We start from the raw sequence: 63,467 nt of genomic DNA, 5'->3' as shown, positions 1-63,467 counted from the left end.
GATTGCAAGCTAAAACATAAGAGCATTCCCTTACTATGTGCAGGGCAGGATGCAATCTGCCATGTTTTCTGCAATGGAGCACAAAAGGCCCATTTTCTTCAAACTGTGGCATATCCCATGTAGCGCAGCGCGAACCCCCCCTGTTACTAACTTATGCAATTTTAAGTTTACATTCAGACCTAAGAGATACGTTATGATAATACATGTGGCTGTTAGCACCACAACATGAACGGTAATACCTATGCCCAATTGGAACTCCATTGCAGAACTGCATAGGAGATAGTATAGGCAGCAATATTACCATGCATCCTTGTCCATCCCATAGTCGCGACGCCCCAGCAGATGCATTCTGTTTAGCTGTTTGGAAAAGGCTTTCATACAGTATCTATATTTGGGCCAGGGTGAGCCATGCCTCGCATGTACCAGGAGAGGAAGAGAAAAGTCACCAACATACCCGAGCTGTGTATGAATGTCTAGGCCTAGAAATGACTGCAAATAATGATGATTACTGCCAACATAAAGCTTAGGCCTTATTATACTGAGGGATCTCGGAAAGCCTATTGTTAGGGTTGTCCAACTGTCTCTTTAAAACTCCTCTCAGCTGTGTGGTAACAACAAACACGATGCACATTACTGCAGTGGGCTCTGATGCAACAGGCACAGTTGTTCTATACAGGTATGGGAGCGTCGCGCGGGGGGGTGCGTGAGTCCTCCTGAGCGCAGCACAGACATGCCCCCAAGGGGGGAGCGAGGGTTGTGCGAGTAAGCGAACGCTCGCGAGCATGAACGGACATCAAGGGGGGGGTGCGAGCGAGCGTACGCTCAAGAGTACGAACCGACATTAACGGGGGGCCGGGTGGGTGGGAGCGAGCGTACGCTCGCGAGCACGAATGGACGTCAAAGGGGGGGGTGCGAGCGAATGCATGTCCGGGAGCACAGACCGTACCGTATATACTCGAGTATAAGCCGATGGTGCCTTTTTCAGCACATTATTGGTGCTGAAAAACTCGACTTTCGAGTATATACGGTAACTAAAACGCTCAATTTTAGACGTGCAGACTTTGCCAGTATAAGGGCATCTCTGCAGTGTGTCAACTGGGAAAGGCTTTTCATAGGGTTAGACACAGAAGGAAAATGGAACATCTTTAAAACATTTGTTAGCAAGTATACAGATCAGTATATTCCCCTAGTAAGCAAGGAGAGGCATCGAAAAGCAAAACCTTTATGGCTGATGTCATGTTGGAGCAGTAAGGCTCCACATAGATTTGAAATTTTCAACTTAGAAAAGTCTGGTTGGAATCCACGTTTGAGGGAAACCCTTCCCAGTAGGGGGTAATTCACAAATACCCCCTAAAAACGCACCCACGGACTGTGGAAGGTGACAACTTAAACAACTTCATCAGACAATGCGGGGCCAGCCTGTGGAAGCAGGAAGCTGGTTTCTTTGATCTGTGATCAAAGAAGTCAGTTGTGGACCTAGAACAGCAGGGGGGGTGCAGCTATCAGAAAATATGGATTATAGAAATGGATACATATCTCTGCTGCTTTACGGTCCACACCCTCATAAATCACATAGGGTTTATGAGGAGGCCCCATGCTTTCCAATGATACCAAACAGGGACTTTCTATACCCATCAGTTAGGAGGGATAGTTTCGGGGGGACTGGTACAGGAGACACCCCTCATGTTTGGTATCATTTTGATCGCCCACATATAGGTTAAAACAATCCCATACTTTCATATTAATATTGGGTACTGGCAAGTACCAATATCATATGAAAAGAAACTGGCATGAGACGTGCAGCTCTCTACAGGGGGAGGTCATGTGACAAGCCCCTGGGCACTCCCTCCTCATGAATAAGGTAATGAGGGAGGGTCCCAGCGGGGGATAAAAACACGCATGCTCATGTATTCTTTAGTTCATTCTGGAGGCCTCAATTTATGCAACTTATGTTGGGGGATATTACCCTTGTAATATTAAATATAAAATTTAATAAGTTTAGTCCTTTGGCTCTATATCGATTCCCACGTACCTCGTATGACTGCTCAGGCCTAGGTGTATTAACTGTTTGGTGTGTGTATTGGGTAGAGGGCAGATTCTGTGTAGATGCTAATTAACTAGTGGGCTGCTAGCAGGGGGGTGGGTTTGACTGTAATTTTAACCCTGTGGCTGCTAGTGTGCTGTTAAATTAGTGAGAACTAACCCTAACTGCAGTAAGAAAGTTTGTGTGTGATACATTTGTGTAATTAGGTTTCTATCGCCTGTTAATGATAGATGGTGGCAGCGAATAGTGTATTTGGGGCGGTGGTGTGTTTGGGGGTGCTTGATGCTAGTCTAACCTGTGTGAAAGGTGACTGAGTGTAACCCCTTGTACCCCGTCCCGGTGTCAGGCGCGTCTGTGAGTGGCGTTGTCCCTGACAGCTGAATAAAAATGTTAGTGTCGAGGTTGGTAAGAAAAAACGTGCTTTTAAAGCATTCAAGTTAGCTGGGACAGCAGAAACTTTCATTAGGTACAAGGAAACAAATAAAGCATGCAAAAAAGCTATCAGGCAAGCTAAAATAGAGATGGAAAGGGATATTGCAGCTAGGAGTAAAAATAATCCAAAATTATTTTTTAATTATGTGAAAAAAAATGAAGCAAGGAGGGGTAGGAACCTTATCATCACTGGGGGGTCAGTTGGTTGATGAGAACAGGGAAAAAGCAGAAATTTTTAACTCTTTATTTTTCATCTGTCTATACATCTGAGGAGCCAGCTAATGAAGGCTTCCCTTTTAATATACCCAGTTCTAATATAGCTACTTACGCATGAGTCACTCGGGAGGAAATTCAAAAGAGACTTGAACATGTAAAGGTAAACAAAGGTCCAGGACCGGATGGGATTCATCCCAGGGTATTAAACGAGCTTAGCGCTGTGATTGCCAAGCCTCTTTCCTAATTTTTCAGGATTCATTGAGGTCTGGCATGGTGCAGAGAGACTGGCGAATTGCTAATGTGGTGCTGTTATTTAAAAAGGAATCCCGTTCTCAGCCTGAAAGCTATAAGCCTGTTATACTGATATCAGTAGTAGGAAAGCTTTTGGAACTAATTATAAGAGATAGGGTACTTGAATACATTGCAGTTTACAATACTATAAGTTTGTGCCAGCATGGTTTTATGCGTAACAGATCTTGCCAGACTAATTTAGTGGCCTTTTATGAGGAGGTGAGCAGGAACCTCGATGGTGGAATGGCAGTTGATATCATCTACTTGCTAAAGCGTTTGATACAGTACCTCACAGAAGGCTAATGATAAAATTGAGGAATATTGGCCTAGAACATAATATTTGTAATTGGATAGAGAACTGGCTGAAGGATAGATTACAAAGGGTTGTGGTAAATGGAACATTTTCTAATTGGACCAGTTTTGGTGGCGGAGTACCGCAGGGGTCCTTCCTTGGTCCTTTGCTTTTTAACTTGTTTATTAATGACCTGGAGGTGAGCATAGAAAGTACTGTTTCTATTTTAGTTGATGACACTAAATTGTGCTTTGCAGAGCGATTTGACAAAGTTGGAAAACTGGGCAGCAAAGTGGAAAATTAGGTTCAATGTGGACAAGTGCAAAGTTATGCACTTTGGTAGAAATAATATAAACGCAAGCTATATGCTAAATGGTAGTTTGTTGGGAGGATCCTTAACGGAGAAGGATGTAGGTTTTTTTGTAGATAAAAAGTTGTCTAATTTCAGGCAATGTCATTAGGTGGCTACTAAAGCAAATAAAGTGTTGGGGTTGTTTTCTCTGGAAGGTCTTATACTATTTGTAAGGCATTGATTTGTGTGGTTGTTATTTCTTCCAGAGTAATATCACTGTTAAGTGTTTGAAGGCCAGTATCTGAAAATCTAGGTACATTAGCTGCCTTGAAAAATTTGGTAAAAGGATCTGGACCCATCCCAGGTGCGATGGTGGTTGGTCACAGGAAAGATCGCTCATACCCTCCACTAAGGTTCAGAGATGAATCACCAGATATGAAAGTAGAAACAATAGGAATTCTACCCCTACCTTATGATTCAGCCCTAAACACTTGCCTTTGCTTGGGCACCTTCAACGGCGCCCGATAGGTGAGATGACCAATATCCAAAGCTTTTGCGATATTGGTTGCCTCATCAATCCACCGCACCGAATATCGCACAAAACCTAAAGATTGTATAAATTCAGATAAAAATCATGGAACAATTGTCTTGTTTTATCTAGAATGTAAGTTAGTTGTCCTGTAGGAGGCTATTTTTCCTAGATGCTTTCTGTTATCTCAATTTTCTTGCCAGTAATGTGTGTTATTATGCTGGGTTGAAAAACCCAACATACTGTTCTTTCACTTATTCTGCTTTTTCTTCTTAGTACCCCCCATTTTCTAAACGCTACTCCTCCTACAGTTTTAGGGGTACAACAACCAAACTCTCCACACTTCTTCACCCTATAGTGGAGCAGGTTGTTTGTGCTTTTCTAAGAGATCCTGTCTTAGAAGATCTTCTTGTGTCCCCACTCCGAACACCCCAATTTTCCCATTGACTTTGACAGGGAAGATTTTCAAACTGCTGTCACTCTTACAGTTTTGAAGCTACACCCCTCAAACTTGAATAACATATTCATGGGGTCCCCTCCAAATGAAACAGCGACATTTGTTGGATGACCCAAAGGGGGAGTGGGCCAACAACAGCCAATCAAATTTCACCCATTGACTTTAATGGGTGAAACCCAAACTCTCCACACTTCTTCGCCCTATAGTGGAGCAGGTTGCTTGTGCTTTTCTAAGTGATCCTGCCCCCTGTCTTCTTGTGGCGCCGCTCCGAACACCCCAATTTTCCCATTCCCAACTTTGCACAGTTTGTTAAATATTAATACTAAGGTCCCCAAACTTTGTAGAGCTAGTCACCAGGTAACTACAGTTCAGGGGTAGAAAAAGTGGGTGGAGCCACCAACAGTCAATCAGATTTTACTGATTGATTTTCAATGGGGAAATTCAACCTGCTGCCATTCTCATAGTATTAACACCAGGGTCACTAGGGGTTTTAAAAAAGTGGGTGGAGCCACCAATAGCCAATCAGACTTCACCTATTGATTTTTTTGGTTTAAATTTAAAATGCTGCCTTTCTCACACTATTTATGTCAGGGTTCCCAAACTTTGCACAGTCAGTCACTGGCTGACCACGTATTCAGGGTTAGAAAAAGTTAAAAAGTTAGTCACTGGGTATTTGCGGTTTAAAGTTAGAAAAAGTGGGTGGAGCCACCAACAGCCAATCACTATTTACTTTCAATGGTAAAGTGTAAAATGCTGTCAGTCCCACAACTTTTATGCCTGAGTCCCCAAACTTTAGTCACTGGGGGATTGCAGTTCAAAATAGGAAAAGTGGGTTGGGCCACTAACAGCCAGTCAGATTTCATCCATTTAATTTTATTAGTTTAAATTTAAAATGCTGCCATTCTCACACTATTTATGCCAGGGTGCCCACTGTTTGTCACTGGATGACTTTGACTCAAGGTTAGAAAAAGTGGGCTCACCCACCAATCACAATTTATCTATTGACTTTTATTGGTTTAAATTTAAACTGCTGCTGTTCTTTAACTATTAATCCTAGGGTCCATAAACTTTGTAGAGTTAGTCACTGGGTAACTGCAGTTCCAGGTTAGAAAAAGTGGATGGAGCCACCAACCGCCAACCACTGGTTGACTTTCAGTGGGAAAATTTAAATTGCTGCCATTCAGACACTATTAAAGGTGACATATTGGATAAATGAGAAAAACGCTTATTTTGTAGGCAATTATGAATAATATACCGTGCTGGTTTCACTTTGTGCTAAAAATTAATCCTCTCTGTAAAAATGGCCCCTTTACTGGAGCTCCCTATAGATCCTATCACTTCTCCGTCCAGTGTGAAATGAAGAGTGGGCGTGTCCTAACGGTCCCTGCCAGAAGCACAGTAGGAGGGGGATAGCCAATCACAGCCCTGCACTCACACAAGCAAAGACAGGCTTCAGTTCCCTATCAGGTCAGCCTAGCTGCTGATTGGTTCCTATCCTACAGTGCAGTGTACGGAGGGCCGCCGGTTCCCCTGCACTTCCAGAGAATTCAGCCAGCAGGAAGTGGAACAGATGGGCAGGGCTAGTGGAGTTTTCGTGGAATTTCTCAATAAATCGGTCAGAAACACAACTTTTTAAAGCACATTCCTTCTATATCTAGAGGAGTATAATTCACTGGTACATTCATAATTTTTATAGGATATGTCTCCTTTAACACCAGGGTCCCCAAAGTTTGTACAGTGGTTTTTACTATATAACTGTGGTCCAAGATTAGAAAAAGTGGGCAGAGCCAACAACAGATCAGATTTCTTTCACTGACTTCCCGTTTTTCAAACCAACATGAAGTTTGTTCTCAAACTTCCCTTTCTAGTTTATCTCCTTTCTGTTTTGTCCAGATCAGAGCCTTTGCAACATCTTTGTATCTCAGTGTTTTTAGCGCCTATTTGTAAGATCTGAGCTAATGTGGCATCGGTGTGTTGAACATTATAGCTTTGTCCCACTTTGTGTAATTGAGTTTGGATGTCGTTAAATGTTGCTTTCTTCTTAGCAATGTCAGTGCTGTCTTGTGTGCCTCCAAGAGAACTGATAGGGATTGGTCTGAGCCTGCATGAATTTTAAGTATCCTTTTAAAGCAAATTTTTTTAAAAATTTTTAAGATTTTTATTGGGTTTTATTACAATCCAACATATGCATAGTATTATAATAGTGCATTGCTTACAACATTTGGAGATTCGTAAGATATATTGTTACAAAATATTTCCATAATGTAGCATGCATATCTGGTATACGTTAAGCATATCATTGCATAAAAAGAAAGGAAAATAAAGACAAAACAAATGATGTATTGAATGTAAAGGCTGTCCGCTGTCAGAGAGCTTTTCGTTATTGGATTGAGTTTTTATAATTAGGGAGGGAAAGGGAGGGAAATTCCAGGCGAAGAGATCGTTTGAGCATAAAGATCTGTTAGTGGTCAGTGACCTATGGTTTATTATAATTTCAGTATGAGTGAAGCTCTGATATCTACATGTATATATCAGCACAGTTATTCTTGCATTCTGTTAAATTTGCAGAGAAATTATGGTTCGGCAGAGTCCACATCCCCCAGATTGTTACTCATCAGGATCTACTTGGTTAATTGGGTTGGATATCCTTGTTTCTAGGTATGTTCGCCAAAGCCGCCAGGTAGCCCAGTGATTTTGTTTGGATTTGTATGAGTCCGTGTGTAATTCCTCGAATTTGCGAATGTCCTCCATTTCTTGAATCCATTCTATTATAGTGGGTAATGTTGAAGATTTCCATTTTCGGGGAATTAATAGTTTAGCTGCGTTAAGTGCATATTGGGAAAGTGACTTCTTATATAACGAAACAGGTTGAGTATTGTGATGCAGTAGGACTGTTGCTGGGTCTGTGGTTATATCCAGCTGTAGTGTATCGTTGCAAATCTGTAGGATTTCAGTCCAGTATTTTTGTATCTCTGGACAGTCCCATAGGATGTGTAAGAGAGTACCTGGTGTCGCCCTGCATTGCCAGCAGCTGTCCGGTGTTCCCGGAAAGATTTTGCTAAGTTTAACTGGGTTAATTATTAATTTTAACATAGTAATATAGTAAGTTGGGTTGAAAAAAGACATACGTCCATCACGTTCAACCATAATGCCTATATATAACCTGCCTAACTTCTAGTTGATCCAGCGGAAGGCAAAAAACCCCATCTGAAGCCTCTCTAATTTGCCGCAGAGGGGAAAAAATTCCTTCCTGACTCCAAGATGGCAATTGGACCAGTCCCTGGATCAACTTGTACTAAGAGCTATCTCCCATAACCCTGTATTCCCTCACTTGCTAAGAATCCATCTAGCCCCTTCTTAGGGCTCTGGCACACGGAGAGTCTCCCGTGTCTCGGGCGACTAATCTCCCCGAAATGCCATCCCACCGGCGAAAATGTAAATCGCGATTTATATTTTCACCAGTGGGATGGCAATCCGGGGAGATTTGTCGCTCGCGAACAGGGAGTTTTGTCGCGGGCGACTAATCTCCCCGTTTGCCAGAGCCCTTAAAGTTATATAATGTATCAGCCAGCACGACTGGAATTCCACAACTTCACAGCTCTTTAAACAGAACCTCCCTTCTTCTAAACGGAGTGGGTGCCCTTGTGTCCGTTGGAAGGACCTACTGGTAAATAAAACATTAGAAAGGTTATTATATGATCCCCTTATATATTTATACATAGTTATCATGTCACCTCTTAAGCGCCTCTTCTCCAGTGTAAACAGACCCAACTTGGCCAGTCTTTCTTCATAACTGAGACTTTCCATACCCTTTACCAACTTAGTTGCCCTTCTCTGGACCCTCTCTAACTCAATCATGTCCCGTTTGAGCACTGGAAACCAGAACTGAACAGCATATTCTAGATGGGGCCTTACCAGCGCTCTGTAAAGGGGAAGAATAACCCCCTCCTCCTGTGAATCTATACCCCTTTTAATACAGCTCAAAACCTTGTTTGCCCTTGCAGCTGCTGCCTGGCATTGCTTGCTACAGCCAAGTTTATTATCTACAAGGACTCCAAGGTCCTTCTCCATTACAGATTTGCCTAGTGCAGTCCCATTAAGGGTATAAGTGGCTTGCATATTTTTACATCCCAGGTGCATGACCTTACTTTTATCTAAATTAAATCTCATCTGCCACTTAGCCGCCCAGATTGCCAGTTGGTCAAGATCCTGCTGCAAGGATGCCACATCCTGGATAGAATTGACTGGTCTGCAGAGTTTTGTGTCATCTGCAAACACTGATACATTACTTATAATACCCTCCCCATTTTAAACATTTATTAATTTTAAACATGGGTGAAATAAAAGTAGTAGTCTATTCATGTGTGGAGTTTATTAGGAGACAGAATAAAGGTATATTGTTTATATTGTCAGAGTGGTGATTTATCCATTAGGGATCAAATAGTGATAACTGTCTTGTAAGCAGGCCCAGATTTGTGGCGAGGCCACAAAGGCCTGGGCCTAGGGTGGCAGGAATTCAGGGGCAGCATGCTGCCCTGCTGTCTGCAAAATGGGTCTGAAGCAAGCAAACGACCTGTGCACCGATCCCCAGTGATCTGTACCCAACAATAGAAATTTGCACGTGCAAAAAAGGAGGGGTGGTGGTGCGATGTGTCGAGATGAGGCCCTAGGGACACCCATTATGCAAATCTTGGCCTGCTTGTAAACTGCATTATAGAACATTAGCACTTGCTAGGTGGCAATCATATTCCTAGAACAAATGTTGTTGCAGGTCATAGATTCCTGCAAACACTTATATCTGTCATTAAACTTGTCTATCATTGCACACAGGTGTCTAGAATAATCCCTAAGAACCGTGAAGATGTTAGGCTAATGTCAGACCAGGCGTAGGGCGTATATTTTCAGCAAGCTGGAAAATGGAAATACCGCCATATGCCTCCTACCTATGCCTGCACCCGAATGAATGGAATATGCTCAAGTGCAGGCAGATGTAGCCGATATCCGCCAAAAAAATGCGAGACTTCATATTTTCGGCTGATATTGGCTACATGTGCCTGCACACAAGTTAATTTCTAATACTGTATTTTTTTTTAGCATGTGTTGTAGATATTTTAGGTGTTGAAGCTTGTTAGGAAAATTTTCTGTCGAGATTTGCAATGAAATCAGAAAAAGCATTCATTTATACTAGAAATTAATATTCCAGACCTTTTTGATGCCATTTAAAAGAGAATGCAAGTCAAAATTTAAAAAGCATACTGCCCAATAGTCCTCCTATTGTTTAGTAAAAACACCACGCTTTTGGCTCACCTAATCAAATATTTACTCAGTCACACTTACTTCACATCTGTTTTCTTGAACAGGCAACCATCTTTAAAAGGGTATTCTCCCTTCCTTTCCCTCCTTGCTTCATACTGCACATGTTTCATTCCCCCCCCCCCCCCCCCCCCCTCCCCGGCAGATCTGCTTTTGATTGGCTGGTGGGCATGTGTAGCTCAGAACAGGAGACAGGATCAAGTTACACACATATGCATTGCTACTGAAGGCAGCCTACAGGAAGGGGAGAGAGATTTCAATGGTGTCACTGTAGTCTTCACACCGCTGTAGGCTGCCAGCATCATATCTCAGAGAAGCAAGCAGGGATCTGGGAATTTAGATATGCAGTAAGTACTAAAAAGAATGCCTTTAGACTTACTTTTAATTTATATTAACCTTTCATTGTCCTTTAAAATAAATTAGTGGTCATTGAATTGATGCTTATGAAGGACTGGGTTAAGTGGCAGATTAATGAGATGTGAGGCCCCTCGGTTACACTTTTCACAGGGACCTTTTCTAGGCTACTCTACATATGATCTCTATGTGGGGTCAGGTGCAGCGCGTGCCAGCGATGACACAAACCCGACCTGACAGAGAGCACAGGTACCTGGATCTGTATGAATCCAGGCACACACACGCACCTTGCCTGCCTTCTTCTCCCAGGTGCACCCAACTAAATAAAAACACATTAAAAGATTTGGAAAGAGAAATAATTATTGCAAAAGATAGATGGACCCCTGCTCACACAGGACCCCTAGGCTATAGGGTAAGCATATGCATTAATCTGCCCCTGGGCTTGATTGCTGATCATCTAATGCCAATAAAGACTTTTTGGCATCCTTTTACAGACAGACTACTCTGCAGGCCTGTACTGGTATATAAAATAGGCCATGGCATTTAAGGTAAACAGAGGCCCAAACAGCCCCAAAAGCTTACTAACTGGTGACTGTCTGTGGCATCTTATGGCATTTGCCAGAATACACGGATTGCCAGTCTGGGCCTGCTCCCTGATGCCAAAGTGGTTTGGTATATCACAAGCAGACCCCTTAGTTTTTTTTAAAGTAATTTGTCAGATTTTTAGTGAAATATTAAAAGGTAGAAAGGATAATATTGCACTTTTTTCCTTTAGATTTACCAGAGAAGGGCCACATGGTGAAAACAGTTGCAATAACAATGTGGATGTCGCTGCTACCACTTTAGCCAGGCATGTCAACTCGTCTGATTTCATCAGGCGTTACATGATTTTAACCCCTGGCCTCCGGTCATTTTAGGTAATTACCACAGGATTTCCAGCGTATTCACTACAAGCACAGTAAGCATTCAGTGACATCAGCAAGCTTGTGCTCATGCACAATGCGCATAGTGCCATCACTTCCTGTTGTGCACATTTGCAATAACATCCCTTCTGGGAAGAAGTGAAAAATGTTTGTTCCCTCTGCAGTTGTACCTCACCCAGGCTGACACATCTGCTCAAGAAACAAAGTTTAAGTAGATTCAGCACCAAGCTATAAAACCACTAGGCAAATGAGGAGCTGTTGAGTCATGTGCTGTATGAGACTTTCTATACAGTCCATTGCCCAGACATTTACTGCTGCTCAAGATGTCTTACTGCATCTTGGGATCCTCCAGCACGGCCGGTGGCCCTCCTGCTACAAAATCAGTTAAGATCACATATTTGAGGACACTTTTTTCCACTCCACACTCAAATACACACAATTAACACATTTGATTTTTCTTATTTTTACTATTTTGTTTGTTCTTCCTCTAAAAATGTTTATGCTGCACACTTATTTGAGGAGAAGGTATTTTATTATTTCATTGATTCGCATCATCTCTGTATTTTCACGTTACTTATTTTTAGAATTGCTTTGAAGTTTGAGTAAAATCCCCATTATGGATTTAGTAAAATCTGTACTTTTCAAATCATAAACATTACAATTACAATCTTTCCTGCGACCACTGATCGCAGAAAATATCGCTCGTACCCTCCACTGCCATTTAGAGCTGAATTGCCAGATATGGAGGTAGAAACAATCGGCATTCTACCCATATCTTTGGTGCATGTGGTGAATTGACAAGTTGACCGATATCTCAAAAGCCTTGGATATCTGTCATCTGATCAATTAGGCAAAGGCGAGCGTTTAGGGCTGTGGCACACGGGGAGACTAGTCGCCTGCGACAAATCTCCCTTTGCCGTGGGCGACTTCTCTCCAAAATGCCATCCCACTGGCAAAAATGTAAATCGCCGGTGGGATGGCATACGCGGCGCTGTGATTTCCCTGAAATCGCGGAAGTTTCCTCTCAAGGCAACTTCGGGGAAATCGCGGTGCTGCGTATGCCATCCCACCAGCGATTTACATTTTCGCCAGTGGGATGGCATTTTGGGGAGACTAGTCGCCCGCAACAAAGGGAGATTTGTCACTGGCGACTAGTCTTCCAGTGTGCCACAGCCCTAAATGCTTGCCCAATTGATCAGATGACCGATATCCAAGGCTTTTGAGATATCGGTCACTTTGTCACTCCACCACACACACCAAATATCATACAAAACCTCATTTTGTACAATAATATCAGAGCATGTATGGGCACCTTAAATGTTTTTTTTTTTTAGGGGTATGCACATTTTGAGAGGCTCTTAAGACTTTCATATATTATTTGTATGCATTATTTGGGCCTCTATGGGACATATTGGATAAACCTACAGTATGTGCATTGGGTATCTAATTGTTCAGTAGACTGCAGGTATTTTTAGGATGCTTAAACTTGGCACAAAAGGATTTGTGGGAGATGGTATAAAATAGAAGCTTTCAGGTAAACTAGGGGCACTGCTGTATGGCCACCTAAAGATGTCTCCCCATTAAAAACAGAATATTTATCAGATCTTGGATAAGACATGTACATGTTGTGACCATCATCGGCATATCAAGTCAATGTAAAGTAACGTCTCAGGCACTGATACAGACAGTTCCTACCACCACCTAATTTTCCAGTAGCCGGTTTCATTTTTACAGAAATTTTCTCTGGTGTGAAAAACAATGCAGAGTTTATTAGGATATATTTTACACAATTATATAATGTCAGTTTGTTAAGTTACAAATATTACTGTTGTAGGTAGACTTCCCAAGAAACATTAGTTGCAGCAGCTGCATTTTTCTATGCCTTTTTCGCATTCACAGCCTTGCTTGCATTTATTACATTCAGCAGGACAGCAGGAGCAGCAACCTGTGGGGCAAGGAAAACCATTGTTAACCGTAAGAAGTGATTATGGACTGTTTGACAAGGATATTTATGATTATATTAAAGGGAAATAGTAGCAACAGTACATTTTTGGTGTTGAACAGATCAGTCTGCTGAAAGGAGGTTAAGTTAAATAGTGGCTGGAATTGCATCCTAAAAATTTGTTATACATTCATAGAACAATTGTACGTTTCCCTTTTCTGAAGTTTCTAAAGTTTCTAAGTTTTCTTTTCTGCTGATTCACTGCACATGCGCTGAACTTATTTCATTAGCTAAGCTAAGGGACCAATTCACAATACACACATATATATATATATATATACATATACATATACATATACAATATACAAGTCACAATTTAAGACCGATTAGTAAATATAGATAATTAATACAGATTACTACATGACAGCTCTAAAACCACTGCAATTAACAGTTTAAAGGGTGGTTCACCTTTAACTTTTACTATGTTATAGAATACCCTATTGGTAACAATTTTGCAGTTGGTCTTCTATAATTTTTAATTTGCCATCCTCTTGCCTTTTTAAAATTTTATATTTATTGAAACTTTATTCCTTATCTTCCTCTTCTTTTCTTAGCCTATTCGTATTCCAGTCTTTCATTCAAAATAACTGATAATCCATAAAAAATTAAAACCAACTGCAAAATTGCAGAATATCAAAGCCTATAGGATACTAAATGTTTACTTAGGGACATGCCAACCCAAATAAATAATTTGCCTAATGAAACAACTAAAATTCTAAGTAACTTTGCAATATACTTTCATTACACATTTATAATGATTTTTGGTTTTTTTTTTGGTTCTTGTATTTATAATTGCCATTAAAAGCAGTGTTTGTCCTTTTCTGTTCTAATGGGTTAATGTCCATTAAAAGGTGTTCAACTTTAAAACCCCTTTAATTAGCCCTGCAGCATCAGCTTCTATGACAGGCAAATCTCATTTTCTGCTTGATTAGTTGTGAGAACCCCTACATTTAACTTCTCAATAGTAGCCCAGAAGCATAGGAATGTCATGGACACTAACAAAATCTAAGATGGTGACCCAGTATGTATAATATAGCATTTCTAACCATATTTGTTTCTAGGGTTTAGTTCTCGTCTAAGGCTAATGGCACATGGGTCAGTTCTGCTGTTGTACTGTAGATCCATTACATTCCCTCCATCTGTGCGCATTTACAGGCACAGGATCTGTGCCTGTGAAATGTAAAGTATACATTTTCACACTAAAATCTGTTTTCTGCATGTGCCAACAGGCAGGTCCTGTGACTGTTAATGTACACACATAGGGGGATGAAAGCAGAACAGCTTTGCTGGGGGGGGGGGGGGGGGGGGGGGGAATCCTCCCACCACAGCTTTGCCGGCCTTGGAATTTAGAAGACAGAAGAAATAAGGTAGAGGAAACACTCACTGGAGAAAATAGCACTAATGGTAAAGCGATAAAAGTCAGTGGGGGGTACATAACATTTGGCACCCCCAGTGATTTTTACTTTTCCTTCTCCTTTAAGGGTTCTCTCATTTACATAGCACATTCGGACGTTCATGTAACTGATTATTTGCAATGCACAGATATTCGATCCGTGTCCTTACTTCTTGATGTCATCAGTGTGTAATATTCCAACAAGTTTGTGAATACACCATATCCCACTATTATAAGGTTTACAAAAATTCTCAGGTGTTATATCGTCATGCCTTCTTTAAACCACAGGAAATAGTGGTATTACAGGTTGCTGATAGTTATTAGAATAACTTATGTCATTTTTTTTTTTTTAATTGGTCTTCCTCTGACTCTTTGCAACTTTCAAATGGGGGTCACTAACTCAATCATTCAAAAAACTATTGATCTGTAAGGCTACAATTTTATTGTTGTTACTTTTTATTGCTTATTTTTCTATTTAGATCCTCTCCTATAAATATATCACAGTTTCTTATTCAAACCCTGGTTGTTAAGGCAATTTGCACCCTACTAAACAGATAACTGCAGAGATTTCACCTCCTGGCCGAACTGAATCCTTAAAATCATAGGACTGTCACAAAAACAGAAGTTGAAAATCTCACTGCGCAGTTCTCTTTCACCCTTCACTGTCCTAATTTCCCTATGCAAATTAGGATTCAGTCAAATTTTTCACAAAGGATTTGGGATTCAGCCAAATCCAAAAATAGTGGATTTGGTGAATCCCTAGTAATCGCATAAAAATGCAGTAACAAATGAAGTAACAAAGTACATATTCTGAATCTACTGGATTCTTACTTTTTTTGCAGGATTTACACTTGCAGTTTGTGCATTTACAAGCTTCTCCACAGGAGCAAGGAGCACCTAGATACAAGTAGTAACAAGTTTCAGGTGAAATGTTTTCCCACTGACATTTAGGGAAAATTAAGATTACAGGACATTGGCATGTACATTGTAGCTATTATGCAAAGAACAATGGTAAATCACATGATCCATATAGCTTATACACATTAAATGGATATTCAATGCTAATATAAATTAAGCCTAGGGACTAATTTGTAAGAAGTAAATGGAAGAAAATGCAACACATGCACACTTCACTTTAAAGGCTAGAGCTTTTTAAAATAGTTCACCAATAAAATTAGTATGTTAAAGAATGGCCAGTTCTTAGCAACTTTAGATGGTATACGTTTTTTTTTTGCTGCCATTAAAAAAAAAAAAAAACAAACAAAAAAAAAAACAAACTACCTTACACACAGAACAATTTCTTGTTCTGTGTGGCTTCACTTTGTTACTTTTTAACTTTTTTACTTATTCTATTCTGGCCTTTTATTCATATTCCAGGCTCTCATTTAAACCTCTGCCAGGTTGCTAAGGTGCTAGCTGCTGAAATGGCAAACCAGAATTTTACTAAACAAAAGCCAATAAAATTTAAAAATCATAATGATAAAGACTATACAAATGAAGTATTTGTGTATCAGTAGTTCCTTCAATTATTAAATACACAACCATAACTTTCATAGTTTCAATTCAATTATTTGCTGCACTGTTGTCATACTGTAAGCCAATAGATTCATAAACTAGATATATATATATATATAAAAAATGTTTTGCATGCACCTGGGTCAGTTACAGGCTGAAGAATGGGCTGCATTTCATCCTGCAGTCCACTGCAGGAGAATGCAGAACAAAAGTCCCATATGAGTAGCCCTAAGGCAAATTTTCTAAACTCATCTGCAGCACCCCATTGATAGTTAAAAGACTACATAACCAACACAAACACACAACAAGCATGTTTATCGATTAAAACAATGCATAACTTTATACATGAATCACATTATACATTTTAATTGCAGTTACCTGATGCACAGCTACAGTCCTGAGGGTCCATGGCAACACTAATTTCTTTCTCTCACTAAACAAGTCTAGTAAAAACCTGATGCCTGACTGCTCCTTTATAAAGGTGTGTATAGGTGTGTGCACAAGTACAACCCAGCATCAGGTGTGCATCATTAAAGATTAAACTGACTGGGAGAAATTCACAAAAGTGGACTAAAATGTTCATCTATGCCACAAAATCTTCTGAACACCCACAGTGCAGTCTAAAATGTTGTTAATAATGCAAACCAACTTTACATTGCTGTAAGTTTTAACCAAATTTGTATGGAGAAATTTAGTACAGGTATCGGACCCCTTATCTGGACACCCATTATCCAGAAAGTTCTGAATTAAAGAAAAGGCCATCTGCCATAGGCTCCATTTTAATCAAATAATTCACATTTTTAAAAATGATTTCCTTTTTCTATGTAATAATAATAAAACAGTACCTTGTACTTGATCCCAACTAAGATATATTTAATCCTTATTGGTGCCAAAACAATCCTATTGGGTTTAATTACAGTTTAAATAATTTTATTAGCAGACTTAAGGTAAGGGATCTGAATTACGGAAAGACCCCTTATCTGGAAAACCCCAGGTCCCGAACATTCTGGATAATGGGTCCCATACCTGTACTTTAGATTTAATAAAGTATTGTTTAAATGGCAATTTAACTCCAAAGTGTACAAAACCACTATATTCACAAAACAATATTTATTATTCCAATTTACTCCACTTTTATGAAACCCCCCTTGGACCGAAATTTTTTTTATTCTAAAAAATCATTAAACAACAAATTCATAATATGTTTTGTGAGGGCTAAATTACACGAGAGATTTTGATCAAATTTTATGGGTCACATTTTATCTGACCAACAAACTCCTGTCATGCAACAAAATCAGATCCTCCCTGCTGTAATATAAGGCTAATGCCTTATAATAACACTTGCCAAGAATAAACTTCTGCTTGTGCCTGCACAGGAAAGCATTGAATACGGTCAGGTGCAGGCACATGTAACCAATATCAATGCCAAAAAATGCAAGACTGCATTTTCAGTGGATATCAGCTACATGGCCCTGCACCCGGGTGTATTCAATGCTTCCCGGTGCAGGCACAAAAAGTTTCTGGGGCATATTCTCGGCAAGCATTTTTCGGCTTGCTGAGAATACACTATGGGCCCATTCATTAAAGTACGACAGGTCCGATTACTAAAAATTTGTATTTTTTCTAAAGATTAGAACTTTTGAGTATTTTCTATGATATTTTCATTAACTTACACAACTTTTTCGTGCTTTGTGATAATTTGTGCAATAAAATCGTATTTGAGTAATGAGTACGAAAGTTTCGGAATCAATTCAAGCTTCGGTATCGTGACGTTCCTTTGGTCAGGTTGGAGCTGCAGAGTGCCATTGAGTCCTATGGGAGGCTTCAAAAATCAAGTCAGAAAGTTCTTTGCGCCGTTTACGATCGCATGGATACGATAGATGCAAAAAGGTTTAATTTCTGGTGTCAGTATCTCTTTAAAGAGCCAAAATGCCATTTTTTTAAAAAATAAGAATTTGAGCTCTTCTAGTGTAGAGAGCGCTAGTGCACTCTCTCAACTTGTCACTTAAAAATAGGCAGGGTTGCTATAGAGGATTTCATTCCCTAATAGCATTCCTCTGTCAACAGCTTCTAAAAATAAAAAAAGCATGACACTCCATCTTTAGAACAGCAACAGTGACAAAGGCTGGTAGGAAACTCTCCTGGTAAAAGATGAAAACTCTGCGCTTTATCGGGGCTGAAGCATTTATATCAGATGAAGAATATGCCAAGAAAAATGTCAAGAATGTTGCCCACGATCTTTATCCACTGTTATTCAAGGCTTGCTACTTACATGAAAAGGTAGAAATAATCCATCTCTTGGTAGAAAATTGGCCACTGCAAGATTTTAACCTTGGACAACTGCTTGGCAATACAGTGGACTGCCCTGAAGATATATGCCACTGGGCATGCCAGCTTAGTCTATCAGCTTGCTTTAAAGGCTTGAAAAGCTATGTCTTAAATTGCTCATCCAACTACATGAAGAGACTTAAAGTTGTGGATTTAACAGCAATAAAAGATATTGAAATTCAACCATGCAAATGTAAGAAGACTTTGGGAAGGTGGACAAGAACAGAGTTCCTTACAAAGCTATGTTATGATCTATTAGTGGAAATGCAAAGAATGGAAAGCAACCCACTTGTCTTCAATGTGAACATCAATGTTTTTATGCACCTGTTTGTTACAGAAAGAAACTATGAGCTTGTTGTTCAAGCATTATTAATGAAATGCCACTGCCCGCTAAAAATAAGATGCGTTGACTTTAGAGCTGATAGTCTCTCGCTGAGGAAACTTTTTTATGTGCTAAAGCTTGCTGACCCGGCTTCCATAAACAAATTAGAAATTGTCCATAATGTGCCACTGGAACTTGATCATCTTGAAGTGCTTCTAAATAATGTAACTTTTCCCAAACTCTCTTCGCTTACATTGCCTGCTAGGACCTTCAATGTTACAAGATACACAGCAGAAGATGAAATTGTTTTATGTAAAGTTGGGGAAAAACTGAGCGACATAACCCAGCTGACTGAACTATGCCTGTCATTTTCTATTCTAACTGGCAAAATAAGAAAACTGCTAAGGTAAGTTATATGCATTAGAAATTACTTTTGTCCTCTCACAACAGGATACTATTTTTTCCAGTAAATGTAATTATTTATACTATTGTCAATGATAAACACTCACGTATTGTATGGGGCCCCAGAGAGCAGCACTTGAAAGGTCTAGGAAAGTAAAGAACCTTAACTCCATCAGCCCTAGATTAGTGTGTGTATAGTTAGAAAATATGCCAAGAATAAACTACACCTCACTGACAGCTGCTCTCTGTACTCAAAAGTACAGCCAATGCTCTTGTCCACACAAACTGATTTTTTTTTTTTTCCCCAAGACACACGGACACTACTTTAATCAACAAATATGGGTAGCTATAGGATTAGCCTTAGCATGTAGTCCACTGCATGACCAGTAAATACTTTTATAGGCATATTGGTGTGTGGATGAAATTAATAAAATCCCACCTTAAAAAAACTATAATTAGAAATGTAAAAGCAAGAGTTTGGCGCAGAAAAGGTTAAAACTCCCCTTTCAAGCCCTAATGCTCCTAGTTATGTACATGTTGGTTATTGTTGGTTCAGGCTTTTATAGATTTTGCTTCCATTTTCCTTTGATTTCCAAAGCATGCTTTCATTTTAAATTTGAAAAACATCTAATTCAATTTTAGAGTTTCCAAAAGACAAAGAGCTTTGTATGAATCAGTGTAAATATCTCTATAGAAAGAACTGGAAGATTACAACCTGCTTAGAAATACTGTTGTGCACATATAGAATGAGTGTTATTGCAACGTTTTAAAAACCCTGAGCCAATATACAAAAAAAAATAAGTATTTAGATAAGAAATGTTCTATGAACAAAAAAAAAGTTAACTAATCAATTGTAGATTGCAAAAAAAAATACAGTATTGTATGTATTTAACTATTTGTGTTATTTAATTGCAGCCCATTAAAAACTCCTTTGAAAATCCTCGAAATTGCAAATTGTTCTTTAAACCACGCAGATATGGCCTATCTGTCAAACAGTCTACATGCTGAGCATTTACAATTACTGGATCTTAGTGGCCACAGTGTGACAGAGCTCTTTCCATCAACATTCTTTAAGCTCCTTTCGAAAGCTTCGAGGACACTTCGAACTCTTATTCTTGAAGAATGTAATATCGGAGATAATCATGCCCATATGATTGCAATAGGCTTAGCACCTTGTCGCAAACTACAAGAGTTTAAATTCCTCGGTAACCCAATATCCTCCAGAGCCCTTCGATTTCTATTTAATATTTTTGTTGATCTTCCCCTACTTAAGTACATTGAATTTCCAATACCAAGAGACTGCTACCCTCATGATGTCAGTTACCCACTAGATGAATGTACGCTTATAAAATTTGATCAGCAAAAGTATGAAAATATAAAAGATGATCTTCTCTCAATTTTGCTTCAAGCTAATCGTGAAGATATAACAGCTGCTACTCCGCTGTTTGGAAGTTATGATCCTGCAATTGGAGAGACAAGCACTGAACTTGGGACTTGTCTATTAACGTCATTCAAACAAGCTTTAGAACATTTCACAACATCTTTGCAGAAGATGAATTAAACTGAATAAACCTCACGTTACAAACTAAATGTATTTTGAGAAATACATAAAAGGGGATCAAAATCTAAAAGAAAATGATATCTGAACTTCTGCATTTCATATTCATTTTTTACTTTCATCATGAGATATTTGCCGTTTTAGACAGCTAATTTTAACTGAATACATGAAGATAATAGACGTATGGTTCTTGGCACTAAGCCTTAAAAGAGCTGTTTAGCTGAATGCTTGCTATTAGCAGTCTAACACTGTCAAACCTGACAGAACTACTAAAAATAGAAATTGCTAAATTGCACAGTGGACTGATTAAGTTGACATTTCTTTTTTGGGGTTTACAATCCTTTTAAAGACCTATAGAATCTGAATAAAACCTATCCAGATATTTTAGATCCCAATAATTCACCTATTAAAGGAAAACTTTACCTTCAGAATGCTTAATTTATATCATAATGATCTATTAATTGATCAATGGGCTGTCAAAACTGCTTGCTGATGGCCGCATACATGCAAGATTGGTTAACAGAGACCAAAATCAAACTAACCATATGGCTGTATGTATGGAACCCAATTGGTCTATAGTTAGGTCTCTTTTTAATGCTGTACTTTTCTCCAATGCATTTCCCAGTGAATGGTGAAATGTTTTAAATAAATGCTTGGTTCAAGAGTGTTCTGCATCATTTTTCAATTGGATCACGCATAGGGTACAAAGATTTATATATTTTTCATGTGTCTTAATTATCGTCACATTTACTGGCCAGATATTCTTGACAAACTGAGAAGTTTATTTTTATGCAAACTGATACAATTTAATCCTTCTTGGCAGCAGCCTTTCTCATAGCTGCCAAAACATTGCTCAGTTCTTCTCTCTTTCTCTTGGCACGAATGTGAGTACCAATCTGGAATAGGGAGACAAAAAAATGTGGATTAGGCTGTGAATTAATAAAGAAGGCATATATGATAACCTAAAAAACTTCTAATCGTGCAGGCAATGATTAATATATGATGCTGGTGTGTCAAAACATTAATACTATCTGTAAAAATGACCCTTTTATTGGAGCTCCCTATAGATCCTCACAGATCCCTGTCATGTTTCAAAAAAGGGGTAGGCATGCCCTAACAGTACCTGCCAAAAGCATAGTAGGAGGGACAGCCAATCACAGCCCTGCAGTCACACAAGCAAAGATAGGCTTCAGTCATTTTCAAGTCAGCCTAGCTGCTGCCAAATACTACAATCTTGCATTATGAATTCCAGCATTAAACTGGGTAAAAACTGACATTAAAAGTTATGTTCTACTTTGTATCTCAATATGCAAGGTCAAAACACTATGCAGTGTAGTCAAATATATAAAGACTTGGAGAGCAACACAAGCATCATAAAAGTTCATGGAGGTGCCAAATAAGGGCTAAGATTGGCTGTTAGGTAGCCTCTATGCACACGGTCAGCTTACAGGGGTCTTTATTTGGTAGTAAATCTTGTTTTTATTCAACTAAATCTTGCCCCCAAGTCAGGAATTCAAAAATAACTACCTGGTTTGGGGGCACTGAGAGCAACATCCAAGGGGTTGGTGAGCAACATGTTGCTCACGAGTCACTGGTTGGGGATCACTGCCTTATACCATTGGCCGACTCTCCAAACTATTTTTCCTCCTTTCCTTGCCCAACCTCTTTATTCTCCTAGTTTATTTAATTTACATGTTAGCATCTATTCTTCCATCTATTTCTCCTCTTTGTTCCCAATCAGAAATAGGGAATGACCATAAAGCAGACCAAAAGCAGCAGGAGGGCCCACCGGGAGTTTTCCTGGTATCCTGGTGGGCCAGTCCAACACTGGCTATAGCTGTAGGAAATGAGTGGTTTATTTATACAAAGTGCTTCTCAGCAGACTGAGTTTTGGCCTTGGTCATAAGGATAGAAAGAAAAAATGTGACAAACCATACTTAGTTCAAACCATACTTATTGGACTGTTTAAAATAGGGTAATAGGGTATACTGCCCCTTTAAAGGAAATGTAACACTAATACTAAACACTTAGTATTTTAAATGCTTTAATAGAAAATACCTGCTAAACTTGGCTTCCTGTCAATTGAATTACAGCAATACGGGGAAGGAAGGTGCAGCATCTATGTGCCGATCGATTGATTGAGCCTAACCTGACTCCTTCCTATACAGAAAGAAGGCTAGGCTCAATCAATCGATCGATCGTCACATAATGGTTGCTGCTGCTTCCTTTGCCGTATCGCTGTAGTTCAATTGACAGGAAGCCAAATTTTAGCAGGTATTTTCTATTAAAGCATTTAAAATACTAAGTGGTTTGCAGGATAGGGCAGTTATTGGTGCAGGGTAGAATAGCTTTTTTTCAAGCTGGAAAAAAGGAGAAAAGGCACAGGTTACATAGCAAATAGCAGATAAGTTCTGTAGAATACAATAGTGTTTTATCTGTTATGTGCCTGTGCCTTTTCTCCTTTGAATGGCTGCCTCCATGGCTACATAGCAGCTTATTTATATAAATTATAGTAGTCTTTCTGAAGTAAACACACAGCTTTTACCAGTGCAGGGCAGCAGCACATGATATTTTAGTTACTTTTATACACTATTCATTTTTTGGTGTTACTGTTCTTTTAAAGGAAAAGTAACACAAATTTTTTAACATAGCATAGGCAAGATTAAACAAAACTACAAACTGAGCCAGTAACTTTCATAGTAGCACTTACCCTCTTCTTTATAAATTTTAGTGCTCTCTTGTCCTTTGACACTTTCAACAATTCCATTGCACGTCTCTCATAAGGAGCGAACCCACAGACCTCACGGATCATGTCACGGACAAACTTGGTGTGTTTTGTCAGACGCTGAGGTGGACAGAATGGTGGACAAAGATGGTTTATTACCAGTCAATAAGATCTTTAACTGCAAAAATTCTTAATTCATTTATCTGTGGACTAAAGTTTTAAAGGGTCTTATCCTAAAGACAGACCCCATGTAGCTGCAGCAAGAACACCAATGTATGTTACCGCACAGGTATGACAGCACCTGTAACTCTTTGCAGCATATCAAATTTGACCATATATGCTCCAAGTTGCAATATAACTGTTTATTAATGTATAATAGTGGCTGAACTAGAAATTTCCTACAGCAGTTTGAGTGCACCACCACTTACAGAAAGAAACAGACAAATAGCATTGTAAGCTTACATCTACCTACCGCTAGGCTGTGCAACTGAACAGATAATTGAATAATGTAAGATTGGGCCAATTAGCACAATGCATACAGCTGGGCCAATCACAATGAGCATAAGGTTGTGCCCCTTGCCGTTGCCCAAAAACCTTTAACATGGCAAAAAGGGTCAATGATAATAGATCTGTCCATTAAGTTTAACCTTTTTAAAAAAGTGAAGCTTGGCTGTTGATCCAAAGGAGAAAAAATACAGCTGAAGCCATGGCAAATTTCCCTCAGAGGGGGAAACTTGGAAACTGTAAAAGGGCTTTGCGATTACAAAAAATGCTACCTTTCATAGTAATGTTACACTATAAGTATTGTCCATAGCCCATTACATGCATATACTATCCAGATCTAACAGGCAAAGCAATTTGCTTACTGCTGTACCTACTTTTCATTGAATCATTATCTTAAAGGACAAAGTGCTTACATGTGCAGTACAGGGATCAGTTATCCGTTTATCCAGAAAGCTCAGAATTACAGAAAGGCCATTTCCCATATACTCCATTTTAACCAAATAATTCAGATTTGTAAAAATGATTTACCTTTTTATCTGTAAAACAGTACCTTGTACTTGATCCCAACTAAGATGTAATTAATCCTTATTGGAGGTAGAACTCTATTGGGTTTAATTAACCTTTAAATTATTTTTAGCAGACCTAAGGTATAGAGATCCAAATTACGGAAAGACCCCTTATCCAGAATACCCCAGGTCCCGAGCATTCTGGATAATGGTTCCCATACCTGTACCATAAAGTTTTTCTGCATAATTTTCAAGATTTTTTTTTTTTTTTTTAAACCAGTAAAAGTCATATTAGCATTCAGTTTTGTGTTTTACTACTTACCCCTCTCCTGCGGCAGTGTCTAGGCTTGGTGACATTCTTGGTCACACGGTGGCCTTTATTAAGGCCCACAGCCATAGGGTACCTGATAGCCATTCTGTAAAGAAAAAAAAAATCTAGTATTAAAAACAGGATGTTTACTTAGAAAAATACTACAGAGATAAATCATTATTCCAATACACAGAACTGTCACAGTAGCTGCATTTGATCCTATAGACAGAATCACATCAGTGGACAGCATCTTGAGAGATGGTATACATTTACCCATCAAAATTAACAGCTCAAACATGCAGGGTCAAGAGACCTAGGAGCAGATTTATCAATATGCGAGTTTAGAGCTTAGTACATAAAAACTCACCCACGTTCTATTCATTTCTATGGGATTTTTAGAAGTGTATTTATCAGTGGGTGAAAGTTAGAACTCCCCATTTGATAAATACACTTCTAAAAATCACAAATGAATGAATAAAGCATGGACGAGTTATGTACTAAGTTCTAAACTCACATATTGATAAATCTGCCCCCTAATGTTGGCCTCAACTGATCCTTATGACACCAACATGAAATCACATGTACATATGCTTTAAAGTGATTCTAATAGGCTCTGATGAAGTATTATTTTGTGGGCACTTTAATAACACCAATTTATAAAGTACCAACATATCAGAAGCACTGTAATACATAAGGGCTTAAAGTAATACTGACAAAAAATACTCTCAAAAAATTAATCTACATTAAAGTTGATAAGTTTTTTTTTTGCCAATAGGGCTGCTTGTGCATACAATTGTTACTTGAAGTTCCTACACCAGACTGTTTTGCCAACCTGACTGTCCCTTCTCAGCCTGTCAGTTATAGCTTCTAATGCTAATAACAACAATGGCAGCCCCCTCAGAGAAACATGGGGGGGGATCAGACAGGTAATGTAAAAGCATCCTACAAATACCTGTACAGCATTATAATAAACAGCATGCAAAGACATATGTAAAAAAAACTTTCCTTTCTGGTGTCAGTATCTCTTCAAGAGATTCTTATATGAACCAAGAACAATTTTGGGCGATTTCCAGGTTACTCGCGTCAACCCAAAACCTCAACCTTACTTATTCTTTCATTAGCGTATAAAAAAGTGGGCACGCCAAATCGGGCAAAGTCTAAAGGAAAGTTTAAGATCGAACGCGTTATTAGTACCCCAACAAATAAACATTGCAATGCTGTCAAGGTTTTTCAGGCACAGCGTGACAACACTGGGGCAAAATATAACGCTTTTACCTAAACTATTTATCTATAATCTAGAGTACAGACATTACGCATTCAACAGCAAGAGAACCGGCTACCACACACGTGTAAAAATAATCACGGAGAACAGCGCATTTGGATCTCGCTCCTCCAGGGTACAATTAGCTTGACTACAGAACCACTCGTACGCGGACCTCAACAATATCATCTAGGATGGATCCTTAAGGACACGTACAACAACCCTGGCGATCCCCATATTCTTTTTAACAAAAGATGCTGAAGATTTAACACAGATTGTAATATCCAAATATCTCTCTATTCACCTGATCTCTCTGATGGCGGACACACCGGAAGGAAGGAGCTAAGCCGGAAGAGCAGTATTTCATAGCTCCGATGAGTCCTCCAGAGCTGCATAAGTGGCAAGAGCGCCCTTGTTAGGAAGAAGGTTTTTTTTTTTTTTCTCCATATAGTAATATACGATTGCCTTGTTTTAGTTAGATGCTAGGCTTGGTACAAAATAAAAAAATAAAATAATGCTTTTATTATTTTTGCTCGCTCGTGGGAATGGGTTGAATCATTTGCTGTAACTTTTTCGTATATTATTTTTGGCGTCTTTCAGTTTCAAAAAGCTTAATTCTTGGTTACAAACGTCTCAAAATACAGCGATCGTAACAGAGCTGGCAATTATTTCCAGCTTTCTAGTCACTTTATTGTACACATGAAGGAACGTTATAAACTAAAAATATTCGCAGCGATTTGCACCTATAAGAATACCGTAATAGGCATAGTTTTATTGATTCTTGCTATTTCTAATTTACCGGATGTGTTGTTGCTCTTTTGAATGTTTTAATCCTGTGGCTCTCCTCCAGTTTGTAATTTAAACTGTTATTTGGATGATAAGGTCTCCACAGAGTAGTGGTATGAATGAAAGACTGGGAAATTTATAAAGGGATGACAAAAACAAGTAATTTAATAAGAATTTAAAATTTGGCTTTATATAAAACAGTATTCCTTTTTACTCAGATGGGTAATTCCCTGTTAGGTTGGGTTGGATACTCACAAACCATACACTGCAGTTTCCACTGGGTAGATTTATAAACGGACATACAAAAGAAAAAAAATATATAGGGGCACATTCATCAAAGTACGATTGAATCAGAATACAACAAATTCATGTGCGTATTTTTTGCGACTTTTTCGTACTTCATTCAAGCTTCGGTATGGTGACTTTCCTTGGGCCAGGTTGGAGCTGCAGAGTGCCATTGAGTCCTATGGGAGGCTTCCAAAATCATGCACTGAAGGTTCAAAGTCAGAAAGGTTTTCCCACTGTTTACGATTGTTCGGATACGAAAACTTGGTGACTATCGCAAACAATCGTTTCAATATGAAAATTTCGGATCGTAAGTACGAAATTTTCGCATTCAAACGGAAAGAATTTTTGTGACATTTGCGAACATCAGAAATGATCAGATTAAAAACTACACAGCTACATATATCAAAGGAAAATATACGGGGGGAAAAGGAATGTTGTTTTATTATATTTCACTGGTGTTATAAGGGTGTAGAGAGCCAATGAAAACTGATTACACAAATGATGTGTTCCGTCATGTTTTATTTCTAATGTCCTACCAAAGTGAACTCTGTGATGAAATATGATCTCAGTGCATTAAAGGGCATGTCAACCCCAAAAATGATTTTTTGCATAATGAAAGAAAACATAACTCTAACCAACTTTCCAATGTGAAATAATAAAAAATTTGTAGCGCTTTAAAAGTTATTTGTAAATGTAATTGCTATTGAAAGCAACATTTGCTGAACTCCTGGTTGTTACATTTTAAACAATGTTGCAAAAGTCTTCCTTCTCTAGCAAGTCAGGTCTGTCAGTCTGCTGTGTTACGTTGTTTCAACAGTCAGAGCCACCAGGGCAGAGAATAGAAAAGGACAGGCAAACACTGCTTCTAATAGCAATTATAAGTACAAATAGCTCAAAAACCATTACAAACTTGTAATAAATGTATATTGCAAAGCTGCTTCGAATTTTGGTTTCTTTAGGCAAAAAATTATATTTTGCGTTGCCTTGTCCTTTAAAGTTTTCTATTGATTTCTTCCAGCCCTAATGTAGTTTCTTTTTTATTTCATTGATTTGTGTAATTGTATTTCATTGTTGTGATTTTAATTGCAGTTTTTGTTGTTCGTTGCATTTCTTTTTGCGTAGCTTTGCCGTTTGGTGTAGAAAGACGTTTTCACCTGTTTCGGATTTGTCAGAATGTGTACTTTTCAAAAATATATGGTTTTCTTGGGGTCTCTGTACAGTTAGGGGGTCTTACGGCACATAATATGCAGTCAGGGACTCTGTTTTCAGAAGCTGGCAGGTAAAAAAAATACACTACTTTATTGGGGTCCAAACATAACCATATACTGTAGTAAATCTATGCATATTGGCATTGTTCAGCAGACCTCTGGTGTTTATATTTCAGGGCACATTTATCAATGTACGAATTAGTACAAAAAAAAACATATTTTTTCTTATTTATAGAACTGTTTGATTTTCTACAATTTTTTCATTAATTTCCGCTACATTTTTGTGTTTAGTGGCAATTTGTGCGACAAAATCATTTTGTTATTTATTCAAGCTTCAGTATCAAAATTACATACATAGGGTAGAAAAGACCATCAAGTTCAACCCTTCCAAGTAACCCCGCACACACAACCTATACTTACCAATCTATACCAACACATATATACTGTAACTATATATACAAACATTATATCCAGGCCCCTCTTAAAAGCATTAACAGAATCTGCCATTACCAAATCACCAGGAAGGGCATTCCCCATCCTCATTGCCCTCACAGTGAAAAAGCACCTACGCTGCTTCAAATGGAAGCTCCGTTCCTCTAAATGGGTGGCCTCTGGCGCTTTGATTGTTTTTATGGGAAAAAAGAACACCCCCTATCTGCCTATAATTATTATTAACATTTATTTATAAAGCGCCAACATATTCCGCAGTGCTGTACAATAAGTGGGTTTCATACATTGGACATACAGAGTAATATATAAAGCAATCGATAACCGATACAAGAGGTGAAGAGGGCCCTGCCCAAAAGACCTTACAATCTACCTATAATCCCCTCTAATGTATTTGTACAGAGTAATCATGTCCCCTCGCAAGCGCCTCTTTTCCAGAGAAAACAACCCCAACCTCGACAGTCTCACCTCATAGTTTAAATCTTCCATCCCCTTAACCAGTTTAGTTTCACGTCTCTGCACTCTCTCCAGCTCATTAATATCCTTCTTAAGGACTGGAGCCCAAAACTGCACTGCATACTCAAGGTGAGGCCTTACCAAGGACCTATAAATGGGCAAAGTTATGTTCTCATCCCTTGAGTCAATGCCCTTTTTTATACAAGACAGCACTTTATTTGCTTTAGTAGCCACAAATTAGTCAATTCGCTCTGTAAGGGCTCTGGCACAGGGGGAGATTAGTCGCCCGCGACAAATCCCTGTTTGCGGGCGACTAATCTCCCCGGATTGCCATCCCACTGGCGAAAATGTAAATCGCCGGTGGGATGGCATACGCGGCGGCGCGATTTCACTGAAATTACGCAAGTTGCCTCGAGAGGAAACTTGCGCGATTTCACTGAAATCGCGCCACCGCGTTTGGCATCCCGCCGGCGATTTACATTTTCGCCAGTGGGATGGCATTTTGGGGAGATTAGTCGCCCGAGACACAGGAGATTTGTCGCGGGCGACTAATCTCCCCGTGTGCCAGAGCCCTAAAGTGGCAGCATCCTGCATGGAACTTATAGTTTTGCACAATTTAGTGTCGTCAGCAGAAATAGAAATAGTACTTTCTATGCCTACCTCCAGGTCATTAATAAACAAGTTAAAAAGTAAAAGACCAAGGACTGACCCCTGCGGTACTCCACTAACAACACTGGTCCAATTAGAAAATGTTCCATTTACCACCACTCTTTGTAATCTGTATTTCAGCCAGTTCTCTATCCAATTACAAATATTATGTTCTAGGCCAATATTCCTCAATTTGACCATTAACCTTCTGTGAGGTACTGTATCAAACGCTTTTGCAAAGTCCAAGTAAATGGCATCAACTGCCATTCCAGCACTGAGGTTCCTGCTCACCTCCTCATAAAAGGCCACTAAATTAGTCTGGCAAGATCTGTTACGCATAAAACCATGCTGGCACAAACTTATAGTATTGTGAACTGTAATGTATTCAATTACCCTATCCCTTATTACCCCTTCCAAAAGCTTTCCGACTAAAAGGCCTATAGTTTTCAGGCTGAGAACAGGATCCATTTTTAAATAACGACACCACATTAGCAATTCGCCAGTCTGTTGGCACCATGCCAGACCTCAACGAATCCTGAAAAATTAAGTGAAGAGGCTTGCCAATCACAGCGCTAAGCTACTTAGGATGAATGCCATCCGGTCCTTTGTTAACCTTTACATGTTCAAGTCTCTTTTAAATTTCCTCCCGAGTGACCCATGCGTCAGTAGCTATATTACTAGAACTGAGAATATTAAAAGGGAAGCCTTCATTTGCTGGCTCCTCAGATGTATAGACAGATGAAAAATAAGTGTTCAAAATTTCTACTTTTTCCAACTTTCCAAAACTATATGGTTTTCTGGTGTAAACTTAGTTTTTTGTGGCGTTACCCCCCATAAATTGCAGTAAATGTGTTGCGTTTGCGCTAACTGAAATTACAGAAATGATATACCATATGGGGGTATTTCCATTTTGGGGCCCCCTACATGCCACATACTTAGTTAACCCTATGCACTTTGGAAACTGTTTAGTGAACCCCTGGAATTCATATTTAGGGTGTTTTATCTTGGTACCTAATGATATGTGGGAGATAAGATGCTAAAGATTGGAAGCTTTGAAATGGTTTTTCAAAAATTTCACAAATCTTTATAAAAATTGGTACATTTAGGAAAGCATTGCAGCTTGGTAATTTGTAATAGAAAGACAGTTGTGCCTATTCCAGATTCATTAGAATCTGTTCTTTCCAAAAAAATGTATATTTTAGGGTAAACCTACTGTAAGGAATATTTGGCCTTGAAACCTAAAGTATGCAGATTACTGGAGCATTGCTTTGGAAAGTGAGTAGTGTGCTGCTGGGACTTTTTGACCCATACAAGTGAGAAATCTCCATAAAACTATACATATTTGGTATTGGCAAGAGACAACTATCAGTTGTATTTTCGTGCATAAAATAATTAGTTTCTGATATATACGTTAATATTATGGAAAATATTTTTCTTCATTCTTTAGACTTTTAAAAGCCTATATCTTGTTATAGAAGTAGAATTACACAAAAATTCCAGCATATAGTGCAATATATTGTTTTCCCAAGTAAACTAAAAGTACCCTCTAGGAAAGGCCCCAAAAATTAAAGAGCTCAAAATGTTTTAAAACTGTCTGGCAATAAATGTTCCGCTTTGACCAAATCGGCTAGCAGTTAAAGGGTTGAATAAAGTATGCCTTTTCCAAAACAGCTGTGAGCAGTGACACTTACTAAACATGTTTATTAGTCCTAAATAACTAAAGTCTTCTTTTTTATTGACAGAAACTTAAAGAGGAAGGTTTGGATTATGTTATTATAAATAGCAAATTTTAATTTAGTTTTTATGAAGCTATAAAAAACGTTATTTCTGCCTTTCTGCTTGTTCTATGTGCCTGCCTCCTATGAGTGACTCCTAGATGGCAATCAGAGCAGTCTCTGGATCAACTTTGTGCTCAAAGCTAATTTTAGTAACCCTGCATTTCCTCTTGCTAAAATGTGATCCAGTCCTTTTTTTGAAGCAATCGAATATATCTGCTAGTGTAAACACTTCAGGGAGAGAATTCCTCAGCTCTCACTGTATAAACACCCTTTATGAATATTAAGATGGAACTTCTTTTCTTCTAATTTGAGTGGATACCCTTGTGTCTGTCGTAATGACCCACTGGTAAACAAAGCATCAGGCAGTTTAATGTATTGCCCCCTTAGGGTGATTGCAGGAAGATTAGTCACACATGGTTAAATCTGATTTACTGCTGGCAACAAAATTCACAAAAATGCTTTCCCAGCGGCAATAATGCACAGCACGGAGCTTGGTTTCCAAAGTCACCTGAAGTTGCCTCAGAAGGAACAGCGGCTCAGTGGAAGGTGTGTTCTTCCTGCGTTTTGCGTGAGTTTTCTAAAGGTACTCTGGTTTCCTCTTACTCTCCAAAACTTCCAGACTAGTAAATAATATAAATAAATAGTACTAAATATGTGTATCTCTGTGTCAGTGTATTTTGCTCTGCTGTACTTATGTGTGTGTTTCTGAGTGTGTGTACTTCTGTGGATGTATATCACAGTGTGTATATTTATGTAATTTTCAATGTACAGTGTGAGTATGTGCATCTGATGTGTGTGTAGTCCTGAGAGTGAATATTTGTCTAATCCATATTTGGGTAATCCAGTACCCACACAGGACAAACAATATCATATAGTACTGCCTTGCTCTATAAATGGTACTTTAGATGTCTGTGCCCCCTGCTTTCACTATATAATGTGCTTGAGGTGACAGGCCCACTGCTTCTTATTATATTGTCTGATTTGGGTACCAGTCCCCCCTGCCAATTACTGATGTAAATGTACTCATTGTACTTGGGCTGTCAATGCTGCCTAGATAATGACCTTGAGCTTCCAATGTACTTTACTGTTCTCCCTACATAGTCTCATAACCCATACATAGAAACCATCCAACTATGAGTCTTGCAGAATAATCATAATATACTGTTGCCCTGGATTAGTTGGGCAGTTAGGTAGTGTTTGGGGTGCCAGTACATATGGCCTATATAATGTACCATTGATGTCAGTGCCCACTCTAAGCATATGTGCTTGAAGTTCTAGAGCCCACAGCCATTAAAATGCATATAGTATCCACTGCGATTCACTGTATATAATGTGCTTGTTGTGTCAACCCTCACTGCTTCCTGCTGCTATGGTTCACCTTAAAATCTTGTAAAACTGAACTTTAAGGTGGATGGGGCTTAAAGGGCATGGCCTGCAACAGTGGGAGTGGCCAAGTTTTGTAGCAGCACACTTCACACGCCACCTCAACTCTTTCCCCTGGCAAAATCATCTTCTGCTGCCTATGGCTCACCTAGACGTGCTTCCTTCACATAAGTCTCAGCATCATATTTTCATAAAACTACGTGAGCTTGTCTGCACTGAACTAAATGCCTGCTTGGAAATATGGGAAATATGCTGTTTCCAGGCTGTAATAGTAGTAGAAGAGTGGGACACCAGCATTTACTATTTTGCTTTGATGACTGATTGATACCTAGGGTCTCCAGACAGCTGTGCATCCTGTCTGCTAATCTGATGTCACTGTGCTATATCATATGATTTGAATGAGTTTTTAGAACTGCACAATGCAGTGTGGCTCATAATAGGAACATGCTCATCCTACACTTCACAGACAGTATTAGACCTAAAGGTTTTGAATGGTGCCATGAAGTGGGAACGCCAATGAGTCTTTTTAATTCTGCTGGGGGTAAAGCTAATGTCACATATGGGGTGAATTTCTGACAAAAAGTGCTTAGATGTGCAGCTAATAATGTTTACACCATCTACAAACCGGATTCCAAAAAAGTTGGGACATTAAACAAATTGTAAATAAAAACTGAATGCAATGATGTGGAGGTGCCAACTTCTAATATTTTATTCAGAATAGAACCTAAATCACGGAACAAAAGTTTAAACTGAGAAAATGTACCATTTTAAGGGAAAAATATGTTGATTCAGAATTTCATGGTGTCAACAAATCCCAAAAAAGTTGGGACAAGGCCATTTTCACCACTGTGTGGCATCTCCCCTTCTTCTTACAACACTCAACAGACGTCTGGGGACCGAGGAGACCAGTTTCTCAAGTTTAGGAATAGGAATGCTCTCCCATTCTTGTCTAATACAGGCCTCTAACTGTTCAATCGTCTTGGGCCTTCTTTGTCGCACCTTCCTCTTTATGATGCGCCAAATGTTCTCTATAGGTGAAAGATCTGGACTGCAGACTGGCCATTTCAGTACCCGGATCCTTCTCCTACGCAGCCATGATGTTGTGATTGATGCAGAATGTGGTCTGGCATTATCTTGTTGAAAAATGCAGGGTCTTCCCTGAAAGAGATGATGTCTGGATGGGAGCATATGTTGTTCTAGAACCTGAATATATTTTTCTGCATTGATGCTGCCTTTCCAGACATGCAAGCTGCCCATGCCACACACACTCATGCAACCCCATACCATCAGAGATGCAGGCTTCTGAACTGAGCGTTGATAACAACTTGGGTTGTCCTTGTCCTCTTTGGTCCGGATGACATGGCGTCCCAGATTTCCAAAAAGAACTTCGAATCGTGACTCGTCTGACCACAGAACAGTCTTCCATTTTGCCACACTCCATTTTAAATGATCCCTGGCCCAGTGAAAACGCCTGAGCTTGTGGATCTTGCTTAGAAATGGCTTCTTCTGTTCATGTTTTTACTTCCTTAAGGTGTCCATACACTGAAAGATCTGTTTAGCAAGGTTGCCAAATGAGTGGATCTTTCCCCAAAATGCCCACCATGAAGTAGGCGATATCATATTGATGCAATTGTTTAGCCCCAGGGCCATATGATCATGGATTTATATGAAATCTATTTTAGGTTTATAGGAAATTAAGGGCTGAAACAGCAGATAAGGAGGTAGAAACAATAGGATTTCTACCTCCTTCTGCCGATTCAGCCCTGACGGCAGATTTTGTTCAGGCACCTTCTATGGCGCCCGATCAAAATTTTTTTATCCGGTCCGATCGGCGAGTCAACCAATATCAGCAGCTTCCTGCGATATCGGTCGACTCGCCGACATGCCATACACGCACAGAATATCGTACGAAACGAGGTTTCGTACAATAGTATCGGTGCGTGTATGGCCAGCTTAAGGATGCTGGGAGCTGTAACAGAACAAAGTCCAAAGTACTGCTTATAGCCACAGAAAAGTCAAGAATCTTAGTGCAGACAATTTGGAAGAACAAGTGCTCTGTTTAAGAAACACAGGCAGTCACCATCTGTTAAACAGAGGACAGATGTACAAGCATTCTGAGGCCCATACAGGGTGCTTAACCAGACTAAAAATATACTATAGTCATTTCCTGAATATAACAAACTATTATATCCTGGAATGGAACACTTCACTAAAAACACAACCATAGTTAAATAATATTTAGCATCTTAGGAAAACATGTATTCTTCAATTATTAATACACATTCCAGTGACTTTTTTGACTGGTTAGTTTTTAAATAATTAAGTATAAAGTATGCTATACTACCAGATACTTTTTACTCTGCTTGTGTGAATAGCAAGCCGTTTTATAAAATACTGGCAAACATAGTAATGTTGGACAATCATGACTGTTTCACAGTTTTACTTATAAATAAATGCCCTATGTGTATATATGATTGCCCATTGGAGTGCAATTGTTAGTAGTGTTTTAAAAATGTTACTAAAATTAATGATGAAAAGTAGAAGAAGGGACAATATTTTAGGTAATAAAAGATTGTGCAGTAAGGCAGAAACTGAGGTAAATAGTGCTTTAAATTAGCCACTTACACAGTGTCATATAGTGGCGCACTTCCCCTATGCAGCCCTTCATGACAGGCACAGTGTGCCCCCTAGAATTTCACAACAGGTTCACTGTGTTTAATGACAGGCACGGTGTGCTGTCCCTAAAGTTTCACAGTAGGCGCAGTGTAGTCCCCCAGCAATGCCCAGGCACAGTGCAGCCCCCAGAATTTCTCCATGACAGGCACAGTGTGCCCGCCACAGTTTTAAGGCAAGCACAGTGCTGCCCAATGCAAAAACGGCTTCATCAGCACTCGGAACAGCCATGGTATTTATAAGAACCTTTATTTATTCCATTTAAAAACATAAAGAGGCCTAACGCGTTTCGTGCACTAGGCACTTAATCATAGGCATATATTAAACAAACGGAACAAGATTTAAATAGTCTATGCATTAGTGACATCACACAATTAAAACCAATGAAAAACAAGGGGAGGAACAAAAAAGGCAAAAAATACAAAAGATGTAAAGAAACAATCAATTTACCATAGCAACTTATTTAGGAGGGACATAACAGTTAATGTCAAAAGCAGAGTTTAGACCATGCGGATGGCGAGTGCCTAAAAGAAAAATCCATTTAACTTCTGCTCTTAAAAGTCTAGTCCATGGATCACTATCTCTCTCATCTGGAAGGATTCTATCTATTACTTGGATTCGCAACAAAGAATCATCCCCATTGCAACAATTTATAAAGTGTCTTGAGACTGGACTATTTCCATTTCTTGCCACTATGTGTCCAATATGCTCCCGCATTCTACACTTCAGTGAACGAATTGTGCAACCCACGTACTGAATAGAACAACGAGCACAGGTTAATAAATACACTACATGATGGGTATTACAATTAGCGTAAAACCGCATTTTAAAAGATCTATGGGTAACCGAACTCACAAACTCTACAGAGCGATCAATGTGTGTGCATGTGATGCACCTCCGTGCGCCACATAAATATGTTCCACAAGCCGTAAGCCACGTAGGTTTAGCTGACTGTGATTTCAAAACTGCCGGGGATAAAGCATTTCCTAAGGTTGGAGCTCTGCGTGTGACAAACTTACAACCATTTTTTAAAATGGAAGTAAGTTGAGAATCATTATATAAAACCAGTAAAAATCTCTGTATAACATTTCTTATTTCGTAAAACTGTCTACTATATGTCGTTATAAAAATTGGAATGTTATAATTACTTGCAGATTGTTTTTTTATCCGATCCATTGGTTTATTTGATTTTCTCATTAGTAAATCTGAACGATCCTTACATAAGGATTTTGCAAATGCTGGAATAAGAAGATTCATGGTATAACCACGTTCTAAAAAACGGTCCCTTAAAAGGCACGCTTGCTTTACAAAAGCCTCATCCGTACTGCAATTCCTTCTCAGCCTATAAAATTGGCCTAAAGGAATGCCTTTAAAGAGGTGGCTAGGGTGGCATGAATCTGCCCTTAAAAGTGAGTTCCCTGAACATGGTTTCCTAAATGTATCAGTTTCAATATACGTGCCAATCCCTCTTAACTCAAGATCCAAAAAAGTAATATTAGTAAGGCTAAAATTACTAGTGAACTTTAAATTCAAATCATTATTGTTCAAAAAACCTACAAACTGTGAAAAAGTGCTCTCAGTGTCTTTCCAAATAAAAATAAGATCATCCACATATCTTTTATACACCACAATGTGAGATAAAAAAGGTGAATCACCTCCAAAGATGTGGGACTCCTCCCATCAACCCATATAGAGGTTGGCATACGATGGCGCAAATTTGGCACCCATGGACGTCCCACATCTTTGGAGGTAAAAATTACCATCAAACTTAAAAAAGTTATGTGTTAATAAATAAGAAATGGCATCCAAAATGAAATCTCTCAGAAGGCTATCATACGTGCTGTACCTATCCAAATGGTAAGAAACTGCACGTAGACCTCTATCGTGTGGGATGCAAGAATAAAGGGATGTGACATCCACCGTGCCCCAAGAATAAGAAGGGTGCCACTCACAGTCACCAAATATTTGTAAAATGTGCTTAGTGTCTTGTACATAAGATGCCAAACGTGTAACTAGAGGTTGTAATAAAAGCACAGTGCTGCCCCCAACATTGTATCACAGGCACCGTATGCCTCCCAATGGTTCACAGTGTGGCTAACAGGTTCAATGTGGCCCCCAGTGTTCCCCTACAGCATGTCATGAGAGGCACAGTGTTGGCCATCCAGCATTTCATGACAGACAGTGTGGCCCCCTTACAGTTTCATGGCAGACAGTGCATCTAACAATGCCGCCTTTTTCTTCAGGCGTTACCAGACAATGACATAGGGGGTTGGAACAGAAAGGGGCAGAGTTGTGATGTTTGGGTGCAGGGTTGTGACATTTTTTGGGGTGGAGTTGTAACTTTTTGGTGGCCAGCTGGGCTGGGAAGTGACTGGCAAGCATCAGATTTGGTGAGTGAGCAAGGTTTGGGGGCACAGTTGATGTTTGTCTGTATGTGCCTTGCCCTCTGCAGCGAATGGACAGAATGCTGTATGCCCTTGTGCTGTTAGCAGCTCGTTACTGCATCCTAAACAAGGATTAAAGTGCAGCACCCATTGGGAGCAAGGTGGCCATATAAAGTACATCTGCTTAAGGGACAAAACTGTGCTGAATCTTGATATACTGATATGCCAGTGAATAAAATATACACAGAAGAACAGGTGTTAGTAAGATGTGGTTACACAGATGAGAATCTACTTTTTTTTCATACAGATCACATTTATGCTTTTATACGTTAAATTATAGCATGAATATAATTTTAATAAAGGCAGCACTAGAAATGGTTAAATATAACTTCAGCTGGTGCTTTGCCAATAAACTACTACAGTGCCCCACCTTATTCTAGCAGCTGCCTGTTCATATCTCTGCTCTGAAGAGGCGCCAATTTTCAAATACAAATGTTTCAACTGATTCAATTATATGTACTGGGCAACATTCCCAGAATTTTAAAAAGTAACGCCTTTTTTTACCATATGGCATATGAAGCAGAGAAGTCTAAATAAAGAGCTAAACAAAAGGTGTGCAACAAAACTGTATTGGCTTGAAAATAATGTGGGGTGACATCATTGCACATTTGAACCACAGAGTAAACCAGCTAGTCATGTTACCAATGATTGATTTGTTAAAAGAAAAAAAAAATACAGTCGAAAGAGCTATGAATCTGGCAAGAAAAAAAGGTACTTTAAACTAACTGATGTAACCTTAATTATTGTGATTCTCTGAGAATTTTTTAGATGAAGAGAGTGCAGAGATGTACATCTAAACTGGCAAAAGGGATGGAAGATTAGATTGTCAAGATTGGGTTTGTTTTCTCTGGGAAAAAGACACTTGCTAGAGGACATGATTAGCAGGGATCCCCAACCAGTGGATCATGAGAAAAATGTTGCTCACCGCCCCCTTTGATGTTGCTCCCAGTGGCCTCAAAGCAGTTCTTCTTGAATTTCTATCTTGGAGGCAAGTTTTAGTTGCAAAAATGCCATGGGTAAAACCAAACAGGGCCTCTTGTAGTCAGCCAATCTGCATAGGTGCTACAAAATAACCAATTACAGCCTTTTTTGGTCACCCCCACAAAATTGTTTTCTTGCTGTGTTGCTCCCCAACTTTTTTTTTATATTTAAAGGAGAAGTAAAGGCTAAGTCACTTGGGGGGTGCCAAAATGTTAGGCACCCCCAAGTGACTTAAATCGCTTACCTTGTACCCCGGGCTGGTGCCCCTGTTAGGAGAAAACAGCACCAGCCCGGGGTACCTTAAGCAAGCGCTTCCTTCTGCTGGCGAAATCCCTGGGCCGGCGCATGCGCATTAGCATGAAGAGCCGACTTTGTTGTTAAAGCTTAGCTTTTCACCTTTCTGCGCATGCGCGCGAAACAGGAAGAAGGAAGCACTCGCTGCTACCCCGGGCTGGTGCTGTTCTCTCCTAACAGGGGCACCAGCCCGGGGTGCAAGGTAAGTGATTTAAGTCACTTGGGGGTGCCTAACATTTTGGAACCCCCAAGTGACTTAGCCTTTCCTTCTCCTTTAAATGTTGCTCATGGGTTACAAAGGTTGGGGACCCCTGCTCTTTAGGGTGAAGACACACAGCTTTGAGCAGCCATAGACAATACCCTGCCATAGACAATACTGAGAATTGCCAGTGCTAAAACACATGTAGAGACAATTATAAGTAAATGATCAGCATTGTCTATTTAAGTAGCCACGACAAGTAGCTGATACTAGTATCTCCGTGTGTCTTCACCCACAGGGGCACATTTATCAAAGTACGATTGTTTCTGAATACAAAAAAAAGTAATTTTTTCTAAGTTTTTGAACTGTGGGTTTTTTTCAGCTTTTTCATTAATTTGCGCAACTTTTTCGTACTTTGTGACAATTTGCGTGACAAAATCGTATTTGTCGCAACGAGTATGAAAGTTTCCGATTCATAAAAGCTTTGTTATCGTGACTTTCCGTGGGCCAGGTTGGAGCTGCAGAGTGCCATTGAGCCCTATGGGAGACTTTCCTTGGGCCAGGTTGGAACTGCAGAGTGCCATTGAGTCCTATGGGAGGCTTGAAAAAACATGTACAGAAGGATCAAAGTCAGAAAGGTTTTCCCGCTGTTTACGAACGTTCGGATACGAAAATTTTGTGACTTTCGGATCGTATTATCGTGACTATTACAATTTTTTCATAAGCATTTTTGTGAAATTTTCGATCATCAGAAATTATCGAATCTAATCCAAATTATACCCATTTCGGTATTCAAACTCGTTCTTCAATGAATCTGCCCCTTAGGGCAGTGCTGTCCAACTGGCGCCCCGCGCCCCCCTCTGTGTGGTCCCCCACCTGTCTGGCTGCTTTGATTGATGGCTTACCTATGTGTAAACTCTATCTATCAATACCGAGATTAACTGGCCCCCTGCATGGTTCTCACCTCAAATTCAGGCTGTAATCCCCCTGTATTGTTTAAAAAATGTAATCCCCTGTACTGTTCACACCTTTTAATCCCTGCATTGTTCACCCCCTGCAGTGTTCACACCTCAGGCTCGGGCTGTAATCACCCCCATTGTTCACACCTTAGCCATTGTAGGTACTGCCTGGAATATGCCGCCTGCACACACAGGGAGCATAAGGTAGGCAGATTATGACACATATGACAGCATAGGGCAGGTAGGGTATGGCACAAACAGGTAGGGCAGGCAGAGTATGGCACACACAAGCAGGTTAGGCCAGGCAGAGTATGGCACACACAGGCAGCATAGGACAGGCAGAGTATGGCACACCCAGGCAGGGTTTGGGGAGGCAAAGTATGGCACACACAGGCAGCATAGGACAGGCTGAGTGCTGCCTGTGTGTGCCATACTCTGCCTGCCCTATGGTGCCTGTGGAAGGTGAACCTGGCAAGGGTTTGTTGTGGGAGTTTGTTAGCACTTGGAAATAGCCATTAGGTGTGTAATTATGTGCTGGGGGTTGCTGTGCTATCCACAGGAGAGGAGTCGTCATATGGATTTAAGGGTATATCTTAATGTGACATAATATAATTCTTTAACATATTAATGACGGTTGATATCCCGCAGTAAGGACCAAGCATTTGGGATTTTGCTGTGCTACCACCATTTTGATAAAATAGTTGTGGGTTGAAGTGGGTGTGGTTTAAAAAGGGGAGTGGCCAAAACTGGCTTCCATTAGTGGCCCTCCACCATGTATGGTAGCGAAATTCCGGCCCTCTGCACCGCAGAAGTTGGACAGCACTGCCTTAGGGTATAAACCCACGGAGCAAGTTAGTTGCCTGTGATAGTTCGCTGTTATCAAGGGCTTGTAACTGCTCCAAAAAGGCTTTCCACTGGCAACAATAGGAGTTGCCGATGGAAAGTCCTTCATATTGCTTTGGTTTCTGAAGTTACACAAAGTTTCCTCCTGCAGGCAACTTTGGGCGACTCTGGAAACCAGAAGCAATGCGAAGGGCTTTCCACTGGTGACTTTTATTGCTGCTGGTGGAAAGCCTTTTTGGAGTGGTTTGTCACCCACAATAGTAGAGGTCTATCGCGGGGGACTGAACTGCTCCGTGGTTTCTTACCTTTAGAGAGGTGGCAGATGGGTAAATTGTCAAGAATGTAAATCGTAGTGGGATGGCATCCACGTTACTTTGGTTTTCCAAAGTCGCCCAAAATTTTCCTTGTGGGGCAACTTTGGAAAAACCAAAGTGACGGTCTGCCATCCCACCGGTGACCGGCAATTTACATTCTTGTCGGTGGGATGGCGTTTCAGGGAGACTAGTCACCCGCGGTAGCAAAGATTGATCAAGGGCAACCAATCTTCCCATCTGCCACATTCCTTAGGGGTGAAAATTGCTATTCACTAGTTATGAGTGTAGACATAACAAAGCAAAGGGAACCCTGGAAATTACACTTCATCAAGGCAGGTGGTAATTCCAGGGCTCATCTATTGAACACGGCACAAGTACAAAGGAGTGTATAATGAACAGTGTTAAGACAATAGCAGTTTTGTAAATGAGCCGTACTGCTTGCTGTGCCTACTGCTTCTTCGACTGGAAATACAGATAGTGCTAGATCTTTAAACTAACTGGACGTGTCGTTGTGCAAACTAAATTTTTTAAGTAAAAAAAGCACCATCTAAAATATGGGTGGACGGAGGCTTTGATCTGGAACCGTTTTAGACCGTCAGTCTTTCCTATTTTGACTCCCCATATTACGAATATTAATAAAATTGTATTTCCGCTTGAGATGTCAGAAAGCGATACACTGAATTGAAAAAATAATCGCACAACCTGTTAAATAGTTTACTCTCAGTACAGGCACTGTCCCCTGTTTTAAAGCACTAATGTATATCTTGCTAGTTAAGCGACTCTCGCTAAAGAAGCGAAAAGCCTAAATCGGCCAAACGCCAGCACATTACAACTACAATACCCTCCATATTATAAGTCTGCGGTTAACGCCCTCTCTTCTAACTATATCGCTATGTCGAGGTAAGGCAGGCGAGTACTAGAATAGGAAAACGTATAGTTAAAACGAGTGGATCCCCGTTATACTATAAAGCATAGGTAGGCAAAATGTATGAAGTAGCAGCCGATCCTGCACTGTTTAGCCTCACGACCATTGGCCACAGCCCACACTTATCATGGCAACCAAGGAACTAGACTTGATGGCGCATCTTTTGGAGACGTCACAGCGACGGTAGTTTCCCATTGGTTCGCGCCTGTGAGTCCCGCCATTGAATGAAGTGACCGTTGCTTCAGAGAGAGCTGTATCGAAGACGCTACTTTTTAGAGTACTACTATCAGTTTGGCGGGAATATCCAACCGGAATATGGCTACTGCTACACCAAGCCGTTCGGGGACCTCGTCTATGCAATCTCCTGCCCGGGGAACATCTACCCCTCTTTCACCAACTCGCATATCTAGGCTTCAGGAGAAGGAGGAGTTGAGGCACCTTAATGACCGGCTGGCCGTCTATATAGACCGCGTGCGCTCATTGGAACTGGAGAATGACCGGCTTATGGTGAAGATTTCCGAAAAGGAGGAGGTTACCACTCGGGAGGTGAGTGTTTAACGCCTATCGTGTAGGTTTATGGGGGCATGAAGCTGTTGTCTTGTGATACTGGATTTGAAATAGGATTTGGAGGGAAGACTTGTTATCAGTTTCACTACCCTGGAACCCCGCCCTTTTGTTTCAGTGGCTTATAGAATGTGTTCGGTTTGCAAGTGATGTCTAGATGTACTTTGCGCTTTTTGAGTGACTCCTCGGAAGAATAGAGGGAAATAAAATCAGAAACCTAGTTCTGCGACAGGAGGGCGGGCCTTGGAGGTGTCCCTATATTACCGGCTTCTAGAACTGTGTTGATTGGATAGGGTATTTCGTTCGTCAGGAAAGGCGCTTTGTCTTGTGTGTGATGAGGGACGGGCGATGTTTAATTAGAGGCTACTACATACGCGATAGTTCCTATATAGAGAGAGAGAGAGAGAGAGAGAGAATAGCTTGGCTTTTGGTCGGTATGATATACGACAAGTAAATCTAATTATATTCCATAAACGTCGCGAATCCCCAGTAAGCTGCTTTGCTAAGTGACACCTCATCCGTGCGATATTATTTTCATTAGCCTAGAACCAAATCTCTTCTCTGCACGCACGCCCGGTATTTTGAGCACTGAGTGGTAGATGTATACGTGTTTTTCTGTAGAATGGTGAAACGATTTGTTATTATATTGCCATTATCAAAAAAAAAAAAAATATATATATATTTTGTTTTTTTTTTTTTAAATGCGAACAGCAGTTGGACTATGACGCTGTTAGAATAACATATATTTAGAAAGGAGTAAATACTGTTTTATAATGAAGCGTGCTGTAATAGTTGAAGTAAAATATATCAGTTGTTCTTCTGTATCACAATTGGGGCTCTCCACAATAAAATTCACCCGCATTCTTTTGATTCCTATGGGATTTTTAGGAGCATATTTATCATATTATGAACTTTAAAACAGTAACACTACACTTTAAAACAAAACAAAGTTTATTATTTCCAATGCAAATGGTATATAAAGATATACCGATACTCAGTGCTCTCGGTGGGATGTTTGTGTGTAATCTTCAGTGCTGTTAAAGAGTCCAAATATATGCAGCTCCCCTCTTAAACAACCCCTTTGATTGGGTCTCAAAAATGTGTACAGATGCGGGGATGGAAGCGCATGGAAAACACAAAAATAAAATAGATATAGTGCAGATTGTAAGAGCAAAGATAGACAATGGTGTGATGTGTGCACGGAAAATCCACACCCACTTGTGCTGACTATATATATCTGTGTTCCCAACCAGTAGTTTGCGAGCAACATGTTGGTACCCAACCCCCTTGGATGTTGCTCCCAGTGGCCTCAAACCATGTGATCATTTTTGAATTTCTGGTAAAGGAGGCAAGTTTTGCAGCCATAAACAACAAGTATAATGCCAAACAGAGCCTTCTATGGCCTGCCAGTCCACATAGGGGCTATCAAATAGCAAATGATAGCTCTCATTGGCACCTCCAGGAACCTTTTTCATGCTTGTGTTGCTCCCCAAAACGTTTTCGATTTGAATGTGGCTCGCAGTTATAAAAGGTTGGGGATCCCTGATATATATGCTCACCAGATATCACTGGATAAGGGCCATAATAAATAAGGTTGAAATTTGATTGACGGTAGAGCCAGGATTCTCAATCGGATATGATAGAAAAAGAGAACCAGAAATAGTGTAATAACGTTTATTAAAGGAACAGTAACACCAAAAAATTCAAGTGTATAAAAGAAATTCCAATATAATGTACTGCTGACCTGCACTGGTACAACTGGTGTGTTTGCCTCAGAATCCCTACTATGGTTTATATAAAGAATGCAGCTGTGTAGCCATGGGGGCAGCCATTCAAAGGAGAAAAGGCACAGGCACTTAGCAGATAACAGCTAAAACACTATTGTATTCTACTGAGCTTATCCGTTATCTGCTATGTAACCTGTGCCTTTTCTCCTTTTTTCCAGCTTGAATGGCTGCCCCCGTGGCTACACAGCAGCTTATTTATATAAACTATAGTAGAGTTACTGTAGCAAACACACAACTTTTACCAGTGCAGGGCAACAGTACATTATATTTCTTTTACTTTAAAACTCTTTATTTTTTTTGGTGTTACTGTTCCTTGAAGAACAAAAGCTGCACAATGCAGACTACTCACAATTTGGAGAAGTAAAGATGGCATAAACTCAATGCGTTTCGCGTGCTTAGGCTGCTAGAGAGAGGGGACCTGTGGACCTCAACCTAAGATTAAGGAATGTAGCAAAGAGATAACAGTTAGGGCTGTAACAGACAGGGAGATTAGTCCCCGCATGACAAATCTCCCTTGTTGCAAGCGACTAATCTCCCCGAAATGCCATCCCACCGGCTAGTATATAAATCACCGGTGGGATGGCATACGTGAAGTTTCCGATCAAGGCAACTTGGGCGATTTCGGCAAATTGCTGCGCCGCGTATGCCATCCCACCGGCGATTTACATTCTAGCCGGTGGGATGGCATTTTGGGGAGATTAGTCGCCTGCAACAAGGGAGATTTGTCGTGCAGCGACTAATCTCCCCGTCTGTCACAGCCCTAACAGTTCTCTGTCTTCGCTACATTCCTTAATCTTAAATTGAAGTCCACATGCCGCCCCCCCCCCCTTGCAGCCTAAGTTGATGGAATTTAGATGAAGATAAACATTAAAAGTCAGGCTAAAAAATCAGCAGCAACAACTGACTGAAGCCTAGGAGGAGATGTGGAGAATCGCAGCGTTTTAGAAGTTACTTTTTAATAAAGCATTAAAATAATAAAAGGCACACATACATGCTAAATTACATCAGCCAATATAATCTCAGAATTTTTACATCTACACTTCTTCCTGGTACATCATTTCCTGTCAGGTGATCTCTGATGGTGCACACAGACTATTACAAAATAGTGGCTCAAGGTAAATTATGTAATACAAATATTTACACACACATTTGAGTTTGGTAAGTTTCTGTATATGGGGCTTCCCAACAGCTGCACAGTTGCTATCTGGCTGTTGGCAGGATTGGATTGATTCTTTGGCCCCTGTAAGCAGAACAACAATGAGCTTGTTTTATGCATTCCAAAACAACCTGACAGATAATACAACATTGGAAAAACCGATATCCAAGTGAATTCTAAATATTAAAGTATGGTTTTGTAAAGTACTAGCAAACGCCCAAATAAATGCAGTACATTATCTAAGCAAATCTAATTGTGCCTGGGTACATGCCTTAAAAAAATACATCATTGGATTAAAAATGTAACGTATTCTAGTTTACAGTGAAGATCTAAAAATGAATCGCTTTTCTTCCTTTTTAATTCTGTAGTCTAAATTTTTGACACCTGTAAACATTCTCAAACCTGTGCCTAATAAAAGTTCACTTATCCAAGTGAGTTTCGCAAAGTTTTTAATTTATTATATTTCAGGTTAGTGGCATAAAGAACTTGTACGAATCAGAGCTTGCTGATGCTCGTAAGGTTTTGGATGAAACAGCCAGAGAGAGAGCCCGTTTGCAAATAGAGTTGGGAAAATTCCGATCAGATCTTGATGAGCTCACAAAAAAGTAAGATGGAAAAATACTATGTTATATTATACAATCTGCAATTGGTATTTTTATTTTTTAATTATCATTTTTTCTGCAGCTCAAAATTCAGTTTTATGGCTTACCAATTCAGCATTTAAAATCGGTGCTTACTTCTAATCAGTGCTGAAGAATTTCCTGTTCATAAAATAGCATATTTTGATCCTAGAGTGAGTTTTCTTTTTTCACTTTCTAGGGTTTATCACTATTGCTTATGATCATGTGAACACTTTCTCACTTGATAGTTGCTTTGCATATAGATATTTAATAAAATGAAAGTGGTGTAAAGGTAAGCCTTTATTTTTTATGAAAGGGACAATGCTTTCCTTTGCATTGCCTTGGCTCCTACAGAAACCAGACTTGGGCATTAATAAGCTTCAGCCTTTATTTATTGCTGTCAATGTCGGTAACATTAGCTTAGAAATTGTCTACACTGCATTATGCCTAGTGGTAGATTTGAGAATAGAACCAAGCAGGAAAGGCTTTGTAGTATATGAAAAGAGATGAACTGAGATTGCTGCCACACACCATGAAATCCTAATATAGTTTAAATGTCTGCACTGTCCATATCTTCCTAGTGTCCCATTAGGCTGATGCCACGTGGGGCCTCTGAACGCCTCTGCTGGCATCAGCCCCCTACGTTTGCCTGCACCCGGAAGCGTTGTGTAGGCCCGGGTGCAGGTACATGTAGTGGATATTGGCAAAAAAGTGAGAGTTTGCATTTAGAGCCGATATCTGCTGTGTGCCTGCACCCGGGTAGACACATTGCTTCCAGGTGCAGGTAAGCTGGGATGCTGATGCCAGCAGAAGGGCTGCCAATGTTTTTCCGCAGGCCCAGAATCAGCCCCGTGTTGCATTAAAGTTTGTATTTTAGTGCCAATAGATTGATGCACTATATATTGAAAGCAGATAGGTGTAATTCCTAGGTTAGCCATCATGTTTAAAGTTATAAATCTGTAATTAAAACTTAAAAATATGGTTGCTCATTACTCTGTCTAGCAGAAGAGACCATGTTGACTTTTAGAAAGTAGTGACTGGGGCACATTCAGTAGATACTGAAAAAAAGACTTGTGATTTTGCAGCTGTTTTACAGGCAGTGTTTATACTTTTAATCTTGTATCTCTTGTTCTCTTGATCTCTAATCTCTTGTTCTCAGATGTAAAGTATTAGCCTAGGAAGTTGCCATTTTGCAAACAGTTTGAATTGGCCAGCTGAATCACACAGTTTGAATCAAATTACATAGTTATATAAGATTGTTATATAGCATTCTAATTTCAACATATTAAAGCTCTCTAATCTCTGTATTGACATTAGCAATACACTTTACTAAAGCTTTTACTAAAATTATATGAAGTAATGGCCACATCTGGTATAACGGGTAGATACTGTATTGTTAACAGCTTTCTTCCATACTCCCACAGCTACAAAAAAAAAGATGCTGACCTGTCAACGGCACAGGGGCGTATTAGAGATTTGGAAGCTCTCTTTCACCGTAGTGAGGCAGAACTTGGAACTGCACTGGGTGAGAAGCGCAGTCTGGAGGCAGAGGTAGCAGATCTTCGTGCCCAGCTTTCCAAGGTATGAAGACATTTGTGGACATTTTTGCATGTGGTTAAAACTCACTTACTGAGACCCCACACCCTGCCTGGGATCAGAATGATTACTCTTTTAAGTAGGCATATATTTGCTTTTAATATTTTAGTTATTTGCTAATTTGTTTCATTATTACATTCTCACTTGATTTGATTCTATATAGTTGGGAAAATAGTCTTCAGTTCAACATGCCTTGATTTTGTTTCCCATAACATTTAACATCAATAAAGGTTATACTGACTGCCTGTCTTGGAATAGCCTCTCCTATCCTTCCTGTTGCCTTCACTTAGGGGTACATTCATCAAAGTACGAGTTTGAATCTCGAAATGGGTAAAATTTGGATTAGATACGATAATTTCTGACGATTGGAAATGTCTTCAAAATGCTTACAAAAAATCATAATAGTCACAATAATATCGTATTGGCTGTCCGAAAGTCACAAAATGTTCGTATCTGAATGATAAACAGCGGGAAAACCTTTCTGACTTTGAACCTTCTGTGCATGATTTTGGAAGCCTCCCATAGGACTCAATGGCACTCTGCAGCTCCAACCTGGCCCAAGGAAAGTGACTATACCGAAACTTTAATGAATCCAAAACTTTAATACTTGTTGCGACAAATACGTTTTTGTTGCATAAATTTTGTTGCAAGGTACAAAAAAGTCATGCAAATTAATGAAAAAAACGCAAAAATACGCACAGTTCTATAAATTAGAAAAACTACGTTTTCTGTATTCGGACTCGATCGTACTTTGATAAATGTGCCCCATAGTGTTATAATCCCATTACAAAAAATTAGCAAGGGGATATGGCTTAGCAGGATTTACCACTATTAACCTGGTTAGCTAGTTTTTGCTACAATAAAAGCAAATACGCTTTCTTCAGAGGTTTATCTAGGAAATGAAATTCTATGATGGAAATAATATTTGTCTCTAAACGTTGCATTCAGCTCTTAACTGCTTGTGCATATTTTCTACCAGGCTGAAGATGCCCATGCTGTTGCAAAGAAACAGCTGGAAAAGGAGACCTTAATGAGAGTTGACTTTGAAAATCGCATCCAGAGTTTGCAGGAGGAGATGGACTTTAGAAAGAATATTTATGAGGAGGTAGGTACCCTGTGAAATGTTGTCTTTTGGTAGACTGTTAAGCATTATGGATGTTGTTAATTGGAAATGCTAGTTACTGTAGTTTTATAAACCAGCGTAGTTACAAACTAAAATCTGAAGACATAATAGTTATGGGATCCATTATATCCAGAAAGCTCTGAATTATGGAAAGTCCATCTCCCATAGACTCCATTTTAAACAAATAATTAAAATTTTAAATAATAAAACAGTGTACTTGATTCTAACTAAGATATAATTTAATCCTTACAGGAGGTCAAACAATCCTATTGGGTTTAATGTTTGAATGATTTTTTTTTAATAAGCTTAAAGGAGAAGGAAGGTCATTTTGGCATTTTAATGCCAATAGATTTGCCACATTAGTGCCACCCAGAACAAAATGTTTATTCTACAGAAACCATAACCCATAACCCAGTTTTGGAAGCTTTCTTGGTTTGCTTAAGATAGCAGCTGCCATTTTAAGTAGCTTCCTTCCTGCTCCAGCTCTAGGCGTTATAGCTCAGATCACACATTCCTAAGGGAGGGGGGAGGGAGTTCTTAGCATTCTGGTGGGAGCAGAAGAGAGGAGAGAACTATTGCAGACTATGGCCCCGGAAATTAAGGGTGTTTCTGCGAGAGGAAGTCAGATGCTGGAACATCATTTACGGAAAAACCCCAGGTTCTGAGCATTCTGGATAAGTGGTCCCATACCTGTAACAAAGTGTTATTAATACTTCACCACTACTTTTTTTTTTTTGTTCAGGAGTCCCGTGAAACAAGGAAGCGTCATGAACGCCGTATAGTAGAAGTGGACAGGGGCCATCAGTATGACTATGACTCCAAATTGGCACAGGCATTGGATGAACTCCGAAAACAACATGATGAGCAAGTGAAGATGTACAAGGAAGAACTAGAACAAACCTATCAGGCCAAGGTGTGTAGCAGAAACATCCAGCATCAGTAGCGCTAACAGTCTGAAAGCTGCCACCTTAAGTGCATTTTTGCTAAAATTATACTCTCCTTTTAAAGTAAATAATGGCAAGTTGGGAAGGCGAGAAATAGTTAGTCTGTTCTAATTAAACACTGCATGGTTGTTCTGAATAAAACTATTGGTTTTGTTTCAAATAGACCAGACACAGAGTTTCTTTTAACCATTTATGTTAAAATTTTTGCAGAACCTACAACACAAGCACACATTCAGTGGTCCCAGTTTTCCATTAATGCTTGCAGAGCCACTGCGTGTTTCAGGGTCAACGACCAGTTTTTTTTTTTCCTTTAAATAAGTCCAGCTTTTGGAACTTCATATTAATCTAGATGCAAGCAACCAAAACCCCCAAACTGCTTGCTTGTAATCCCTTCAAAAATTGTAATCATTTGTGGGGGTTTTTTTTTGTTTTTTTTAAAGGGTATCCATATTTGCTTATACTGTCACTATATACTCTTCATTGCTTTGTTCAGATTATATATATATATATATATATATATATATATATATATATATATATATATATATATATATATATATATATATATATATATATATATATATATATATATATATATATATATATATAATAGAGAGAGAGAGAGTTATTGTATTAAATATTTTTGCTAATGTTGCTACATAACCACCTTAGTTTCCCCCCATAGGAATGAGTATAGATTTCTTTGCATATAGCTTCAAAAGGTGCTAGTGTCACTATTGTGGGCTGACACAGGATTTATACTTTTTGTTTGCTCACGGATTCATTTATTTGGCAGCTTGACAACATCAAACGTTCTTCTGACCACAATGATAAAGCTGCCAACACTGCCCGAGAAGAGCTAACTGAGGCACGCATGAGAATTGAAACACTTAGTTACCAACTGTCAGGCCTGCAGAAACAGGTACAGAGAAAAGAACTTTTAATATGTGTATCGATCAGTCAGAAATTTCTTTTTGACGTGTTCAGAAACCTTTTAGCATTTTGCTTTTTGTGTTTAAGCCATTTATGTCATTTAGGCAAATGCTGCAGAAGATCGTATACGTGAGTTAGAACAGTTGCTAAGCAGTGATCGTGATAAATATCGTAAGCTTTTGGACTCCAAAGAAAAAGAGATGGCTGAAATGAGGGACCAGATGCAGCAGCAATTAACAGAGTACCAAGAGTTGCTTGATGTCAAACTTGCACTTGATATGGAGATAAATGCTTACCGCAAACTGCTGGAAGGAGAAGAGGAAAGGTAAATATCAAACATAAGTGCACATTACTTGAGTTAAGATTAGTTTTGTCTAGGATCATGGATTATGCTGAACTGATGAGGGCCATCATGCAGTGCACATAACCAATCTTGTGCCAGTATTCTAATATGCTACTTTTATTTACAATTATTTTTTTGTTTTGTTTTAAATTTAAAGGTTAAAGCTTTCTCCGAGCCCCCAATCACGAGTCACTGTCTCCAGAGCTACTTCCAGTAGCTCTTCTGCTACGCGTACCTCAAGGAGCAAAAGGAAGCGTGTTGAAGAGGAATATGAAGAAGGTGGGGCAGGCACAGGCTTGCATACTGGCACTTCCCTTGGTTTAAGCCACATCACTGCCAGTGAGGGCTCTAGCCGCACTGTTACTAGTGGCCAGGGCAGTAGCACTCGATTTCACTTATCCCAGCAGGCTTCAGCTACGGGAAGTATCAGTATTGAGGAGATTGATTTGGAAGGAAAATATGTCCACCTGAAAAATAACTCCGACAAGGTAATTCTTTAGTAAATGTGTTAATAAACTTGTCTCTGAAAGGTGCTCTGGCCTCTGCCATGTGTATTATGTGAAATATTTATAATATAATGCCTCTGACAAATTAGCAAAAAATTCACACCATAAACCTCTGTATGTGCTTTCTTCTGACCTATTCATAAAATCATAGATTGGGGGAATGCTCCAATTTAGAATTTGGATTGTTATTCTACCGAATCCTATGCCAGAGCCCTTAAAGTCATGTTACTTTAATGTTCTGCACAACTGGACACTTTTTTCCCCCTCCAGTCTCAAGTTTACATATGAAGTGGTTGATGATGATGATGATGATCAATAAAAAAAAAAAAAATGAGTTGAGACAAAATAAAGTGGCCACAATTAGAGATGGGCAAAGGAGCCTGTATTCATTGAAGCAATAATTTTTTTAAGTGATCTAGTTTTCATAGTAAAAAATATGGCTGGGTAATATTTGCAAGGAATTTAGGGCTACTTTGCATAAACAAAGTGACACGTATGTTTTCCCACCATCAATAATGCAAATGTTCAGATCTTTACTGCGGGCAAATCTCTACACCTGCCATAACCCTTAGAGAGAAATCTTATTTGAGGGACAGTAAATGAAAATGTTAACTTTCATAAAGCTTGTGTAAAAATGAGATGGCATTTTGAAGGAGAATGAAAGGAAGAATCACATAGATGCGGTGATCACCGCATCTAGTTGCTTATTTTCTACCCTGGGACATGTTCCTCCTTTTCAAAAATAAAAAACTGGCCTGGGGTGCTAATCTGTCCCTTATTATATTGACTGAATTGAGTTTGGCTGACTATCAATTTAGTGCTTAAAAACCAAGACATTTTTGTGTTGAATACAGGGTGTATATATTGTTAATTTTAAAAGTTGCATACTAATGTTTCAGTGGTTAAGCTTTTCTGTTTATTACATAGATTTAAAAAAAAAAAAAAAAAATTGTTTTTGCTATTAGGACCAGTCTCTGGGTAACTGGAGGTTGAAAAGAAAAATTGGAGAGGAGGAGGAAATTGTTTACAAATTCACTCCTAAATATGTGCTAAAAGCAGGCCAGTCTGTTAAGGTAAGTCAATGGTTTGAAAGCTATTCTTGTATCATTGATATCGTACTGCTAGTGCCATATGACAAAGCAATCTGATTTCTTTAAGATCTACAGCGCTGATGCTGGTGTGGCTCACAGCCCCCCTTCCATTTTAGTGTGGAAGAACCAGAGTACCTGGGGTACAGGCAGCAACATTAGAACATACCTGGTTAACACTGAAGAGGAGGTCAGTTTGAGTCTTTATGTTTTTGCAAAATCACATTTTTTCATCTTTATTGTATTCTTTTGAATCATGTAATACTGAATTTTGTGGTGGTGCTTTACCAGCTAGGTAGTTAAACTCTGATATTCTTTGAGACAATAGGATGTTACTATATTGATATTTTATACATCTGTGTACCTTGATTCTCATTATATTAAATATCAAAAAGCAGCATGCCACAAATATTCATTATGCTAAAGTAGTCATCCAGTGCTGTATCCCATTTATATTAGATAAGTTATTGAGCTCTTTTGGGTTGATAAACACATCAGTGTAATACTCAAGTGCAAAAAAAAAATGCAAAAATAAAAATAAATTAAAAAAAAATAAAAATACTGCAATGAATGCAACTCTGAACACACAGAAACAGAATATAATTGATTCAGTTAGCAAGTACGCTTAGGTGTGCTCGTTCCTGCGTCTTAATCACACAGAAAAAAAAATTTAAGCCCTTAACACAACTCTTGTAAGTTTGACATCTGTAGCTGGGTGTAGGCATTTAAGGGTTTGTTGTGGGATCACATTTTTGCTGTTATAAAAATTAAACATAATACGCACACTTTCAGTGGTAAAGTCAGAAAGCAAATGTCTGGGATAAGCTCTTCTTATTGTAAAGGGGAGTATATGAATGACTAATAACTTTGTATGCCTTAAGGCAGTTGTTAGACTACTCCTTTGATGGTTCAAACTTTGGTCAATGCCTTCCTCATAGCTGATGGTTGCAGATAAAGGAAAATGTTAGGGGTCAAACTCATTTGGGAATCACTGTTTTAGGAGATGTAAAACATTTTAGTATTAATAAATTCAGTTTTCGGATATATAAAATGTTAATTATTGTGGGGTTTTTCTTCATCTTAAAAGGAAGTAGCTGTGAGAACTGTTACAAAGTCTATCTTAAGAAATGTAGAGGAAGAAGAGGATGAAGAAGCAGACTTTGGTGAGGAAGATCTCTTTCACCAGCAGGTAATACATTTATATAACAGTTACAGCTTTCATTAAATAAGCTACATCTGTATACCAATATTGTTTTGGATATAGTGTTAATTGTGTGGCACAGATGAACTGAAAAGGAGATTCGAATAAATTTTGCAGTATGAAATTAAAGGGGGCATTTACAGTGATTTTTCACTTACTCTAATATGATTATATATGTTATAAAACTGAAGGGAGCACATCTTTTAGCATCCCTTTCAGATCAAGTTTCTCTAAAAATCATCTCCAGCTCTGTCCCCTTTCTTTTTCTTCTAGATGTCTGAGTCTTTATACTCTCTCATTAGCATATAACCTGATGGTGATAGTGACTGACAAGCAGAACTATTAGCAGCCCAATTCCTACCTGTCTCTGCACCCAGCACCCTGAATAAACTGTATCAGTCTTTCTGTTAGAAGTTAGAAACTTTATGTAAGTTAGAAAAGTTGCACTTTTTTCTGATGCTAAAGTTCTATTGTGTCCCATTATCAGCTATTATATCTTTATTCCCAGCTCTTTTATTTTCTCCATTAAACTGTTTTTGTATGCTGGGGCCATCCTGCTGTCAGCAGTAACTCCTTTAACTTTAGTCATATTTTTATGTAATCACATCTGAAGGCTGCATGCAGTTCTTGTTCTGTAACAGCAGAAGGAAGCACCTCACATGAGGAACATGCTTTTTTTTGTAATTAACCAGTAGCATGAATCAGAAGGTGGTCCTCTAGCTGTCACGGATAAACTAAAATACCTCCAGCCAAGAATGCAAACATTTCTTGTTTTTTATCAGGTAGGTGGGCACCTGCTCACCTAATTCCCTGTCACATTATGCAAAAGCACATATCACAAAGTGGCACTCCAGCTGTGTCTGAATAACTTCTTCCTGGCAAGAGAGCAGGCCGTTCTTGTTAACAGCTTGGGGAGTGGGTGTGGCCCTTCATGTGTCAGAGCTACAAGTACTTTCAGATGGTCAGTTCTACAGCTGGAGGACCACCTAGTTACAACAGGACATTAGGAGGTGGACTCATTGGCTCATTCTAAGGTTGAAGGGTGTTGTGGATGATGGCAGGTGAGCCATGCCATTGTGTGAAAATGCTACTGCTTTAATGGCGACTGTTATACGCAGCAAATGTGCCAGTAAGTGCTCGAAATGGGACACAGCAACTGGGTTCGGGCCAACAACAACATTATAACCGAGTCGAGCTCTTCTGCCTCTCCCCGCTCGCGACCTTACTGAGCCCCGCTTCGGGTCTTGCAGGGTCTATTTATAGGTGCGTGCCTGCCCCCTCAGTTATGTCATACAGGGCTGGTTCAGTTCTATAAATACATGCGAAGTCGCGGGCCAGTTCAGGTGCGGATGTAGGAGGGGCGGGTTTATGTCCGGTGCGGGTCAACAAATAGTCGCCCTGCAAATCAGTAGTGGAAGGCCCCAACTAACCACCTTGAGACAATTTAATAAGGCTGGGGTCAGGATTTCAGCTGTTACTGCTGAATTCTGAGGTTACTTGCAGTTTTGACCACTTCCTGTGGGAGAATGAAAAGACATTCCCAGCTATTTTGTCAACCTAGACACTCTGAAAGGCTATCTATGCAGCTCTCCTATAACATTTCTAAGAGGTAAAACGACTTTTAACCTATTTTTGTTCTAGGACACTCTACATTTAAGTGTAGACAAGGTTATTTGATGTTACCTTTTTATTGTGGAGCTTGCCTGTTTTGCCTCTTGTCTGTTTTGTATTTTAATTTGTTTCTTTTCATCCTTGTACAGGGTGATCCAAGAACAACATCCAGAGGCTGCTCTGTCATGTAAACAACATTCATAAGTTCCTCCATCTTGTTCACTTCCAGAGCCATTGAAATCTATTTTTATATGCAGGTTCAGGTTATGTCTTCTGTATTTTATGCCTTTCATTTGTTAAGCATGGGCTTAAGGGAAAATGAAGAGTTGCCTAATGCCAGAAATAACTGCAAAGTTTTTTTATTTTTTATTTTCACTTGTAGTGGTCAAAAAGAGTCCTGCTATGTGTTTTAGCATTTAAGTTGTAATATGGCACAATTTTACCTATTCATAGAAGACAAAGGTTTTAATGATTACTGAGAATGTGCTGCATGAATCATGTTGAGTTTAACATATGAGGTGGCTGTTTGTAACACTAACGTTTGACTTTTATACAGAGTTGGATAAAAATTGGCTGTTTAGTAGTCCATACTAAAGGCGATGTACAGATGTAACACAGGAATGTAACCATGTTAATTATTTAGGCAGTTTAACAATGCAATCACTTGCAGTAAGCTAGTCTTTTCTTTGCAGTAAGCTATCCTTTTTTCATAGAAACAAAGGATTATTAAGACCTGTCCTTGATTAACATTTAGGCACATGTTGCCTATAGGTGCACAATACCTTGTCACTGTTCAGCCAATTCCCACTTCACACAGTCTATGGCAATCAATTACCTCATATAGCATCTACCCACTGAGTAACAAATCTCACTGTGGTAATGCTACTAAAGGACAGTTAATCAAACATGGTCAGGAGCCCAATTTGGAAACATTAGAAACAATTCGAAACATTTGTTTCTAAAACAGGCCATTATAATATTTGGTACATTTACTGAACATGCAGTATTTCTAATTATGAATGGGTTGCTATTAAAATTGCAAGGTGGATTTCAACATTGCAGGAAAACAGAATCTTGCTTCTGTCCTTCAAATCACTGTTTATATACTTGAGAATGCAGGAGAGTACAGTAAAGCACCAAAAAACATTTTGTACAAGGGGTGCATTTTTAATAACACATTTCATGTTTGCAAGATTTCATCTTATTTGTTTTTCATTCATTTATTTCATTTGAAGGATCATTTTTGTTTTTTCTACATTGACATAGTTTTGTGTTTTAAATACTGACACTCCAGATTTGCACAGGATTAGCTTTCTAAATCTTAAATATAAATAAATAAAAACAGAAAAAAGAAAAGAAACGACATTGCACTACATTAATTTTCTAAAACTGATCCCATTTTTTATTTATTAATAATCTGTCATTGGCACAAATGAGGAATGGTGTTTGTTTGGGGTTGATGCTGGGGAATTTGCCCGCTCCACACCTAGTTTCACTACTCAGAATGTAGCTGTGCTGCTGAGACACAGGTCAGTGATGGGACTGGGAAGGCAGGGGTTCACTTCTGGTAAACGATAGTAGTAAGGGGGAAGCTTTTTTTTTTTTTTTTTTTTTTTTATAATAAAAATCATGTTCTATATTTAAAGTTCAAACTTGTCATAACTTTAAAGGTACAGTATATACCCATTTATCAGCATTAGTTCATTCAAGAGGATTTATGCTGAACATACATTTAATCTGTTATATGGTTCTTTTAGTCTATATTATATTCTTGCACTCAACTAAAACCTGAAATTTAGTGAAGCTACATTCGTCTGTTTGATTTTTACAATGAAAAAAATAAGCAGGACAGGAAGTGTGCCCTCTTCTAACCAAACCTCAAACTGCTCATTATACAAAGGGCTCAAAGTATGTTTAGCACAAGCCCTATTCATTAATTCAGTAATTATTAAAAAGGTCCTATATTACCTCTATAAATAGTACACTGCCATTCATTTTTGTAACCAGATAAGTAAAACAATATATTTTTTCCATAGTTAAAAACTAGTTTCTATAGAAGCCAATATAATACGTAATATAGTAACCAAGTATTAAATTAGTTGGTGGTTTTTTTTTTTTGTTTTTTTATTTAATTCCGGTTTTGTAGATGCTTTTTTTTTTTCTGCTTACATCTGCACGTGAATAGTGTTATATCTACTGCACTGCCAGAAGTCCTGCTGTTCAAAACTTCAGCATGGGGCAGAGAAGTTATTTAGCTTTATAAACCAATGAAGAGTGTTCTCTTTGTTGTGCGTACAAAAAATTATTTGGGGTGCTGCATGCTAAAGCTGCTGAATTTACAGAAATAGTTTTACAGATTTATTACTGTACTGGATCTAGCTCTAGCTGTGGTGATTATGAAGTCAAATCTAAAGTTTTTGATATTTACTATTTTAACACTGACAGACCATTACTTTTCAGTGGCAGAGAGGCAATTCATATTTATGTAGCATTTTTTGATTTTAAAAAGTAGCCCCTTAGTTGCTTTGTCTTTCGTAAACTTTGCACCTTGCTTAAGCTGAATATTATACAAGAACTGATAGAAAAATGGAAAACATCCACCTTAAATTGTTACTTGTTAAATGCCTGTGGTTTTTGCATAAAAATATGAAGGGTAGATTGAAATGCTCAACAGTTGAGCATTTGAGCAAAAAAACATTACAATATGTCCTGGGAAAACTCATTCTGGCTTAAGTCAAAGTGTAATTCTTTTTTAGTAATACGTTTACTTTGTGGCTTCTCACCTGCAAATACATAAAGCCGTGAATGTATTGCCGTACATTTCACGGCTGTTTTGACAGTACACCTAATAACACAAACTGAGGTGTATAGCAAAGTTTTTGAGCCTAATCCTTTGTTATAGAAGTTGTTGGCTACATTATATGCACACTGGATATTTGTTTCTTTTTTTGTTTGGAAACATCTAAAGCTCTAATTCCTTTTAAGGATGCAGTCCTTATTTCCCCTACATGAACACCTGCTGCACAAATGTGACATCGGTATATGTATTTAATGGAGTACCCCTATCCAAAAACCAATTAAAGTTGTCTTTGAAAACTTATGTTAGTTTTTAATATTCAAAATTTATATAACTGTGTATTATAAATCCTGAGCGTCTGTTATATTGACCCTTTCAAGATATAAGCAAAATAAAGGCAGGGCTCTTTCTGTGGAATGCTTTCTACACCAGTACATTGTTCAATGGGACCTAATATGAGGCTGCATCCTTTTTAGGGCACATAGGCACACTGATTTTATTTCACTGTGAATGAAGCAAAAACTGTGATACTGCTTTATTTCTATACATAATTTTAAAGAAGCTCTGTATACGTTTTTATATAATTGAATTTTTAAATATAACTTTGGCTTAAGCCTGAATGTTTCCCTATGCTTTCAGTGATGTCAAACTTTCTCAGATATTTTTACTTTAGAGCAGTTTATTTCATAGCAAAAAGTGGTGAGAACCAGAGGGTTTTTGTGCTTTGTGTTTTTTTTGCAAATATAATCTAAACTATACCTGTTTTATGTAAACTGTAAGTGAAATTGTATAATCGTTTATGGTCTTGATAAGAAAGTATGAAACTTAACAAAAGAAAAAAAAAAATAGTTGACAGCCCTTACAAAGTCCAGACCCTTCAGCTAACTAAACTACTGAGGATGCTTGTAAGCAGAGAAAGTTTTTCCAGAATTGCACAATATAAAGTGACTTTAAGGGTTGTGACACACAAGGAGATTAGTTGTGCCGCAACAAATCTCCCTTGTCGTGGGTGACAAATCTCCCCGCAATGCCATCCCCCGGCTAGAATGTAAATTGCCAGTGGGATGGCATACGCGGTGCCACGATTTGCTGAAGTTTCCTCTCAAGGCAACTTTGGCAAATCGCATTGCCGCGTATGCCATCTGACCGGCGATTTACATTCTAGCCAGTGGGATGGGAAATTAGTCACACGCGACAAGGGAGATTTGTTGCGTGGCGACTAATCTCCCCATGTGTCACAGCCCTAAAAGTGATTGTTAAGAGTGTTTAGCTTTTTTTTTTTTCTCTCTCTCCCTATTTCCACTGTCTTACCCCAGACTGGCAGGTAATTTCAACTTAAAATATTTTCTTTAATTGGAGCTCTTGGTACAGATCATTTTGGAGATGCTATACTGTATTGACTTTATACCCAGACTTAAGTCCTGTTTAACGGGAGTAACCTTTGTAGTAATTGTGTAAGTAGTGTGTAATATTGTCCACACTCATACATCTTAGACTAAAAGCTAAGATGATATAGATATATATTATATATTTTACACACTTTTTTTTTTTTTTTTTTTAACTTTATTTGAACTGAATAAACTTGAGCTCAAATTACCCATATATGTTCTTTGTATTTTTTTTTTTATACTTTGATTTAACTTTAGAATAATCCTTTTCTATGCCGTATAGCTCTCCCCTACATGTTTCTGTAATTTAAGTGTCATTTCACACATTTTAGTTTTTTGTTTTTTTTTTTCCCCCTTTACATCTAAAGGTTTTATTGTTTATCAAGAAGCTAATAAAGCATTAGCAATCTGCCAGAATACTTAATAGTAATCAGTGTATTATGAAAAAATATAATCTGCCTACAAATAAATTACATTTGTATACAGATGTTTTGTGTATTACACGCTAACACAGATTATGGTATAGTTTCATACTTTCTTTAATAAGACCGACTAAGATTTCTTATTGATTACAACTACACTTAGACATATTTTCAAAGCCTTCATATTAAAAGTGTGATTTAGGCAAAAAAAATTCATAGTAAATCTAGATATTACTCGTGTTTATTAAATGTATGCATGCCAAATGTGTCTCCTTTTTTCAGTTATTTGTAATATGTGTTAAGACTGGAAAAAAGACTTTTTGTACAACACTTACCAATAAACATGTTTTTGCATTATGTTGTATTGTTAATGATTATTTGTGTGTTCTTTTAAAACTACAGTGAAATTAAATCATGAATGTGACTGCATCATGGCTAGAAACAAACAGTTCTCTAGTTTAGCATTCGAAAAGTAGGTTTTATGATCTAATTTACCTTAGCAACCAGGCAGTGGTTTGGACATCAGACTGCTAGATATATAAAAGAAGGTCTAAACAGTTACTTGGCCTTTTAGGCCAATGGTCTACAGGGAGATTTGTCCCCTGTTGTTAATTGCAGGTACTAGGGGTGACTAATCTCCCCTAAGTGCCTTTCCACCAGCAATATAATGAATTGCATTTCCACCACATTGGGCCATGAGCCATAGAGCTACTCAAATTTCATTATAGCCCATATTGCAGATAGCAATATTCTCTTCCGAGAGGTACTGAAAAAAATTGTCCAAATATAAAGATGTGAATTTCTACCAGTTTTTAAATGTTTGAGATCTTGTAGATTTTTTATGTTGCTAGAGTCTTTAACTTATCTGTCACTTCATTATTTTTCAAGGTAATCATTACACTTGCCAGACACCAACCTGTCAGTATTTAAAAAGCCATTTTTTTTTATATGTAGTTGGTCCTCCTTTTGATGTTATAACATTCTATAATAGGAAGGCTTTCCGATGAGATTTTGGAACCATTCAGCCACAAGAGTAATTAGTAAAACTGCACTGGCGTGATCAGATTTTTATGTACAATTAACAACTGCTTTCTACACTTCATATTTTAGCAAATTTCTATTAGATTTTATCAGCTTTATTGCCCAATTAACTCCCTTCTACATCGTTAAAATGGTTGTTCACCTTTTGAGTTAACTTTTAGAATGATGTAGAGCAGTGATACCCAACCAGTGGTTGGCGAGCAACATGTTGCTCACCTAACCCTTGGGTGTTGCTCTAAGTGGCCTCAAAGCAGATTCTCTTTTTTGAATTCCTGGATTGGAGGCAGGTTTTGGTTGCATAAAAACCAGTTATACTGTCAAGCAGATCCTCATTTAGACTGCCAGTGCACATAGGAGCTACCAAATAGCCAATCACAGCCCTTATTTGGCCCCCTCATGAAAATTTGTCACACTTGTGTTGCTCCCCAACACTCTCTCAACATTTGAGTGTGGCTCACTGGTAAAAGGTTGGGGATCCCTGATGTAGAGTGTGATATTTTTAGACAATTTGCTATTGGTCTTCATTTTTTATTACTGGTTTTTAATTACTTTTTATTACTGGTTTTTAATTTACTTTTTGTTCCGCAGCTTTCCAGTTTGAACTTCAGCAGCTATCTGGTTGCTAGGGTCCAATTTACCTTAGTAACCATGGAATACTCTTAAAGAGTGACTGATATATGAATAGTAGGGGGGCTGAATAGCAAGATAAGCCATAAAAAGTAACAAAATTGTAGCCTCACGGAACAATTGTTATTTGGCTGCTCTAGTCAGTGACCCCCCCCGTTTGAAAGCTGGAAAGAGGCAGAAGAAGGCAAATAATATTAAAGTTAACTTAAGTGAACTTCCCCTTTAGAAACAAATACATTTGTTAACATGCTCTGTCTTCCAGAAAGCTTTACAGTTTGAATTTACTGGGTAAATGCGTCCTACCTGTGCCTGCACCTGAATGAATGAGATACGCGCGGGTGCAGGCACATGTAGCTGAAATTCGCATAAAAATGCGAAAGAATGCAAATCTCGCATTTTTATGCGTATTTTGGCTACATATGCCTGCTGGAGCATATCTCATTCATTCATGCCATGTCTAACATCAGCCTCAATTCCCATAAACTTACTTTCCCCCACTACATTTTCAAACTGCAAGCCTTTAATTGCCAGATTGTGATGGTAATCCCTAACTGGAATTTTATCCACTTTACTTTAGCCTAAATTTGAAATAAGAGCAGTTTTAGCAGATCTGTTATGCTACACGTGACCAAATGGGTGAGTCCCCTATTTCGAGTCTGCTTGAAGGACAGGCTTGAATGGCCGATAGGGTAGTGCAAATATATGAAATGAAGATAATACCGGTTTGATTGCAGTGAAGAATTCCCAATTTTAATTTTTTTTATTGTTTTAACTGTTGAAAGTTAGAAGGAAGAGAGAAAGAGGAGGAGGGGGAGCTGAAGAGTCTCAGTCTTCATTCTGTGGAAGTTGCAGGAGAATCGAGCCATGGAGTCCGTATACCTTCAAACTTGTTTGTGCAGCCTCTGGATAGATAGGTAGAAGAATTCCCAATTTTAACGCAGTACTCATAGACACAGAACTATTTGGAGACATTAATATGCCCTTCCTCATTATAGAGATCCCCAACCCTTAAATATCCTCCAGTGTAGTGACACCTAGTGGATTAAAAATGTAAAATAAATTGCAATTTGTCTAATCACTACATCAGTCTAATGGAGTCCTGTCCAGTTCCCCTAATTTTAAAAA

General features: G+C 38.9%; 4 protein-coding genes across 4 annotated transcripts; 2 read left to right on the top strand and 2 right to left on the bottom strand.

The window, feature by feature from the left end:
• Positions 1 to 12,892: 12,892 nt before the first annotated feature.
• LOC100488960 (metallothionein) lies at positions 12,893 to 16,538 on the bottom strand. The gene is made up of 3 exons (XM_002940036.5): positions 16,432 to 16,538; positions 15,370 to 15,435; positions 12,893 to 13,088 (listed from the first exon to the last, which is right to left on the bottom strand). Exons 1-3 carry the CDS (start codon positions 16,460 to 16,462, stop codon positions 12,997 to 12,999), a joined length of 189 nt encoding a protein of 62 aa, XP_002940082.2. The 5' UTR covers positions 16,463 to 16,538; the 3' UTR covers positions 12,893 to 12,996.
• An 880-nt stretch (positions 16,539 to 17,418) lies between these two features.
• lrrc14b (leucine rich repeat containing 14B) lies at positions 17,419 to 21,327 on the top strand. The gene is made up of 2 exons (XM_002940035.5): positions 17,419 to 19,109; positions 20,021 to 21,327. Exons 1-2 carry the CDS (start codon positions 18,205 to 18,207, stop codon positions 20,664 to 20,666), a joined length of 1,551 nt encoding a protein of 516 aa, XP_002940081.2. The 5' UTR covers positions 17,419 to 18,204; the 3' UTR covers positions 20,667 to 21,327.
• A 100-nt stretch (positions 21,328 to 21,427) lies between these two features.
• On the bottom strand, positions 21,428 to 26,319 carry rpl36 (ribosomal protein L36). Its single transcript, NM_001005100.2, has 4 exons — positions 26,274 to 26,319; positions 24,721 to 24,814; positions 23,374 to 23,508; positions 21,428 to 21,559 (listed from the first exon to the last, which is right to left on the bottom strand). Exons 2-4 carry the CDS (start codon positions 24,811 to 24,813, stop codon positions 21,470 to 21,472), a joined length of 318 nt encoding a protein of 105 aa, NP_001005100.1. The 5' UTR covers position 24,814; positions 26,274 to 26,319; the 3' UTR covers positions 21,428 to 21,469.
• Positions 26,320 to 42,702: 16,383 nt separating this feature from the next.
• Positions 42,703 to 61,031, top strand: lmnb2 (lamin B2). The gene is made up of 12 exons (XM_002940039.5): positions 42,703 to 43,141; positions 46,571 to 46,707; positions 48,147 to 48,303; positions 49,298 to 49,423; positions 50,184 to 50,354; positions 51,182 to 51,307; positions 51,423 to 51,643; positions 51,819 to 52,149; positions 53,133 to 53,240; positions 53,326 to 53,445; positions 54,343 to 54,444; positions 56,217 to 61,031. Exons 1-12 carry the CDS (start codon positions 42,911 to 42,913, stop codon positions 56,256 to 56,258), a joined length of 1,872 nt encoding a protein of 623 aa, XP_002940085.2. The 5' UTR covers positions 42,703 to 42,910; the 3' UTR covers positions 56,259 to 61,031.
• Positions 61,032 to 63,467: the final 2,436 nt, after the last annotated feature.

This window comes from Xenopus tropicalis, chromosome 1, assembly GCF_000004195.4.
Source record: "Xenopus tropicalis strain Nigerian chromosome 1, UCB_Xtro_10.0, whole genome shotgun sequence".
In the NCBI taxonomy this organism is placed as follows: domain Eukaryota; kingdom Metazoa; phylum Chordata; class Amphibia; order Anura; family Pipidae; genus Xenopus; species Xenopus tropicalis.
Note: the sequence above shows the minus strand (reverse complement) of the source record. Positions and strands in the feature narration are given on the sequence as shown.

Excerpts from the sequence above, each read along its gene's own strand:
- lrrc14b (XM_002940035.5), top strand. The coding sequence starts at position 18,205 with ATGAAAACTCTGCGCTTTATCGGGGCTGAAGCATTTATATCAGATGAA. Across the intron at positions 19,110-20,020 it reads AAAATAAGAAAACTGCTAAG|CCCATTAAAAACTCCTTTGA; the intron begins GTAAGTTATATG and ends ATTTAATTGCAG.
- rpl36 (NM_001005100.2), bottom strand. The coding sequence starts at position 24,813 with ATGGCTATCAGGTACCCTATGGCTGTGGGCCTTAATAAAGGCCACCGT. Across the intron at positions 23,509-24,720 it reads GACACTGCCGCAGGAGAGGG|CGTCTGACAAAACACACCAA; the intron begins GTAAGTAGTAAA and ends TGTCCACCTCAG. Across the intron at positions 21,560-23,373 it reads TAAAATTTATAAAGAAGAGG|ATTGGTACTCACATTCGTGC; the intron begins GTAAGTGCTACT and ends TCCCTATTCCAG.
- LOC100488960 (XM_002940036.5), bottom strand. The coding sequence starts at position 16,462 with ATGGACCCTCAGGACTGTAGCTGTGCATCAG. Across the intron at positions 15,436-16,431 it reads GGACTGTAGCTGTGCATCAG|GTGCTCCTTGCTCCTGTGGA; the intron begins GTAACTGCAATT and ends ACTTGTATCTAG. Across the intron at positions 13,089-15,369 it reads GTGTAAATCCTGCAAAAAAA|GTTGCTGCTCCTGCTGTCCT; the intron begins GTAAGAATCCAG and ends CTTGCCCCACAG.
- lmnb2 (XM_002940039.5), top strand. The coding sequence starts at position 42,911 with ATGGCTACTGCTACACCAAGCCGTTCGGGGACCTCGTCTATGCAATCT. Across the intron at positions 48,304-49,297 it reads TTCGTGCCCAGCTTTCCAAG|GCTGAAGATGCCCATGCTGT; the intron begins GTATGAAGACAT and ends ATTTTCTACCAG. Across the intron at positions 52,150-53,132 it reads TGAAAAATAACTCCGACAAG|GACCAGTCTCTGGGTAACTG; the intron begins GTAATTCTTTAG and ends TTTTGCTATTAG.